The following is a 72,089-nucleotide window of genomic DNA, read 5'->3' on the forward strand; positions in this document are numbered from 1 at the left end:
AGTTCTTTTGCAGTGGCTGGAGGCCCTGCATGCCCATTTTTATTCTCTCTCTCTCTCTCTCTCTCTCTCTCTCTATCTCTATCTCTATCTCTCTCTCTCTTTCTCTCTCTCTCTCAAAAAAAACAAGTTCTGAAGGCATATGCACTTCAAAATCCAGGTTTATTCCCCCCTGGATTTACAAACTTGGCTAGGGAGCTGCTCACCAGATAATAGTTTTGAAAGCATGAAAATAGTGAGAAATGAATCATGAATCAGGAGCCATATGAGTGGCAATATAAAACAAGGTAATCTATACAGGCCCAATAAGACCATTATGTAAAGAGAACAAATTGCAGGAGCCGCTGCTAAGACACAGCAAGGTAAAACAGAGTAGACACCACTGTTTAGAGGCCAAATAAAGCCATTATATGAAGCTGTGAGGATGATCCAGGGTTTACAATGGACACCCAAAGATGTTTTGTATTACCAGGACTATGCAATGGCTATTATGGTGAGCCAATGGCTCAGAAAAAGATTTTGCCCAGACTATGACCAGCTCAGTTGGAGGGGTAAAATCAGAAATCAGTGGTTATGGATGTCAGACTTAAAGTGCAGATGTTTTACATTTACCTGCTCATTATTGATTTGTATTGGTCCTATCTCTCCTTGTTATACCTTATTACAATGGAAATGTTTACTCTGTGTCATTGTTCATTTGAAGTAATGTAACTTGTGTCTTGATATTAAAGAGCTCCTGATTAAGAGACAGTCTTGAATCTCAGGTGAGAGTTAAGAGTTTTGGAATAGTCTTAAAGTTGGTATAGGTTATGGAGACCTTTAAAGCCAATCTAAATGCACTTTCCTTTATGATATGATCATAAGTCTAAGGGGGTCAAGGTCAGAATGTGGTAGTTTGAATGTATGGTCCCATACATTCGGCTGTTTTTTACTAAGAATTGAGCTTGTAACTTGAGTCTCCAGCAGCTCAGCAGGAGGGAGTGTCACTGGGAGCAGATTTTGGAGTCCGGCCCTAAGGTGTGCTCAGAACCAGTCTGCGTACTGATGGATTTGTGGTGCTGGCTATTGGTTGTGTCTCTCTGTGTGAATCTATGAAAGTGAACCAGCTTTCTCTATCATTGATGGCATTCCCCTGGAGTTTATAAGCCTGAAACAAACCCATTCCACCTACAAGCTGCTCCTGGTTAGATGTTTGTCCCAGCAATGCAAAGCTAAATGGAACATGGATTTCTCAGTCTCTAAAAGTGTGAAAAGTAGATTCCTAACTAGCCTCTAGTATTTTGTTTTAGCGCCTTGAAAAGACCGAAAAAATAGTAGAGCTTTCTCTAAAACTGTCATCCTTAATAACCTACGGATGCAAGAAGGTCATGACATTACCAGAGAACAATTTTACAGGAACCCTGTTTCCATATCACTGGTTAGCAAGGACAGAACTGTGGGAAGTCTCTTCATTTTCTCTAACTAAGCTGCATATATTTATAAATTAACAACAATGGAATTAACAACACAATTAAAAAAGAACAGTAAACATTGCTTGTTTATGTACTTATTTTGAATTTTCAAAATTTAATATATTCAGCTTTATATAACATTGACTTAAATATATACTTGCATGAAAATGTTCTTATAATACAATATCATCTATAATGGATATATACAATGAAAATGTTAAGTGAAACTATTTATGCTTATAAATAATTGTATGCTTTATTTCTCTTTTTTTTTTGTTTTGCTTTGGTTTTGGGGGATTCTTCTTTTTATTTTATGTTTTGTTTGTTTTTGTTTTGTGAGGTAGAGTCTCACTTTTTAGCCTAGGCTGACCTGGAATTCACTATGTAGTCTCAGGGTGACCTTGAACTCACAGCAATCCACCTACCCCTGCCTCCCAAGTGCTGGGATGAAAGGCGTGTTCCACCACACCTGTCTGGTATACTTTGTTTCTAATTATTAAAATAAGAGGCAAAGTGAACTCAATGAAGTAAATTCTCATATAAAAATAAATACTAATGGCCAGTGCTGCCTCTGCCCGCTGTGAAGAGATGCTAACCTTACATTGAGAAAATGTGCTTGTTTTGTTAGTGGCTTTTCTCTCTGGGTTACCATAGAACCAGGTGAGACTACCCTGAATTGATAGTTTGTAACTTCAGTCTGAGCCATCAAAATTCCCTGAAGAGCAGGTAAAGGCTAATTATTTCTTTGTCATATCTCTAATTTCCAATTCAGTGAATCTATAGACAAGAAATTGATAATCTTCACATATAGCCCAAGAAACATATTTCATAAACCTTCCTTTGACCTTCTAAGTTCTGGATCTCTTACCCAAACTGAGCTACCCTGAGGCTATACTGGAGTTGGCCAGACACATAACTAACAGCATCAGAGATGAACAGCAGAGCTGTGCACAAGAAATGGTCTAAAACTAGGCTGAGTAACAACTAAATTATTGCACTGGTACAGGTGCCACTGTCATGATCAGAAAGCAGGAGACCAATTAAGATGACATTCTTCCAGAATAAGAATGTGGAGGTGTTGGTGTTATAGTTATTAGCATAACTGCCTTCCAGAATAAATATGTGGCAGGTATATAATAAATATGTAAAGGGTACACTTTGGGAGCGAGAAGTCAAGCTCTTCTATCTCCACGGATTTGAAGGACAGCCTACACCATGGCATGAGGTCAAAGAGGGAGTCAACAGTGCTCCTCCAGTAGGGTGTAAGTATGATTTTCGGGTGTAAACCATCATTATCTTTACGGTATTAACAGACATTTAATCTCCACAATTTCCAACACCCACTAAGTAACCTAGTGGCTGGCACTTTGTTGCCCCACATAAACTGGCTTTAATGAGGGGACAGCCGTTTATCTGCAGGGCTGTGGGTGAGCCACTAGTCATGTACACGCAGAAAGCACTCTAGTCAAAACAAAGACAAATAAGTTTATCCTGTGTCCGCTGCCCTTGGCCCAGGATAGTGAAAACCTTCTTGTCTGTCAGTTCTAGAAATTCATATACTACATTTGACATAGCTTAAGACAAAAAAAAAAAGTTTTAACTTTCTTTTAACTCCTACTTTCAAGATATTGCCCTCAAACATTTAAACAATGGCTACAGCTAACTCTATACAATCTTAATTTCATGAAAAACTTTGACCTAATATCATTTTATATCTTTGCTGATATATGTTAACTCACTTTTTTTTCAAAAAAGAAGTTGTCATATCAAATTATATTTCTTCTGTAGCATTACTTTGGAAAGTAAATATTAAAAGATCTGTCTATTACATGGTTGTGATGAAAAGATTAAAAATGTCTTGCTGCTTAGATAATGTTACTGTCTCACAATAATAATAATTAAATATCTATCCAGTGCATCCCAAAGATTCAAGCCATACCTTTTTGTAAGTGTAATTATATGTGTTTGATGTGTGTGTAAATGTGTGCTTGCATCTATGTAGGTGCATCTGGAGGCCAGAGGTTGACATCGGGCATCTTCCTTAATCTCCCCAGCTCAATAGATAGGCTCTCTAACTTGAATCGAGAGCCTGCCAAGTTGACTAGTCTAGCTATTGAGGTAGCCCTGGAGGTTGTGTTTCTGCATCCTGAGTAGTGAGATTACCACACCTGCCTACATTTATGTGGTTACTGGGGTCTGAAGTTAGGTCCTCGTGTTTGTGAGGTGAGCACTTTACTGATCGAGCCATATCCCCAGCTACTAGGTGTGCTTGGATCTGAGAAAAATTCACCGGTTTGACACCAAAGGTAAATACAACTAAGGTCCTACTAAAAGTTTTCTACTTATAGAAGCTTGGTATAGCCACTGGAAAAGTTGTCCATACTCCAAGAAATAACTCCCTTCCCATGTTCATTCAAGCAATCTGTTGTAGACAGTTCCACGATCCTGGAAGAACATCCAACCAAATAAACAGTTTTATGGGAGGAAGGGATAATTTCAAGCTTTCAGATCCAAGGGAAGTTCCATCAATGGCAGAAAAAGCTAGCTCCCATTCATGAATCCAAGCAGAGAGAGGAAAAACACCAGACAGCAAAAAACACTAACGCTATTACACACAAAATCTGCCAGAGCTCAAAATCTCTCTGTATACCTTTAAGCTGGAATTCAGATCTGCCCTAGTGACATGTCCCATGTAGCAGAAGTCTGCATGCTGGGAGCTGAAACTAGAAACTCGATTTTTTTGTGTGTGTTTTTAATTTTATTATTTATTTATTTATTTATTTGCAAACAGGGAGAGACAAGGAGAAGAGAGACTGATAATGGGCATACCAGGGTTTCTAACAGATGAAAAGGAACTCCAAATGCATGTAACAAGTTGTGCATCTGGCCTTAGGTGGGTACTGGGGAATTGAACGCAAGTTATTGGCTTTGCAGGCAAGTGCCTGAACTGCGGAGCCATCTGTCCAGCTCTCTGCAAACTCAATTTTAACAAACCAACCTGTGCTTATGGGGCCAAACATTCAAGCTACCACACAATCCTAACATAACTCAGTGGGTCACAGAAAAAGACACGAATGTAAGAAGCAGTCTTAGTCAGGGAGAATCAGAGTTAGTGGGAGGGGCGGGAGAGTAGAAAGAGCAATGAGGAATGGATATGATCAAAATGCAGTACATGCATGCATGAGATTGTCAACAATAAAACAGAGAAAAAAGAAGCAACTGCTAACCTCCATGATTTAATAAGCTTCAAAGTATGGAAAACCAACAATGTTGCTGGTAGATGTAATATAATAATAGTAGTTAAACTAATAACAGTACAAATAATAAAATGCAGCCATCAAGTCTTTGGCCTCTACATATGTGGCTACTGGCAAAACATGGCTTTGGTTACCTGTGAGGAGGGAGATATAATTCTTGCCTACCTTTGGTCTCCCTGGGCTATTGCTACGATACAGGAGAGACCTGATTCTCAAGTCTCTGTGTCTGTAGGCAGGGACTTCTCATGCTCTTTGTCTACCATGCCTGGACATCCCCAGGAGAAGCAGAAGTGGCTGCTTTTTGTCTTACACACTTCCCATGGCCATGTTTTCTTTGAGTATTGCTGCTGGGGGCACTGACCTCTTAAGATATGAATGCAGTTCTCAAGAGATCTGGTAAGTTCCTAAAAGAGAGGGGGGAAGCCTGTTGTGATGTTTTGTTTGTGTGATGTTAAGTTTTATGGTCAAATTGATCTGCTTATGAATTCACAAACATCCCTCGTGGATGGGTCTCTGAGGTTGCTTCCAGGAAGAATTAACTGAAGGGGGAAGTCTTTCCCCCAGAGTGAGCTCCTCTCAGACAGTCTTAAACCATGGAAACTGTGGGAGAAAAGATTCCGTCCCTTCCACCTGGCTGCTGGTGCTGCTTGCGGCCTTCCAGGGTAGACGCAGGAAGCCTTTGGGCCTTCAGCGCCTGATTGGGACTGCTGAGGCATCAGGTCACGTGGACTGAGCCACTACCAGCTTCCTTGACTCTCAGGCCTGCAGATTGCTATTGTTGGACTGCCTTAAACCAATCCAATAAATTCCCCTTTTAATACAGCTTGTTCTATCAGTTCTGTTCCTCTAGAGAACCCTGACTAATAATACACCTGGTCTCTGGATCTTGTTTGCTTTCCATCTTTCCATGTGGCCAGCTCCCCCATTCTAACATATTCTCTTTCCAAGCTACATTGGGATGCAGCCAGAGGCCCTGACCAGAAGCGATTCCAATACCTTGCACCTTGAACATCCAAAACTGTGAGCAAAACGAACTGCTTTCCTTTACATAGTATTCAACTTCAGGAAATTTTGTCATTGCAACAGAAAACAGACCAACGTGCTGTCCACAGTAAAGATCTGCAGCTTCATCTGCTGAGGGCCACTGTTAAAAGACGCTCACCTGGTCGAGCACCTATTTCTGTTTAAGATACACTCACCTGATCAAGAGTGTATTTCTGTTGCTTACTGCTTTGTTTCTTTTTTGGTGGTGGTGTTGTTAACTCACCCTATGAATCATATGTGTAAAAAAATGGAAATTCTTACATTTCAAAAGAAAACAATCATATATAGTATAAGCAAAGTGTGGGAAACTTTGTAAACTGTGTTCATCAAATACACAGTAGGAAAAGAGTATGTATTCCCCTTGTGAAAAGTAATTGTCACATAGGGATCTAAACTTATTCCCGGGGCTGGAGAGATGGCTTAGCATTTAAGCACTTGCCTGTGAAGCCTAAGGACCCTGGTTCAAGGCTCAATTCCCCAGGACCCACGTTAGCCAGATGCACGTGGGGACGTACACATCTTGAGTTCATTTGCAGTGGCTGGAGGCCCTGGCGTGCCCATTCTCCCCCACCCCTTCTCCCTCCGTCTGTCACTCTCAAATTAATTAATTAATTAACTAAACTTATTCCCTAGGCAATAGAATTATTTTCATTGAATATTTTTTTAAGAAAAAAAAATCCAAGAACATCATTTTAGCTGATAACAATGACTAGGTTTCCATCCTATGCATGTTAATGGAATATACTAATTTAGATTGCCTCCAGACACCTACTTGGAAGTAATTACAAAGAGAAAACGATCGTGACAGAGCCTGACTTCTCTCTGACCCCTCAGTTCCTTCTTGTAATCTGACTGACCTCGTGTGTGCAACCATCAATCCAATAAAGAAATCTTCCCAGCTTCTCTCATTCTCTAGTGCTCTATGTGACTTCCCTTGCAATCGCTGGTTTCCCATATTTATTTTTGACTGATGGACCTAGAGCATAGTTCTCAAAGCACCGAGGCTTCCATCTGCACTCCACAAACCTTTGAGTTAGCTTTTTTTTTTTTTTTTTTTTTGGTCTCACTCTAGCCCAGGCTGACCTGGAACTCACTATGTAGTCTCAGGGTGGCCTCGAACTCACGGTGATCTTCCTACCTCTGCTTCCGAGTGCTGGTATTAAAAGTGTGCGCCGCCATACCCAGCCTGAGTTAGCTTTTGATGCTGACCAAAAACAACTTCCCCTGTAGCCAAGGTGCCTGGTACATGAAATAAGCATGCCACGTGCTATGAAGCCTGGACAATTTATATTCGCCTGTGTTCCTACCATTCAAACATTAAGCAGCAACACTCCTTAAGTGCCTATAACACAAACCATCTGCACATCTGCTCATGTGCATCTCTAGGGATGCCTTCACCCACTAATATAGTCAAATTCTCAATGCCTATCTTTATTCTGGAATAAATCAAATGTTGGTTTTTTTTGTTTTGTTGTTTTTGTTGTTGTTGTTTTTACAACAATTGAAAACAAGACCATTGTAAGATCTTGGTGTTCTGGACTGGAAAGAATCATTTCAACTACAATGGTCTCAAGTTAGCAGCATTGCCTGCCTGTCCCACACACTGAGAATCAAGGGATATTTCCTATTTCCTAAGAGCCCACATTTCATTACCATTATTGAGAGATCAGCTGTTTCACGGGTGGAAATGACGGAACACTGCTCTCACCTAAATATAAAAGAAAACTCTTGGGGGCTGGAGAGGTGGCTCGGTGGTGAAGAGCACTTTCCACACAAGCGTGAGGTCCCTAGGGGTCCTGACACCCTGACTTTAGTTCCTCAGTACCCATGTAAATATCTGTGTGTGGCCACACTCACCCATAACCCCCATCCTGTGGGGAACAGAGACCAGAGAATTACTGGAACTCACAAAAATGGCATTTCCAGGCTCAGAAAGTCTCCATGTCATGGAAACACATGATAAATGAGAAGGGACCTTTCATTCTGCTCTGGCCTCTGCACACATGCTCACAGGGTATGAGCATCTGTACAGGCATGTTTATCTACCACACACACACACACACACACACACACACACACACACACTAACATAAACACCACACATACTATACATACCCATGTGCAAAAAGAAAGAGAAAGAAAAAAAATCTTATCTGATAGATAATAATGCTCACATTTTCAAACCTCTAATAAAGAAAGTTCAGGTAGATATAAAACAGTTATAAAATAATTTGTTTAAATGAGTATATATGCAAGCATATATTTTCATAAGTGTTCCAGTTTAAAGATCTAATATAACAGCTAATAGTGAGTTAATAAATTACCCAGTGAACATTAATTGCATTAACATTCAAAACAGTCCCAAATGCCAATCAAAATACTTTTTCTACTATTGAAACACACTAAAATTAATTATAAATTAATGCCAATTTCAAGCCAACTTTAGTTTTCCTTTCTGGTATTTGTTAAAATAGTATAGTTAGAAATCAAATTAGAAAACATTTGATACCAGGGCTGGGCAGATGGCTCAGCAAGTAAGACCACTTTGCACACAAGCATGAAAACCCAGGCAAGCCTGATACTCCCTGAGTTTGACTCCCAGCACCAATGTAGACAGCTGGGAGTGGCCACTGTAAGAAATGTGGGAGAGAGAAAGAGAGAGGGGATATTGCCATTGCCATTTTCTTTTCTGTCAAATGGTTAAAAAATAGAGAAACTCAATTATGGAAGGATGCCATTCTGTGGCAAGCCCTCTTCCTGAGTCAACTGTCCTTGAGACCAAGAATCAAGAATCCTTGAAACTGAAGCGTCTATTTCTGAATGTGGCAAAAGGTTCACAAATATTCCGTTCCTTTAGGTTTCCTCTAGAAGCTGTATAGGTTTTATATTTTAGTCAATCATAGAAGAGTGTGAGGCTAAGCTCTGACGAATGAGAGTGGGACACAAGACCACCCTTGCATTGGGAGATGAATATCCAGCAGGAAGCCTGCTGGATATACTGGCATTTCTGGACTCCTGTGGCTGCTCACCTTTCTGCATAACCAAACTTTTCCTTGCCAATACACTTTGGATTATGGGGCCATTCTCGGACTCTTAACACTATGTAGGCCTGTAACTCCTTCAGTCCTGTGGGGAGTGAAGGCGAGAGAATCACTGGTGCTCCAAGGAAATAATACAGCTCTTCAGCAGAAAGAGAATCTGCCTCAAGGAAATAGGTGGATGAGCCACAGAGGAAGGACACCTGAACAGCAGTGAGCACATTAGCACATATACCTGCACAGACCGCACATCTTGCAGACACAAAATACCAAAAGTGCTTTATTTGCTCACTTCATATGCTTTAATTAAGCAGATACTCCCCCCCCCCAATTATTTGGCCTCGATAGTTATCTTCAAATACTGCCTCTTTGTAACAATTCATTTCCCACATTGCTTCAATATAATTTTGTTTTCATTCTTTCTCACAAATATCTCCAACATATAATTCATTTTAGGAGACCTTTCCAGCCCTCTAATTGCCTATAGCCTGTCCTACGCTTCCAAATATGTTAAGTGAAGTTTCTCAAGAGGCCAAGTGCTTTTAGCAGACATTCCATAGTCTTGTCCTCCCTGTTTCTGAGTTACATTGAGGGAACACTGAGGACACAGCTTCCCTTTGAAATTCCCCAGCCAACAGGGATTCACAATTAGAGAGCATTTTACCATATTCCTTTTATGTTCATTGATGTGGCTGCCAAGGTGCATTTTTTTTGTTGTTGTTTTAGTAAGGAGACCCTACACCCCACTCAAAACCCACACTCACAAATGAGAAAAGAGAAATTAGCAAAGGAAGATGATATCAAAATTCTCTATGTGCTATTCTGTTTTTTTTTCCTTAAATTACCAAATTTCTAATTTCAGCTTCTCCTCAATCAATATTTGTGATAAATATTCTTTATGTTATATTTTTATATGCATATACATACATGGGATATTATATATATATAACATAAGAAATATATATTAAAATTGATATTAATTTCTCACGGAAACTCCATGAAAAGTGAGGAAACAAAACAACTTGTAACTATTGTACCACGGAAAATTAGAAGTTACAAAATTTTGGAAACAAATTGGTACAAGTCTAAGCACATGCCTGTGAAGCCTAAGGACCCAGGTTTGAGGCTTGATTCACCAGGACCCACATTAGCCAGATGCACAAGGATCGCAAGTGTTTGGTGTTCGTTTGTAGTGGCTGGTGGCCTTGGTTACCCCATTCCCTCTCTCTCTCTCTCTCTCTCTCTCTCTCCCTCTTTCTCTCTCTGTCTGTCACTCTCAAATAAATAAACAAAAATAAAAATTTCAAAAATGAGAATGCAACTTAACCACAGGACTTCTTAACGAGGAAAGTGGAAATCACCTAAATGGAGACAGTTTCATTCTCCTGTCTTTCTCTCTCTCCCTGTGTTAGGCCTGATTCCTATTTACAATGCCCTCTACTCAAAGCACCATACCTTGAAGCTGCATGTGTCGTGGACATGTGTGTGTATGTGTTGTTAGTATATGTAATTTTGCTTTTACAATGTTGGCAGTCAGAAGGAGCCTTCTAATTTTATTCAGCGTGATGATAGGCCCTAGCATTTTAATTATTTTTCATGTTGTGAGTAATTTATTATTCATTGGGTATCTTCCCTGTAAATCTGGTCCTCACTCTGTAAGATTTTTCTTTGGTGTCCAACAAAGGGTTTCATTGCAATAAGAATCAAGGTGTGTCTAAGTTCTTACCCAGAGCCCAAACAATGCCAGCCTTCTAGACCAGCCCAGGAGTTTGGGGTGGAGAAACAGAGTCATTAGGGAATATCTTCATCACTCTGTCAAGAGAGCACCAGAGTTATCACCCATGCCCTCCTGAAAGGACATCTCAAAGTACATCCTGCTGCAAAGCCTAACTTAGGAACCAGAAGACACAGACAAGAATTGACTCTCACTGGGATTTGTGGGCAAGAGAAACTCAAAGGAATGGACTGGATCCTCCTCAGAAATGCTTGCCTCTTGATAATTCTCATGGTGAGTAGAATTGAAAGAACTGGAGGGGAAGGCAGCCTTGAGGTTTTATATTCTCCTGTGTTTCTACAAGTCCAGTATCAGCAGCATTGCACCTTAACTGAAATGTCTCTAGGGACAGAAGTGTTGCTAAATTGTTAGCCACTGGATACCCCATCTACTAATACAATCAAATGATTTTGTGTTTTCTGCCCACTTTCCAGCTTTCTACCTTGGTTTTGTTCTGTTTTTTAATTTCCTTTTGGCAGAAAGAGACTAAGGAGATCTGCCACTCGATCTCAAAGGACTCTATATGTCTCAAGGGATTAAATGGCATGCAGCAGTAGGGTGAAGGTCGGGTTAAACTAGATTTAAACCACCTCAGAGACACACAGTCCAACCCAAATTTAATGCTGAGATATTTCTATGCCTTTTAATTAAAAATAAAATTACCTTTTACTTATACTTAAATCAGACAATTTGCTATGAAATTCTCAGTGCAAATGGCCTTGAAGTTTGAAGGGAGGTAAAGCTGATCAAGCCCATTTTTTGGAAGCAGTTACTTCCCTATAAGCTTCTTTTAAAGTAGAGGGTTGTTAACCATGTCAAAATAATGCTGTGTTATGGAAGCATTCCTACAGATCAGGAAGGAAACATGGCAGCTTGGATATTGTTTTACTTTCCTCCAGCCCCAGGGTGGCCAAGTGGTGGAATGCTTCCATGATAGGCACCATGTGTCCTCCCTTTAAAAGAGGTAAGAGCCACTTGTAATTCCATGGCCAAGTAGAAGCAAAGATGGAGACAGCCAAGTGACTAAATTATTGTTAATTCATTTATTTAAAGAATAAGCTGGGAGTGTTAGCTCATGACTTTAATTCTAGCAATCAGGAGGCAGAGGTAGGAGGATCACCATGAGTTCAAGGCCACCCTGAGACTACATAGTGAATTCCAGGTCAGCCTGGACTAGAGTGAGACCCTGCCTCAAAAAATAAAAGGGCTGGAGAGATGGCTTAGTGGTTAAGGTGCTTGCCTGTGAAGCCTGAGGACCCAGCTTCCACTCCAGACTTCGTGTAAACCAGATGCACAAGGTATCAAAAGTGCACAAGATTTCACGTGTGCACAAGGTGGCACATGCATCTGGAGTTCAATTGCAGTGGCTGGTGCACCAATTCTCTCTCTCTCTCTCTCTCTCTCTCTCTCTCTCTCTCTCTCTCTCTCTCTCTTTCTCTCTCATATTCTCACTCTTGCTCTCTCTCATAAAAAAAGAAAAACAAAACAAAAAGTCAGCTAAACTAGCTTATATTAGATCAGACTTAAATCCACCAAGGATCAATGATAGAACTAATCAGTCAAAATATGTTTAAAAATAAACAAAAAGTAAAGGGCAGAAATTAATTTTTTTTCAAGGAAAATATACTATGCTTGGCTGCCCATCAGTCTTCCAGGAATGTCCACATAGACGGTCTGACAGAATCTTGGAAAATGATTCTCATATTCTTCTCAGATGAGTGGCATTATCTCAGCTTAACAGAGCTTCAGTTCTAAAGTACAGAGCAGCCTGGCCGGGCTGGGAGACAGGGGAATCCTTGACTTGCTGCACAGTGAATTGACTCTTCTAGAGTTTACATTGCAATGGACCTTAAAGCAGGGCAGGTGCCCAGCACTGCCAAAGGGCACACAAGCCAAGCTTGGAAAGGAACATGAGAACAGTGATGGAGTGTTCTTTCCTCTGAGTTTAGGAAACAGGCTATTGAGACTTTTGTGGAGGAAGTGCCTAAACTAGGAAACACCAGACAGAAGTGCAATGCCCTTATAAATAAGATCAGTAATACTTTACTAAATGAGAAGGTTAATGAAAGAAAAGTCAAGAATCTGTCTGGGTCATAGAAAGAACCAGGTGTCAATATGTATCTCTCGCTATACTTCTATGTATACCTCTATTCTTTGACTTGAGTCGACCTTTGGTTTTATGAAAGGAAAACTTCGTGTTAAGACTCTAGAAGCAACTTCTAAGCACTAAATTTGGCCTTCTATTGCTTTCTACGTAGGCATGTTTTATGAGAAAATTATTTAACTCATGAGTCCATTCATCATCTCCTTTATCTTGAGCTAGTATTACACTTCAGGTTCTCAGGATCTCATTTCGGATAGCATTAATTTATTTTTCCTGGTAATCTTAATGGTCACTGATATCTAATTCTCCTCGCTTCTCATTGATACTGAAGTTTTTGTGTTTGATATTTCGTGGTAATTGTGGAAAGTACAAGTTCTTGCACATTTCCAGTAGATCCTGCAATCATGTCAGGAATTGGGAAGCAGAACTGTCTAACATGTATAAAGATTGAGACAAATGCAAGAAGTCTTTAAGGAAAATCTATGCTATCGTGGGAAAACAGACATTCTTACTTGTCTTTAATTTCCTGCACTTGAACTCTGCCCCCTTTTCATTAACAAAATCAAAGGCGTTTTGGTGCTCCACGGCAGCTTACGGTGATGAGGGTGTGGCGACTTCTCAGACTCAAAGGTACTTTGTGTCAGTAACATCTCAACCACAAGCACACTTAAACAAAGTTTTGAGTGACCAATAAAAGGTGCCCAGAACAGTAGGTTTCAGTGGGATGTTCCATTTCATCACAGAAGTGCTTTGGTATTTCCTTCCTGAGGATGTTCACCGTGTTCTTCTGCTCTGAACCGCATGGGGCAGTGAGGAACAATCAACAGTGGACTGAGACTGATTCCCAGGAGTGAGTCACAGCTCCCTGTCACAGAGATGGAGTAGCTTGGCGAAAGCACTCAGATCCTCGGGTTTTATTGTGCCCCACAGAGAATGTGTGGTTAGACATGATGTCACCAAGCTTCTTTCCCTCTGGAATTCCCTACTTATTACTACTTTGAACTTATACAGTAGAAGTCCATGTCTGGCTCCTGAATATTATTTGCACAAGTTTGTCTTGAGAGTCTAAAGATGTTCATAATCTGTTGGTGGAATAAGTTTATAAGGAAGCAATTACTGGAGGCTGAACAGTTATTAGCTAAATGAGGCCTATATTTTATCCAGTTAGTAAGATCATTAAAAATAGCCACTGATCAGATAAGAATTTTTGTCCACATATGGTGACTGTTCATGCTGCATGTAAAATATAAGTCTTCCATGTTAGGAAGCCTACCTAAAAACAAGCTTGATAAAACAAAGGACAAGTGGTATTATTGTGTTTTAGCACAGTGTTAGAAGTATCTACCTAGATACCTTTGGGATAAAAATCCTGCACTAGTAGAGAGATTGCTCAATGGTTAAGGCGCTTGCCTGTGAATCCTAAGGACACAGCTTTAATTCCCCAGTACCCACAGATGCACATGGTAGTGCATGCATGTGAAGTTTGTTTTCAGTGGCTGGAGACCGTGGCATGCCCATCCCTTCTCTCTCTCTCTCTCTCTCTCTCTCTCTCTCTCTCTCTCTCTCTCTGTCTCTCTCAAATAAATAAATAAAAATAAAATATATTAGTCGGGTATGGTGGCTCACACCTTCAATTCCAGCACTTGGGAGGCTGAGGTAGAAGGATCACCATGAGTTCCAGGCCACCCTGAGACTACATAGTGAAGTCTAGGTCAGCCTGAGCTAGGGTGAGACCCTACCTCACAAAAAAACCAAAATTATATTTTTAAATCCTACCCTAAAAATATTTCCTGTTTTTAAGACTCTGTGATGCCCTTTCTTTTTTTAATTTTTTTTTTTTTTTTTTTTTTTTAGTTATTTGAGAAAGAGAGGCAGAGAGGAAAAGAGCTAGAGAATGGACATGCTAGGGTCTCCAGCCACTGAAAATGAAGTCCAGATGCATGTGCCACCTTGTACATCTGGCTTATGTGGGGAATTGAATCTGTGTCATTTGGCTTTACAGGCAAACACCTTAACCGCTAAGCCATCTCTACAGCCCTTCTTTTTTATTAAAGAGCCTTTTCTTTTGGGGTATCTGCACCCGAAATACCTAGTCTATCAAGGAACTGTTAAGTTCCTTCCTAGTGCCTTAGCTCACAGGGAAAAGTTCTTCAGAGGGCAATGAAGCCATTCACTAAGTTTCATTGTTTCCTCTAGTTCCCAAGTTGGATGGCAATTGGAATTCCCCGTGCACACAGACCAGTCCTGATGACAGGGTGTGTGACAAGTTACTAGAATGAAGCACTCAGATACTCTTGTATGAGAAATATTTTCCCTTCCTTTCCATGTTGAAAATTACATGGCTTACAAACTGAAATGCCATTACTTGATATACCTTCAATTATAAACAAAAGTGGTATAATTAGGCTTGAACTTGGCATCTCTACCATGTGCCTAGGAAGACAGCAACTGCTTTACTCAATCATTTTTACAAGCATTATTCGGGAGAGAACTACTTATTAATAAGTTAGTCCTATGTGTACAGATGACTTCAAACCTAACTTCAAAAAGTTGTCATGGGCACAAAACTTAGCTTTGCTCAGTCGCTACTGCCACCCTAAATCCATGAAGTGTGTAAGAGGCAGTGCACATTCCAGTACTGCAGTGAGCCCGCGTGATAACCTAGATGGCATGGATCCTACATAAAATCATCAGGTACCCTAGGACTGAGTATTCAAAGAGAGAACAAGAGCTGGGAAGATGGCTCTGTGGTTAAAAGTGCCTGTTGCCCCAGCCTGACAACTGGAGTTCAGGTCCCCAGAACCCATGTAAAGCCAGATGCCAAGTTGCACCCTTATGTTTAATCCCAATGCATCCCTACTCCCAGCAAGGGGTTGTGATACCAGAAGGATCCTAAAGAAGCTCACGGGCCAGACCATCTGGTGCTGGCAGTGGCAGAGCAAGAGACACCCTCTTAAGGCAGAGGGTAAGGCATGACTCTCAGTGGTTGTCCATCGACACCACACACAGAGAGAGAACAAGGGATGGAGAGATTGCTCAGTGGGTAAACACCCTGTAAGCATAAGGACATGCCTGTAATCCTAGCATCCAGGAAGCTGAGACAGACAATTCCCAGTGCGTGGCTACCTAAATGCAGCCCAGTTAGTGAGCTCTATGCCCAGGGATAGTTTCTGCCTCAAAGAATAAAACTGGGAAGCATTCACATAAAGACACGTGACATTGGCTCTGGCCTCCACATGCACTCACAGGCAGGGGCCCATACCCTCATGCAGATACACAAGCACATGCAGATTGATTGTTCCCCTTGGAATTTTATACGTCCCGACCAGCCCAAACTTGTCATGCACACAGAGAGCATCGCCTGTATATGTATTTTTTCAATAAAAGTTGTTCAGTGAATGAGTGGGTGGGTTGATTTCTAGCTGCTGATTCCTACATGCTCATAGGCAATTTTAATATAGACAGTGGGTTCAGAATGATCTTGAGTGCTTTAAACCGAGGCAGAAAGGAGTTGGTTCTCGCAGGAATGTATGGCACTATTTTGTCATTCCACCACTTTACAGTAACAAAGCATTTCACAGTCTACAACATTGTTTCAACATGCTATAGAAATCCCAAATAATAAGTAAAAATATCCCACTTTACAAACAACAACAACAACAAAATGTTCAGAGGAAAAATAAGCCAGACAAAGCTGTCTATATTTAGACACAATCCTGAGAGACCACAATTCTTTCATCTGCGCTACAGCCAACTCCCTGTCCACTTTGGACTCACACCCAGCCTTCCGCATGCTCCTTTTACTATGTCCAATACATTCTGCCGTCTCTTTTCCTTTACCTGTTTGTCCCCCTCTTTTAATATAACCTTCCCTGATTAAAAAAAAAAAAATTGTTCTCTTCACTATGTTCTCACAAATTAGCAGAGACATGTACATTGTTTTTATGCACTTTCATATTGCTTTAAAAATCCTGTTGAAGGGGCTGGAGAGATGGCTTAGCGGTTAAGCGCTTGCCTATGAAGCCTAAAGACCCCAGTTCAAGGCTTGATTCCCCAGGACCCACGTTAGCCAGATGCACAAGGGGGAGCACGCATCTGGAGTTCGTTTGCAATGGTTGGAGGCCCTGGCGCCCATTCTCTCTCTCTCTCTCTCTCTCTCTCTCTCTCTCTCTCTCTCTCTCTGCCTCTATCTCTGTCTGTCACTCTCAAATCAATAAATAAAAATGAACAAAAAAATCCTGTTCAAGTTATTTTCACAAACGGAATTTATTATAAAGACAACCAGAGAAAGAGGATAAACTCATCAGCAAGATCCGTATCAACTGCAGTCCCATGAGGATAAACTTATACCCGCAGGTTATCTTGCTCCCTTAACAGCATGTGCCTCCAACTCCTTTTTCTAGTATTCTACCAATGTGACCACTGGCTCAACTAGTTCCCTTGGACATGGGTGTCTTTTAGGCAAGCTTTCAGGGCAAGCCCCATCAGAGGAGAGAGCTGGCTGGGCTGCATATGTTCTGAAGAGATGACTTTCCCAGGCAAGGGATTCTCCAGCTACTCAGGAGCCCCATAACTATTCTAAAGTTTGAAGTTCATGCACCAATGCTACTTGAGACAGAAATGCTCTTTCACAGGTGTTCCTGGATATTAAGGAGCCTCAAAAGAGTGCTCATGATTTCAAAGTCAAATCAGCTGAATTCCCTCACAAAAGCCTGTGTGAGAGGTGATGGGACTTCAAGGGAGGGCTTGGCCTCTGTGACCCTCCTCAGTAAAGCAAGGAGAGTCCCATGGAGGCCACCATCAAGCACAGCCTATGCCCTGTTAGATGAAAACACTACCCATGGATCTCACATTGCAATGAGTGCAGCTTTAAAATAAAAATATGAGTGACCAAGAAAGAAGGCTTCTCAGAACTCCCTTGGATGTGGTCATCGTTTAGCTGAGCTGTGCTCTGAGGAGAGCAGGGTAAAATGGACTCAAAGCACTTGACCTGGATAACATGAGGAATTTCAGTTCTTAAAGAATGATCAGTATTCTTTTTAGATTTTATTTTTATTTATTTGAGACAGAGAGGGAGAGAGAAAGAATGGATGAACCAGGGTCTCTAGCCACTGCAAACAACTCCAGATGTATGCACCACGATGTGCATCTGGCTTATGTGGAACCTCAAGAATCGAACCGGAATCCTTTGGCTTTGCAGGCAAATGCCTTAACCTCTAAGCCATCTCTCCAGCCCCAATGATCAGTATTTTTATACGCCAAGGAACACTGTAGGCATACTTCTTTAACTCTCCCTTCCTCTTTACATATGTGTCAAATACTTGTGACAATGGCTTTCGTACTGTGATTCTGTTGATAGCAGAGCCTGAAACAGGGAATGCTGAGAGATTTGTCCAAAGTTACCTGCTGGTAAAAGACAGAACCACTGTTCACACTCGGTTCTTCTGCCTCCAAGTCTAAGAAATTTGTCCCTAACAACATGGCTTTTTATGAGGTCAAACTATAATTTAAGGCTAAATGCCAACATTGGAACATAAACCATTAAACTTTAAGTGTATGCTGATTTTAAAACCTTTATAGAGCTTGATTGCTTTCATAACAATAGTCTCCAACACAGGAACATATCACGCCCGGCTGTACTTTACCAAAATGCATAGCAACTACAAAAAGTATAATACACACGTAGTTTTCAAGGAATGTTTTTCTGGATAGTCAGCTTCCAAATATATGTATATGTATGTCTATTCCCTCTACACATACATAGGCAAGAATGTATTACTTCCCTCAGATCAATCTAAACTTGAGATATCAATCTGGTTCTCCTCCCCCAAGCCCCTTTTAAAATCCACTCACAGCTCTCACTCATGTCAAATATTACCAAATAGGGCTTCATGAATTGTAAAATGATCTGGGCAAAAAAGCAAAAAAAAGAACCCTTAAGAGATAGTTCAAAATGTGATGATGGTATTGACAAAGAGAATGGACTTAAAGCTCTTAAAGAGTCCTTGAAGTCATGTGTGTGAGCATTTCAACCAAACATTTTACTTAGAGACCTCTCAGCTAGTAAGTCATTTAAAAATATTTTTGAGGGTAGATTACTTTGTTGATTAAGTCATATAAATCAGAGTAAGCTTAGAGAATATAATTGGTGGCACAGATCGGCAATCACAGCTGCTTGGGAAGGATGAGGACAGGCTTGAAGCCACCTGAGACCTTGTCTCCTGGGCTGGGGAGACAGCTCAGAAGCAGGGTGATTACCAACCACGCACAGGGCCTGGGCTCAGTGTCAAGCACAAACACAGAATTTAACTGCTCAGAAGAATTCCTCTGATGCTATCCAATTGTTAATGGAATCTAGTTCTCTCTTCCAACTGAAAGGTGAAGCCAAATAAAATGCAATGCAAACTGTGTTTAATTCTGATAATTTACTATTATAGATTAATTTTTATTTATGCTTTAGTTTTTTATTTTTAAATTTTTATAAATTAATTTCTAATCAAGTTTTCTTTTTTTAAAAAAAAAGACTGTTCTATAGCCTTTGCTACATTTCTTTTTTAAATTTTATTTTATTTTATTTATTTGAGAAAGAAAGAGAGAATGGGGGGGCGCTAGGGCATTCGGCTTCTACAAAGGAGCTCCAGAAGCATGCTCCACCTTGTGCATCTGGCTTACATGGGTCCTACGGAATTGAACCTGGGTCCTCTGGCTTTGTAGGCTAGTACCTTATCTGCTAAGCCATCCCTCCAGCCTTCAAGTTTTATTTTCTACATTTAATTACATTGCTTCAAAATTTCCATACTTGTATATTATTTTCTCACTCATACTGCTCATTACAGTGGTAAAACTAATCCAATCTATCGGTTCATCAGAGGAAACAACATTAAAGTTCAAGGAGGAATAGGAATAAAATAAACTCCAGCTGCTAAAGAACTTGGTCACCTGTGATCTTCCTTAATGGATGACAATGGGCATCAAATGACAATAGTGGGGCTGGAGAGAGGGCTCAGCAGTTAAGTTGCTTTCCTGCAAAGCCTAATGACTGGCAGGGGTTCAATTCCCCAGCTCCCACATAAAGCCAGATGCACAAAGTGGTACATATATCTGGAGTTCCTTTGCAGCAGCTGGAGGTCCTGGTGCACCCATGCTCTGTCTGTATCTCTTCTCTCCATCTCTTTCAGCTTGCAAGTAAATAAATAAAAGATTTTTTTTAAATCACAATAGCAGGGCTGGAGAGATGGCTTAGCGGTTAAGCGCTTGCCGGTGAAGCCTAAGGACCCCGGTTCGAGGCTCGGTTCCCCAGGTCCCACGTTAGCCAGATGCACAAGGGGGCGCACGCGTCTGGAGTTCGTTTGCAGAGGCTGGAAGCCCTGGCGCGCCCATTCTCTCTCTCTCCCTCTATCTGTCTTTCTCTCTGTGTCTGTTGCTCTCAAATAAAAAAAATAAAAAATAAAAAATAAATAAATCACAATAGCATTTAGATTCCATTCGGTACTCTGAAAACTTCGGAGGGGGTGTGCGTGTATTGCGGTGTGCTTGTGTGTGTGAGTTCATTCATGTGTGAGTGGATGCTAGACGCTGGGTGTTTTCTATGACCATCAATAGAAACAAGGTCTCCCAGTTGCACCGAGGACTCACTGATTTGGAGAGTCTAGCCAGCCAGTTTTCCCTGGCTATCTCGCGTGTTCACCTCCCAGGTGCTGGCATCACAGGGGGACTGGCACGCTGGTCACCAGCTGGGGTTCTAAACTTTGTTCCTCATGGCTGTGCAGCAAGTGCTTTATCCACTGAGCCATCTCTCCATGCCCAAGAAAACTTTTTTTTTCTTTTTCTTTTTTCTTTTTTCTTTATTTATTTATTTTTTGTTTGTTTGTTTGGTTTTACAAGGCAAGGTCTCACTCTTGTCCAGGCTGACCTGGAATTCACTATGTAGTCTCAGGGTGGCCTCAAACTCACTGTGATCCTCCTACGTCTGCCTCCAGAGTGCTGGGATGAAAGGCGTGCGCCACCACGCCCGGCGTTGTGTGAATTGTGGTAATGTATCTGTGCCATGGCGATGGTATTGTGCTGGCTGCTTATGATACCTCTCAGAGGCCTTCTGGAGCCTGTATTCATGAAACTTTAGCAGCATTTGAAAAAGAAAAAACAGGAGCCGGGCGTGGTGGCGCACGCCTTTCATCCCAGCACTCGGGAGGTAGAGGTAGGAGGATCGCAGTGAGTTTGAGGCCACCCTGAGACTACATAGTGAATTCCAGGTCAATCTGAGCCAGAGTGAGACCCTACCTTAAAAAAAAAAAAAGTTCACACAAAATCAGAACAGTTTGACACAGTAATACCAGGAAATTCAAAACTAGCTTTGGATGTTGAGCAAATCAGAAAGTCAGAAGTGTGCTGGTTCAGGTCCATTCTTACTTGCTGCTTTTATATTTCCTAGATGTGCTCGTAACCTTGCATGTTTAAAACTAGGGGAGAATGTTTTCACGGCAGAAGGAAAGTTGCCTGCCAAATCTTTACTTGATTTATAAGTGGCACCCAGCTAAGACCCACGCCCACTGCTTTCAAGTTAAAGTGAGGATGTTGAGGATGTTGTATGATGATAGCTCTGAAGATCATTAACATCTGCTTGTCTTTACCAAGGTGTATGTGTGGGGAGGGGAGGAGAGCTCCAGAATCAGTAAGAGACTCCGTCTCCAGAAACCATGCAGATAAGCTATGGAGGAGAGACACCAGTGTTCTCCTCTGGCCTGGGCACCTATGCGCAAGGGAGTGCATCTGCATCCACAGCAGCACACATACCACACCACATATACGACACACATGCAGCATGCAAAAAACAAAAGGTACAAAAAAGATGAGCCACAAAATCATATTTACACTTTTTTGGCCAAAAATCACAAAGAAGAGGCTGGAGGGATGGCTTAGCAGTTAAGGTGCTTGCTTGCAAAGCCAAAGGAATTTGGTTCGATTCCCCAGGACCCACATAAGCCAGATGAGCAAGGTGGAACATGTGCCTGGAGTTCGTTTGCAGTGGCTGGAGACCCTGGTGTGCCAATTCTCTCTCTCCCTCTCTGACCTCTACCTCTCTCTCTCTCTTTCTCTCTCTCTCTCTCTCTCTCTCTCTCTCTCTCTCTCTCTCTCTCTGTCAAATAAAGAAAGAAAAAAGAAAGAAAGAAAGAAAGAGAGAGAGAGAGAAAAAAGAAAGAAAGAAAGAAGCTTAAATTTGCTAATCAGTATGTAGTAAGAATCTGTTTTATCTTCTTCACACCTTCCAGAATTGTTGTTTTTGGTATTCATAAATATGTGCCAGTCAGTCTCTGCTGAAGGGGCTATGCCTCAGGATACTCCTTTCTACCCTGTGGCTCTTACAATCTTTCTGCCTGCCCCTCTGCAATGTTTTCTGAGCCTTGGTGGGTATGTTATAAGTCTCCTTAAATGTTAAATTCCCTGCATCTTCTGATATTAGCTTTGATGATGTTTGAGTCTCCTAAATGTCTACCACGATTTCCCTGGGTGAGGTTGTCAAGCTAGCAGTAAGAAAAGAAGCACTCATGTTTAAATGGCCACTTCCTCTGTAATGCCTCCTGAGCCCTGGCAGATTGATAGAGATGACTCAGCCAGTATTGCTGTATTGATGAATTTTTGTTCCCCCCAGTATTCACTGCCACCTGTAAAAATCAGATTCTCCAACCAAGAGTGAGAGCAGCATGGATCAAAGGAGTTAAGCATAGTCATTTAAAAAGGACTGCTTAATGGGCATATGCTCTCTGTTAGACAAGGAGTGGTGGGAGCGTCTCTCTAGAGTCTATGACCTTCCTATTCATGGAGTTATAACTTGGTTCTCAGTACCAGGTATGAGTACTCTCCCATTGCCTGGGCCTCCTATCCAATTCAAGAGCAGTTGAATACCCCCATAGCCTGTGTGCCACTATTGCACAGTTGTGTATCCGTACAAAAGACCATGGTTGATTTTGTGGCTTTTAGGATCCCCTGCTTATTCACACCGTTGGTGACTATTACCACCCAGCAACTCATATAGCATTTTCCAGCACTATGAGGGGTTAACCAGGAGGGAGCTGGCTTCCTTATCAGTTCTGCGTGATCCCTCAGTGTCCTGTGACCACAGCTTGTGGTGTCTTCAGCAATAGCTCTGGCAGGTAACCAAGTGCGTTGGCAATGGGCTGCATTGCTTTGAAGACCTCATGGGCCTCCCTGACTATCTCTCTTCGAGGGATAGCCCTGCTCTGGCACTGGGATTTACTAGCCAGCAGCTGTGGCTTTAGCGTTAAGCTTTCTGCACACCCTACAGGGCACATCCGCCTGAACTGTTCTCACCTCTCTCTTATTAAGGGTTAACATCTTTTAATTAGCTAACCAGGATGAAGGATTCTATGGAACTGACTCTTGCTGTCATTAATTTTGTCTGTTTGTCCCGCCTTTCCCATCCCTACCAAGACCCTTCCATCCCCTGCATCCTGCTCCTCCTCTGTTTAGTATTCCCTCCTCTCATTTCTCCATTTCTACTCTCTCCCTGCCTCATCCCAGTCCCTTGCCAATACCCCTGGTACTTACTATAACTTACAAACAGATCAAGTTGTTCCATGTTAGGAAATGCATACTGTGGGGGAGAACGTAAGGCATTTCTCATTTTGAGCCTGTGTGGCATCGACTGGTATGGTTTTTTTCAAGCTCATTCATTTTTCCTTACCACATCTTCATCATCCATTCATCAGCCAGGGAGCCCCAATGCTTAGCTATCATGTGTGGAGCAGCAGAAAACACGGCTCAGCAAGCATCTCTGTAGTATAGAGTAGGATCTTTAGGATACATGCCCAGGAGTCTTATTGGCACTTTTAATTTTGTTGTCACTACTCTCTCTGACTCATTTTCTAAGTGCTTCTTTATTTATTACTGCTCTCCTCCCTTTTCTTCCCTTTCTATCACTCTTTCTCTATATTTCCCTTCTTCCTTTCCTGTATTTTGTATAATATATCCGTAAGTTGCAAACCTAAAAATAAATGCCTCTATCTAACTAATCTCTTGAACTGCTACATCAAACCTCTAATGTTTCTGTTATCTGCCAACTTGTTGAAAATCTACTCTCTGTGTTATAGTCGGCTTCATGTGGCTGGGATGGGTACCCAACTCAAGCACAGATTTTAGGAGACAGGGATTTATTTCAAGCCTACAGATACAGGGGACATTCCATCCACTGTGAGGAAAAGCATCTTATTTCCATACATACAAGCGGGGGGTGAGTGGGGAGAGAATCCAACAAACACCAAAAAGCAACAAACCTACTCTCTCCATACACCTTTTGGCTGGAATCAGAGCTTCCCTCAGTGACACGGCCATCCAGCAGGTTGCTGGAGACTTAAGCAAGAAGTTTAACCTTAATAAAAAAAATAATAATAATAATTCCTAAGGCTATGGGAGACATGCATTCACTACCACACTCTGACTGCTGTTTTCACATTCTCTGCAGCTTTTTCCTTGACTTCTACATTCTGACATATTCCACTTACAAAAAAAATCACCAATGGCATCCAGCTTTAAGATCCCAAGATCTTCCCAGTTCCCGTTCTCCTTCACCTCACTACAACCCATAAGCCATGAAATAGTTCCTTTTCTGCTCACTTCTCACCACTGTGAGAAACTGCCTTTATTCCTGCCTTCTTTCTCAACACTTCTCTGCTTTCTTATCCAAGCTCTTCTTTCTAGATTCTGCTTCCTTACCAAGCATCCAACCTCTTATTCGCCTCACACTGACCCACACAGAGCTCTTTTTCTTCTCTGTTCTTACCAGTCAGGGCCCTCTGCTTTTAGAGATCTCCCTTCTGTTCTTGCATAAAAATAATCACTCCCCATGTGATTATGTTATCATCATTCATCTTCTTTTTCTGGAGGGAAGATTATGAGAGGAATCTTGTATAGACCAAGGTAGCCTCAAATTTACTATGTTGTCAAGGATGACCTTAAACTCCTGATCCTCTCCCACTCCCCCCGCCCACCTTCCAATTACTGGGATTGTAGTTATGCACCACCATACCTGATCTCTTTTCTCTTCTTAAAATGTTTCACTTAATGTCTTCCTTTTCTTCAACTTCAAATAACAATCTTGGAAAAATCATACATTTTCATATTTTGAATCTATCTCACATATTAGAGGGCCAGAAAGGGTTATATTACTTACTTTCCATTAACCATGTTTATTTTATAGTATTAATTGTCTGGATAATTAAGAAATAAATTAGTAGACTACTATTGATGTTCTTATAACATTGTTTCCTTTAAATTATGCAAATGTATGCTAATTCTTTGCTTTCAATGGCAGGTGGTGCTAGAAGTAAACAGTGAATTTATTGTTGAGGTAATGTATAATAAAACTATTTCCTCTACTTATGGTTAAAACAAAATTAGATTTTTACAATATATTATATATCAAAATTTGAAATATTTGAACTGCAATTATTTAAATAAAAAGTAAGCAAAAGAAGTCAGTCAAACAGAAATAGCAATGGCAAAATCTGTCTTTCCATTCTTTGAAGGCATAGTTCACAGCTCAGTATCTTAGTACTTCTTCAAGCCGTGTTAGTGGCTTGTTTGCAGGCTTTCCAAAATGTGGCAAAGCAATTGAGGCTTTGAAGCACATCAGTGGGAAATACTACTGATGGGCTTTGACACAGGGAAAGATGCAAAAAGTTAAAAAAATACGTAATTGCAGCTTAGTGGACCAACGATCTGCCTCCTTTTAGAATGGGGCTCATGAAAGAAGCCTACAGATGGACACTTCCTGTGGTGTTTATCTTTAATATCTTTAATATGGTGGGGAAATTTCCATTATTACCCCCACAATAGCTACAGAAAATAAAACTCATTTCAAGTCTCTGTTCACAAAGTAGGAAATATGAGATATACTTTTCAGGTATTGTCATTAAAGTAAGCAGACATGCAGACACATGGTTCTTGACAGCAGCTGCATTCAAGGGCTTCCTGCAATGGTGGCAGTTATAGGGTTATAACAAAGCCTTAGTATAAATAAACATGTAGTCATCTATATCTCAATGACATGTCAATGACGTCCAAAAGATAGATACACATATGCATGTCTTTATGTATATATGCATATGTTATGCATGTAGTGCAATTTCTAAGCTCTCCAAAAAAAAAAAAAAAATGCTGGACGTGGTGGCACACGCCTTTAACCCCCAGCGCTCGGGAGGCAGAGGTAGGAGGATCTCTGTGAGTTCGAGGCCACCCTGAGACAACAGTGAATTCCAAGTCAGCCTGAGCTAGAGTGAGACCCAACCTCGAAACATCAAAAAAAAATAAATAAAATCTTTAGCATCCACCACGAACAATAGCAACATCAAGCTACAAGGAGACAAACATCCCCAGAGGCCACCAAGGTAGCCACAGGATTGCTGCCAGGGCTGTCAGCTCAGTTTAAAATATCCTTCCAGCTAGGCCCCGCCTTTAATCCCAGCACTTGGGAGGGAGAGGTAGGAGGATCGCTGTGAATTCAAGACCAGCCTGAGACTGCATTTTAGTCAGTACTAGAGAGAGACCTTACCTTGAAAAACCAAAAAGGAAAAAAAATATATCCTTCTAATTGCATAATCATACTTTTGTATCTCAGCCACAGTTAATAAGTAATGTCCTTATTAACTAGAGAGAAAATTCCCTCCTTTCTTTTGGTGCACACAACCTCCATTTTGTGTGAAAAACACTCACAAGGAGCAGTGAAAAAGCAGCAACTGTGGGGTTAATACAGTCTGCTCAGGGCTCAAGGGACCCTGAGGTAGACAAGGCCTCTTTCGGAGGAGGATGGATGGAATAAAGAAAACCTCCATCATGTGGAGCAAAAAGACCCAAGAGCACCAAGCACAGCTAAGGAAATCCACTTCTTGAGGATATTGTTGCTAGTAATGAAACGGTCCCCAGCGCAGCTCAGAAGGGGTGGGTATATTATGTCTACCCAGAGTTGTGAATTGGAAAATTGATTCCTTTGTTCCTTGAGTTTCACATGATTATTTCTTTGGGGTGTGTCTTACAACACCAGATGACTGCACTAAGCACAGGTGTTCTGATGCTGTAAGAAACACAAGGCTTTTTGCTTTAGGTGAAAGAATTAGACATAGAAAATGGCACTACAACGTGGCAGACCGTCAGAAGACAGAAGCGGGAGTGGATCAAGTTTGCTGCAGCCTGCCGGGAAGGGGAGGACAACTCCAAGAGGAACCCAATCGCCAGAGTGAGTGATGGGGCGAGCAGGAGGAGCCTGGTCTCACTGCAGATGCAACTCTAGAATATTTTAGGCGCCTACAGCCTTTGCTGCCCCATAGCCATTTGTATTACTGAAACGCTTCTAGAATACGCCAAGCTGGGGACTGAAATACGGCCATCCTAGAACACAGACTTGGATCTTAGCACACGTGGCTTTATCTATTTATACACAGTCAATACTGCGTGTATATGCTGTAGGAAATTATGATCGCTGAACATTCATTTTTTCTATAGTCCAGGGCTTATTGCATATAGCTAATTAAAGAAAGTATGGTTGGCATTAAAAATCCCCATCAGACCTCTTGATCCTCAACCTGAGAGAGTCTTAACAGGCTTCACAAGCAGGGGCTACCACTGAGGAATGAATGTCATAGGAAGAATACGTACTTGATTTATCCATGAAAACCAGGATCTGCATATATCTGGGCATCTTCACTCTGGACCATCTTTGAATTTAAGAAAAGGGTGATGAGCCGGGCGTGGTGGCGCACACCTTTAATCCCAGCACTCGGGAGGCAGAGGTAGGAGGCCACCCTGAGACTACATAGTGAATTCCAGGTCAGCCTGAGCCAGAGTGAGACCCTACCTCAAAAAAAAACAAAAAAAAACAAAAAACGAAAAGGGTGATGCACCAAAATCCTTTCCTTACAGCCTCAGGATAAGAACAAAGAGCATGGAAAGATGGCTCAGTGGGTAAAGTGCTTGCTGCACATGCATGAGGACCTGAGTTCAAATCCCCAGCATCCCCGTAAAATACCAGCCATGGCAGCCCAAGCCTATAAACCTATAAGCCTATGAATGGGGGAAGTAAAGATGCAGAACCTCTGATGCTCTAGGTTCAGCAAAGGACCCACCAAGAGTCTAGCCTCCAGAGTGTGAAGCTGTGCCAATGAGATTAGCAAGAGACTCTGTCTCACAGAAGCTGGAAGAAGAGCACAGATGATACTTTGAGGTTGTCCTCTGACCTCCACACATGCATACTACAGTGCATGCACACCCATACACAAACACACACACACACAATTTCAAGAGAATTGAAGTCATCTAAAAAAAAAAAAACACTAACGATTCTAATTTCTTCTGCTACACTGTCTATGCATTCAAAATCAGATAATTGATTGCTCAGTATAGTGTTAATAATAAGCACTGAGTGTGTATAAAACTTATGCATATATTGAATGGGCAGGGCTTATATATATGTTGCCTTGTATTACCTATAAAGAGCCTATAAGATAATGTAATGTGGTACTGGTAGGTCAGTGATTATAAAGTTAAACAAGACTGTCATGATGCTATCTTTCAAACGAAGCCCATCTGGCTGCAGTGCCTATTTCCTCGTCATTTCACTGCACTCTAAGGTTCAAGATCCCAAGTAAGATCCCAATCCTAGGCATTTTCTTTATAGATTCGATCAGACTGTGAAGTGAACCAGAAGATTACATACCGAATCTCTGGACCAGGGATTGATCGACCCCCTTATGGAGTGTTCACCATCAACCCGAGGACTGGAGAAATTAACATCACCTCAGTGGTGGACAGAGAGATAACCCCACTTTTCCTGGTAAGCCATGGCAGGGTGTCTTGATTTATTCATATTATTTTTCTCCTCTGTGATTTCCTTTGGATAAAAAAAATAGTAGATTGAAACAAAGGTTTCAAGGGTTAGAAATAGGGTGAAAATCAAAGTTGATGGTTTAGGATTCTCATATGTATTGCAGCTGCAATGACCAAATGTCCTGATGACTATTAGGTTACTGGACTCAAAGACAGTCTGAACTCATTAAAAAATATTATTTCTTTGCATATTTCCTCGTGCATTTTCAACATTCTACCTGGTTTCCCTCGCTGGAGAGTAAGGTTTCTTTATGAATTTCCACAGATCTATTGTCGAGCTCTAAACTCCAGGGGAGAAGATTTAGAGAGACCTCTGGAGCTCAGAGTCAAAGTCATGGATGTGAATGATAACCCCCCAGTCTTTACACAGAATGTGTACACAGCCAGCATCGAAGAAAACAGTGACGCCAGTGAGTAGAATGCCTCTGTCTTGTACTGTGTTAATTTCTTCAGCTCTGAAGTTCTAGAGAGTTGAAATATTGATTGTTTGATATATCACAAAAACTCAGGGCTGGCGAGATTACTCAGTACTTAAGGCAATTGCCTGCAAAGCCAAAGAACCCAGGTTCAATTCCCCAGGACCCACATAAGCCAGATGCACAAGGTGGCCCATGCATCTGGAGCTCATTTGTGGTGACTGAAGACCCCGGCATGCCCGGTCTCTCTCTCTCTCTCTCTCTCTCTCTCTCTCTCTCTCTCTCTCTTTCTATCTTAAATAAATAAATAAAAACTCACATTGTACTTTGAATAAATCCCATAAATTTTAACATAACTCAGAAAAAAATCATGTCTAAAATGCTAAATATCCTCTCAGTTATAGATTTTCAAAATTTGTCTATATATATACATATATATATATATATATATATATATATATATATATATATATATATATATATATGTTGGGTTTTTGAGGTAGGGTCTCACTCTAGCTCAGGCTGACCTGGAATTCACTATGTAATCTCAGGGTGGCCTCGAACTCATGGCGATCCTCCTACCTCTGCCTCCCGAGTTCTGGGATTAAAAGCATGCCCCACCACAGCTGGCGTTCCGTGTATATTTTATATATGATGTGTCTGCACTATGTGTGCACTAGTCATGCCAGGGTGCATCGTGTGTAGAAGAAGCAGAGGACAGTGTTAGGGTTAGTCCTTACCTTCTGCCTTGCTTGAGGTAGCATCTCATTGTCTGCTGCTGCATAGGCCAGGCTAGCTGGCCTGTGAGCTACTGAGAAGTATTTTATCTCTGCCTCCCATCTCCCAGCAGGTGCACTGGAATTTCAGACATGTTTTACCATCACTTCTTTTACATGGGTTCTAGGGATTCAAACTCAGGTCCACATTCTTGCTAGCAAGCACTTTTATGAACTAAATTATCTCCCCAGCCAAGTAGAATAGTCTTATATATATGATTGAGTCAGTGTTCAGCATCTTCCTCAGAGATGACTGGGTTTGTGATGAACCAAATGAGTCAGCAGAAGAAACCATAAAAGACCCTGTTTTCTGTCCCTGTCTGTCATCAAGAAACCATGGCTGAATCACACTAGAGAGATGGTAGAGGCTGGATTATCCCCATTAGGTCACTCATCTATCTGCTAGGCAGCAAGGGATGTTCATATTCTCTCTCTCTCTCTCTCTCTCTCTCTCTCTCTCTCTCTCTCTCTCTCTATCTATCTCTATCTCTATCTCTATCTCTATCTCTGCTGACACCCATTTCCAAATCTAACATCTCTTCTGTCTTCCTTTTGTCTTTGTTCTTTCCTTCCCACTCTCATGGTTTTTTTACTACTTTGCTTTCTCTTCTCCCTAATGTGTCTTTACCTTTCAAACCTACATTTGCCACTATGACTTTAGATATGTATGAGAGAAGAGTATATAAACACAAAGCGTCTTTAACATACAGAATGGGAAGACATGGAGAGGAAGAGAGGGAGAAGAGAGGCTTTGCCTAAGGTAAGCAACACAAAGCAAGAGGGACGCCAAAGTCCTTCCTTGCTGACATACTTCAGAGCAACCTTGGTCAAAGAAGAGACAGGGAAATCCATGGCCAAGTCCTCCCCAGTGTTCATTAGCAGTCTATTAATGCTTCCTCATGAGAGGATGGTTTGGACAAATGCCCACGGGACCAGGATACATCTTCATAAACCATGAAGACCTTGAACCTGGGCTCTTTCTATTCTATTGGTGTTCTCGAGTGGGGTTTTCATTTTGAGGCCTGGCTAAGAGGTAAAATACCGGCTAGTTCTGAAAACATCTGCCCTGTGGACAAGTGACCTTGTTGATTTGCCATTATACCTGTCTTTTCTCTTCGTGAACATTTAAGAGGTTCCTATTTTTATGATCAAATCTTTTTAATAATTGCACATTTTTTTGTTTGGCAAAAAGCTGTTATCTTACAGTATCACCAGTAGTAACTCCCTGCTATCTATCTGGAAGAGGTCAATGAAAAATATGGTGTTCAATAGCTACTTGCAATGTTGAATTTAACTAAGCTATAATTTTTCCCAATTAAATCTTTTAAAATAATTTTATAGAACAGCTGCCAAAACTAATCTGATAAGACCATTTCCTGTGGCTTTATGATAGTCCACTGCACTTCTTTTACATACACTGAAGTTCACTAGTTTTTCTAATTTACCATTTAATTATTAAAGGAGTGTAAGTGTCAACAGTAAGGAATTTTATAGATGCAAACTAATATTTTTTATAGTCACTGGAATAGGTGGTGAAAGTCACTGATATGTTACAGTAATATATTCGCATGAGATACTCAGAGAGGATTCAAGAGGAGGCCAACCACTTTTCTTGTTATGCCTAGTGATTTGATGGATTGATTCGAATAGAGTTGTAATCATTGCCTGCCTCCATCATCCCTTCCAGATGCACTGGTGGTAAAGCTAAGTGCCACCGACGCAGACGAAGACAACCACCTGAATTCTAAAATTGCGTACAAGATCATCTCTCAGGAGCCTGCAGGTGCACCCATGTTCATGGTCAACAGATACACTGGAGAAGTCCGCACGATGTCCAATTTCCTTGACAGAGAGGTAAAGCTTTCTATGTGTGAGTTATAACAAGCAAACAATTAAACTTTGGAAAGACAAAGACAAAATCATGTATATATTTCCTTAGCCTAAAATGCACATTAAGGAAGAAAAAAGTTCCAGTCATTTTTAATGACTATTAAAAGATTAATGACAAATATTTCATTTGATCTATCTATAAAAAAACTAATGGCATAAGGATGTGCTTGATTCTACTCACTACAAGGTCTAAGTTTTATATTTCTCTTTTCATTAAGCAACATAGTATGTACAGCCTACTTGTGAGGGGCTCAGATCGGGACGGAGCCACGGATGGGCTATCCTCTGAGTGTGACTGCAGAATCAAGGTTTTAGACGTCAATGATAATTTCCCCATCTTAGAGAAAACTTCAGTAAGTTATTTCTCAAGTACTTTCTTTTTTTCTGAGCTGCAGGCAATCAGTTTGCTTTCCTGCTGCTTGGGGACCTGACTCTGTCACAAGAGTGATGCATAAACCCTGGCATATCTTGTGTATAACAACACACTTTAATACTGCACATTTGCTGTTGATTCTCTAATCCAATCAAACTTTCTCCGTAAGAGAATACATGATCTATTCCATATAGTCTGCTCACAAAAATGTGTAAATTTGTTCATCTATAAAGAATAAAAATACGTTTATATATGCATCACTGAATTGTTGAATTAATTCTACCAGAGACCCAAACATTCTCAACTACCATTTTCATCTTGAGGCATAAAAAATTACAAGCTCCAAAAGAACAGGGCCAAACTTAGTTTGCCACCAGTTTGGGTAAAAATAAATAATATTGATCATTTCTTCCATGATGTCCATGGCTATTTTCTGCTATAACAGCAATCATTGAATTCTATTTCTGATTGAGTATATGCCATTTCATAGTGGCAGAAAAGTGTTAATATGATTTTTTTGTATTTTAGAAGGAAATTATGTGTTAGTAAATCTTTCTTTCTTCCTTGAAATTGACCTATGTCATTGCAGTACTCAGCAAGTATTGAAGAGAACTGTTTGAGTTCAGAACTGATACGGTTACAGGCAATTGATCTTGATGAAGAAGGCACTGATAACTGGTTGGCAAAATACTTGATCCTCTCGGGAAATGATGGAAACTGGTTTGACATTCAAACAGATCCACAAACCAATGAAGGAATTTTGAAAGTCATCAAGGTACAGTACAGGATCTGTGTTACTTCCTCCCAGAGGAGTTTAAAGTGAATCCTAGACATAGACTCTGCCTTCAACAAAATCCTCCATAACCTTGAATAATGCTTATACCCACAAGCTTTTTAGAGTGTGTGAGAATAGCAACACCATATTTATTACCAAGAAAAATAAGGCTACTTTGTTTCCACAATGCTTAAATATGTCATGATAAGCCGGGCGTGGTGGCGCACGCCTTTAATCCCAGCACTCGGGAGGCAGAGGTAGGAGGATCACCGAGAGTTCAAGGCCATCCTGAGACTACATAGTGAATTCCAGGTCAGCCTGAGCCAGAGTGAGACCCTACCTCGAAAGACCAAAAAAAAAAAAAACAAAAAATATGTCATGATAAAAGAAAAACACTCCAAAATTAAATAACAGATGCATTAGCAACATAATAGATAGTGGTACAGGTGGCATGATACAAAACATAATCATTAGGTAAATGAAATACGACTAATGACGAGATAAGATGAGGTGAGGTCCTTTTGATAAGGCTTCGTTCAAGGAATGAGGTCTGAGATCTTATAAGAGAAGTTGCTCTTGTCTATAATGAAAGCAATTACAATACTAAACACCACCGCCTATGCTATGGTGTAATAGTGTAAGTATGAATGTTTTGCACGTATTTCCTTATTTAATCTTTATAATTCTGAGAAGAAAATGAAACAAAAGAGGAAAGTTAACTCTTTTCAGTTCACTTGATGGCAAATGACAAGCACGGGATCCAGCCAACTCTCTTGATCCCAAAGTCGTGTTTAAATGCCACCTCCACGTAATCCAGGTTTCAAGAAAGAAGCAGTGTTCTAGGGTTCCATGCAAGCTCACTTCTGTAAACTCCTTCCCAGGTGTGTGTGACTGAAGGATGATGATGATGATGATGATGATGATTTGTTTGTGCCAGGAAATGTTCCTTCCTAGAAAGCACAGCACATGCAGTCTGGCAGGTGTTTAACCAGACCTCTGCTACAAAAGTGATTGCTATCACACTCTCCTTGGTGATGCTAGCTTCTAGAACTTTATTCTTTCATTCTCAGTTCTAAAATGGTTCAGAAGCTGGGTGTGGTGTATGCCTTTAGTCCTAGCACTTGGGAGGCTGAAGTAGGAGGCTCATCATGAGTTTGAGACCAGCCTTGGCCTACAAAATGAGTTCCACGTCAGCCTGGAACCACACAAACAAAACAGAATGAAATAAAAATGAAGAACACAATAATTCAGTGTTCACTCAGAGCTGGCTAGGAGAGAGCTCAGCAGGAGAAAGCCTAGCTGAGAAAGCATGAGGACCTTGGTTTGGTTCTCCAACAGTCACAGAAAAACCCAGGCATGGCCACACAAGCCTGTAACTCCAGTGCTGAGGGAGGACGGACATAGGAGGATTGCTGGGGTTCACTGATTAGACAGTCTTACCAAAAACAACAATAAAAAAAAAAGTGCACAGGGCATGTCAGGTGAATGTAGTAATCCCAGCACTTGGGAGGCTAAGGTAGGATTCCTGTGAGTTTGAAAGGAAAAGAGGCAGGGAGGAAGGAAGGGAGGGAAGAGGGAATAAGGGAAGAATTAGGAAAAGAAAGAAAGGATGAAAAAGAGGAAGGAAGGGCTGTCATAAGAAATGTAAGCCCCAGGTTCAGTAACAGACTCTGTCTCAAAGAAAGAAGTCAGAGGAGCTATAGAGGACATCCAGTGTTCTTCTCTGGCCTCTACATGCATACACATAGGGCAAGTACATCTGCACACACATCCGCATGCATGCATCCCACGTGTGTACACCCACACACACCAAAATTTTATAAAGAGCAGCTAGAGTGTGCCTCATCAAGTAAGAGCACTTCTCACACAAGCATAAGGGCCTGAGGGGGCTGGAGAACACCTGATTCCTCAAGCCTCTGTAAACAGCCGGGCACGGCCACCACACACATCAGCCCTGTGGGCAACAGAGATCAGAGAATCATGGGGCTTGTGAAGAACAGCAAGTTCAGGAATAATTAAGGCTCTACCTGAAGAAAACAAGCAGATAAGCTATAGAGGAGAGACACCCAACCTTCTCCTCTGGCCTCTACACACAAGCACAAGGGGTGCATGCATCTACACACGCATGTGCAAACACCATACGCACACATCCACAAAAATAGAACTAGCAGTATCATATCAAATTAATCAGACAAAAAGAAAAGAAAGAAAAACACTGAGCACGGAAATCTAACAGCTTTATTTCCATATTAAAACTTTCAGTAACTAAAACCTTCCCAGAAGCCTAGCCCATTTGTGGAGAGATTACCTTCCAGATCTGGTTTTTTTTTTTTATTATTATTATTTATTTATTTGAGAGCGACAGACACAGAGAGAAAGACAGATAGAGGGAGAGAGAGAATGGGCGCACCAGGGCTTCTAGCCTCTGCAAACGAACTCCAGACGCGTGCGCCCCCTTGTGCATCAGGCTAACGTGGGATCTGGGGAACCAAGCCTCGAACCGGGGTCCTTAGGCTTCACAGGCAAGCGCTTAACCGCTAAGCCATCTCTCCAGCCCCAGATCTGGTTTTTGATCACCATTTCAACACACATCTGTGCTGGGAAGTGATTATTCTGTAGTCTTGCCTTATACAACAGAGACAAAGTGCATGCAGCCTCTTGGTTCTCTCCAGGAAGAGTTGCTGGAGTAAGCAGGCTTCCATGACTCCACAAACACCTCTGCCACACCCAGTCAGAAAACCCTCCTACTTGTAAACAACAAATGTAACACTACTCTGCTTTTGTTCTATTTGACTTTTGCTATCCCTCCCCTCACCCCATGAGTAGCTAGGAGGGCTCTCTCCCAAGGGAAACTCCATGTCCAAGTGCATTATTCACTTTAACCCTGGGCTCAGCATCCTGGGCATGGGTCCATTCTGGGTTACTGCTAATGTGGACAATTCAGGCATCCTGGGGACATCTGTGACAGAGGTATGAGTGCTGTCAAAATCTCAAACCTTAACAACAGTGTTAGCTATGATTCAAATGAGGCATGCTGGACCACCTCCAAACAAATCCCCAGAGATTTCCTGCAAATATTTCTGTCTTGTCAGCAATACTGGAAAAATTTACTCCAAAACTTAAGAAAATATTTGTGATGTGGTAAAATTTTCCAGTAGGCTACAGAGATCTTAACTTTGGTTGTTGGAAAAGGAAAAATAAAATAAAAGGAAGTATTGAAAATGATGCTTACTTAAACTTCCAGAACACTTCTGCACAGGCCTGGCCCAGCACTCCCTGCTTTTACAAGGGTTTTCACTTGTGACCTTTTATGTCCCCACATCAATCACTCTGGATCAAAAGAGTCCATTCACCTTTTATCCAGAAAACCAGTTCAAAGGTGACTTTTCTCAGGGTGCCGCATTTGCATATTTAAGTGTGCCCTGTAAAGCAGTCTCTCTGTCCACCAGACGCAGTGTAATCAAATTATAGTGTAGGACTGACTACGTGGTTCTGAATCGTTACAGTAGTTTGCATCATTAAAAAATAATTACATGCTTCATTACATCATCACATATATTGGCACCTTCATTCTGCCATTAATACTTCTAAGAGATTCTTAGATGTGAATTCTACAAAGCAACTCTGGGTCCTACGTATCCATTCAACAGTTTCAGGCAGTTTTTGTTCCATCCTAAAAGGGCCTCATTTGAAAGAAATGCCATTTTTAATTTTAAGGTTTTTATGGAAGAAGTTCCAAGTTCCAAAATGTAACTGGAACGTCACGGACTTGGGAGCTGGAAATGTAGCTCAGTGGTGGAGCACCTGCCCAGCATGTGCAAGGCCCTGGGGCCTATCCCCAGCATCACAACAAACAAGCAAATCAAGCTAGGACTTAAGTGACATACAAACGTGACTGTGCAAAACATTTGAGTCATGGGTATGAAATGCCTACTACTTGCACTAAGCAAAATTATTTCCAGTTAAAATCTGAATTGTACAGTTGCAGGTCTTTGTTCTTGTGTGTTCACTGCGGATTATTATCCTATATTTTTTAAAAAAAAAAAAAAAAAGAGTCTTTGCTGTTTCAGAGCTGGTGTTGTTCTCTCCCCGCCCCACCCCCATTATTTCAGATGCTGGATTATGAACAGAAGCCCAACATTCACCTCAGTATCGGAGTCAAAAATCAAGCTGATTTTCACCATTCAGTTGCTTCTCAATTCCAAATGCACTCAACCCCTGTGAGAATTCAGGTAGTTAACGTAAGAGAAGGACCCACCTTCCACCCGAGCTCCAGGACTTTTAACATAGGAGAAGGGAGCAGAGGAAGCTCCTTAATGAATTACGTGCTTGGCACATACACAGCCGTAGACATGGACACGGGGAACACGGCCACGAATGTCAGGTAGGACGCGCTCTGCTCTCGCTGGTGGGCGCAGCCCTGTCCGGACCGCGTGCGCGTGCTGTGCTGTGCTGGTGGCCAGCGCTCTAGGCGCTTTTGGTTTTTCTCTTCTCGTTTGTTATAGAGGACCAGCGCAGCATCTGAAATTTTCTTAGATTTCTTGTAGTAGTGCTTTAGAGGCTATAAGTGCTCCCATTGAGTTATACCATTTTTAAAAATTAAAGTATCACTGAAGTTGCTATGAAAGTCTGTTTATCTTTTGTTTCCCCTAACTGTAGCTGATGATTGGGCCATTCTGATTGTATTAAGTTCCTTGGGCCGGCTTTAAACAGCCGGGTCCCGGATTTGCCAAGTGTCTCTCCCACTTGGTACCCTGGGAAAGGTTGTAATTTTCTGGGTGGACATTCTTATAGAATATCGTCTTTAAAAAAATTTCAGATGGTCTCTTCTATATTGAAAGCATTTTTTATGTTTTCTGATTTAAAATTTAATATTTTCTTATAGATACCATACAAGAAAAGCTGAAGTAGAATGTGTAGGTTTTTTGCAAATGCTTTAACAGCTCATAAGAGTTTATATTTGTAAAATTAATATAGCATACTGCTACAAAACAGTTTTAAATTGTATTTTGAAAAACTTCAAAAAAGAATCACTGTCCATGTTCTTAAAATGGGTGCATATCTCTGAGACTAGTTTCTACCTTCTGCTTGACCTATGAGGAACAGAAATAGAAGGTAAAACACAGGGGTTTCAGAAAATTGATTGCATAAAGAGAAAGATAGGTGTTATAGGCACTAGATACATAGACTATATATAAATTAGAACTATGTCAAATATTCTGTAAATAACTATAGTGAGATAGGTAACTCTTCTCAATACTTTCTCTCTCTCTCTCTCTCTCCTCCTCCTCCTCTTCCTCTTCCTCCTCTTTTAGAATGAACAATGTCTGTAAATGTAATGATTTTATCAATTGAAAGACTTGAGGAAAATTGTGGAGATTGTTTACAGGAGATAAAGGAAAAAGAGGATCAGATAAGTGCACTGAAGATTTGAAATTATGCCTGGTACATACAGAGAATGACATCTGCTTCTAATTAGGTCAAGCACTTTAAATCCATTATGATATGCACTGGGAAAGACAGAGAGAGAAACTTAATAGACATTACCATGAGGCCTTAAGTGAGCCAGCTTGAGATGCTCTGAAACCAACATCCTAAATACACACATAGCAAGTGTACTAAGTTGATCACATGTAAAAATTACTAAATAGCACCACCACGAAAAAAAATTACTAAACAATAGTTGTTTTTAAAAACAAATGAAAGGTATTTGACATAAGTCAATATGATAATTTAATAAGTATGCCTGAACTAAATTCATGCATTTTATTATATACTATATAATCTGAAATATAAAGGAGAATGAATGATGAAACTTTGTCGTAGGTTTAATACACACACATACACACATATATATTTAAAACACCAAGGTTATTGTCATGATAAATTACACACAGTATGTAAGTTTTTTGTACTGTAGCTATGTAATTTAGTAGTACTAACTTTTGTGGAAGTGTAATGATAAATTCTTTTTCAATTTTAAAAACAGGTACATCATAGGGCATGATGCTGGCAGCTGGTTAAAAGTTGATTCGAGGACTGGTGAGATACAGTTTTCTAGGGAATTTGATAAAAAGTCAAAATATATTACCAATGGGATATATATAGCAGAAATCCTGGCTATAGATGGTAAGAAAATTTCTGTTCAATACATTAATAAAATTCCTAGTATTTTGGGCAGGCAAGATTTCTCAGTGGTTAAAGGCACTTGCTTACAAATACTGCCAGACTGGGTTCAATTCAAAAGCTACCTACATAAAGTCAGACATGAAAAGTGGCACAATTTTCTGCCATTCACTTGCAGAGGCAAGAGGTCCTGGCACACACACACACACACACACACACACACACACACACACGCAAGTAAATAGACAGTTTTTAAAAACTCTTCCTACCATATTAAATGTTGTAAATACCATTCCAATGTTGATATTTTAAATGACTCATAATTTATTATTTAATGGTATACTCAAGACTTATAGAATGTTTTAAGCACTTAGATCAAAAATTGAAATTTATTATACCTATTATAATTCACACTTAATGATAATTAATTTTAGCTTCTTCCAAACAGGAATTGCATGTAGCTTATAGTTTAAAGCTTGAAAGTTAAAATGTGTATGAATAAATTTTTATTTTTTATTTTTTATTTATTTTTGTTTTATTAATTAGCTTGTACTCAGTGAAAACAGTCAAGTTGTTACCATTGTTAGCCTCCTCCATATCCTACCCCCTTCCCCTGGCCCCTCTGTGTTGAGGTGTATGAGTCATGCATTGTGGAGTTAGCCCACAGTTATGGGTAGAAGGAAATGTCTCTGCCTATCATGACCCAACATGTGGCTCTGACATTCTTTCTGCCCCCTCTTCTGAAAAATTTCCCTAAGCCATGTTGGGTTCATTTGGGTCTGCTTTAGTGATGAGGTGTTGGGAGCCTCTGTGTCTCTGGATATCTGATTTGGTAGGAGTTGATTGTTCTTTGTGTCGATCTCCTTCACCCTTGTGCTGGTAGCAGGTTCAGCAAGAAATACATTTTTATTTTTATTTATGACTTCATATCCTGATTACAGCTAACCCCACTTATAGGGTATGTTAGGAATGTTTACCTAAAGCAAGGGCTAGAAGCTATGTGCAAAGTTCATGGTGAAGTCACCTTACAGGGAAGCAATGTGCCCCAATGTAGTTGTTTTAGAGACATCAAAAATGAGCTCAAATGAGAAACCTAAGTGAGTGGTAGACAATCTCACCAGTTGCTCTGGGCCAAGAGAACATAAGGTGATTTCAAATTTAAGATTTAAATTTTAAAAATTTACAAGCACAGATGCACTGACTTAATTTGTAGTTGAGCCAATTCTCACTTGGCAAATAGAAACAGAAATTTGTTTATCAATAGTTAATGATTCCCAGCCGGGGGTGGTGGCACACGCCTTTAATCCCAGCACTCGGGAGGCAGAGGTAGGAGGATCGCCGTGAGTTCGAGGCCACCCTGAGACTCCATAGTGAATTCCAGGTCAGCCTGGGCTAGAGTGAGACCTTACCTCGAAAAAAAAAAAAAAAGTTAATGATTCCCTAGACCAGTGCCTAGTCATTACAGAACAGAACAAAGAAAGCTCAGTAACAAGAAAAGAAGAGGAAAGATGGGTGTCCCAAGTGTGCACTAACATAAAATATACGTGGTAGGTTGGCATAAGTTTCTATCTGACCTTTATAGTACCAAAGAGAAAGTCGGATGGGCAGTGCAAGATTCAAAAAGGCATCATGGTTACACCTCAGAAACTTAGTCCACACATTCTGTTCTCCATCCTTTGAACTTTATGTCAGTTGTGTATTGAATGATCAATACTGTCTTATGTACTGTAAGCCTTCTGGAATGGTATTTTTTCTGAAATGGATTCTATTCACATTGGTCACATCTCATGTTTGTACACTGATCATGTGCTAAATTTTCAAAAACTAGCCCCAAAATAATCAGCTCCTGTGAACAAAGAGAAAATGCTATCACACTACAGCAAGCAAAAACTAAGAACAAAGGCCATCATTTATTCACATAAGCATGTATCTCCACTGGCACAGAGCTTTCCAGGTTGTTCTGTATGAATGGATTCATGGGCAGAGTCAGTCAGGAACGTTGGGAAATGAACCCCAAAGCAACAGCTTGCACCTTGGTTGACACCTCACTGGGCCACATGACAGGCACAGAGGGCCAGAGAATGACAAATAAAGCAGTCTCCTGTGAGATACTATGACACCCTCCTAGTGGGAGACCAAACAAGTGTCTGTGTTAGGAAGTCTGGTGCAAATGAAATATTGGACAGACTCTTGGTTTATCGCTATTCAACCAGCTCAGTGACTCTACGACTTACGTACACAGAAACATTTTTAAAAGAAATTCATTAACTTCTCAGAAGACAGCTTAGGTGGGTGATGCAAAGATGATAATACTCTAGCTAACAAGTGGAGAAAAACAAAAAGGCCTTCTACAGAGTAAAACAAAATGACAACATAGAATAGAAAAGCAGACTAAATCCAGACTCTATAAATTCGACTTTGGCCTTTTTAGTAAATTATGCTGGCCACAGTTTTGTTTCAAATAGATAGATTGGGGGGTGCATGAGATAGATTTATATTTGTTTTCAAAAATACTATTTCAGAAAGTAATAGGATGAGATTTAAATCAGTAAACAAGGCCAGGCGTGATGGCACTTGGGAGGCAGAGGTAGGAGGATCACTGTGAGTTCGAGGCCACCCTGGAGCTACAGAGTGAATCCCAAGTTAGTCTGGGCTAGAGCAAGACCCTACCTCAGAAAACAAATAATCAGCCCAGAAAATAACAGGAAAGATGCACATGCCATTCTTTTTAGTAAAATTTTTATTCATTTTTATCTATTTGTTTGAGAGTGACAGAGAGAAAGAGGCAGAGAGAGAGAGAATGGGCGCGCCAGGGCTTCCAGCCACTGCAGACAAACTCCAGACGCATGCACCCCCTTGTGCATCTGGCTAACATGGGTCCTGGGGAATCAAGCCTCGAACTGGGGTCCTTAGGCTTCACAGGCAAGTGCTTAACCACTAAGCCATCTCTCCAGCCCACACATGCCATTCTTTATCTCCAGCTACAGTTATTTCCACATGTGCTGGGTCAGTGAGGCTCCTGAATAGAAGGCTACAGGCTAGCTTACCAGAGCAGGCTGAGAAGAGAGAGCAGTGAACTTCCTCTGAAGGAGGACATGTCATTTTCTATCTTAATATATTTATTATTAAGATAATTTATATTATTAATAAGATAATTATTAACAGAAAGAGATGAAACTGAAAAACATTTTAGGAAGAATAAACAGAGTGCACAAAACAAAAAAAAACAAAAAAAAAAAAGAAAATGATTCAAAGAACTTGAAAGATGCCACTATGACTGGAATGAAGTTGACAGACAAGAGTGACCGCGGGTCCCTGAAGCAGACAGAAACCTGACAGGACTCAAGAGTCACTCAGGCTATTCTTGTGTCTGATGGCATCCTCATGGGACACCATTCCACCTAACACCCCTGATACTGTCCTTTCAGATGGCTCTGGAAAAACGGCTACAGGAACCATCTGCATTGAGGTTCCTGATGCCAACGACTACTGCCCAGTCGTCTACGCGGACAGAAGAAGCCTCTGCACCGACGCTCCGTCCGTCCTCATCTACGTCAGCGACCACTCCTTTGGGGCTCCCTTCACCTTCTGTGTCGTTGACCAGCCACCAGGAACAGCTGACATATGGAGCATCAGGTCCATCAACCGTAAGTGGGATGGAAACGTGCTCACATCAACAAAACGACTACCCAATAATCAGTAAAGTGTCTTAATAAAGCTTGCTGTCTCTGTCCACGATTCTTACACATTGTTATTTTTAAAGTTTATGAGCCAGGCGTAGTGGTGCACGGCTTTAATCCCAACATTCTAGAGGCAAGAGGTAGGAGGATTGCAGTGAGTTCGAGGCTATCCTGAGACTACATAGTGAATTCCAGGTCAGCCTGGGCCACAGGGAAAACCTACCTAGAAAATCAAAAACAAAAACACACACACAAAAAAGTTTCAGAGTATTTGAGGGAAATTCTCAACTTAGAAATGTTAAGATATTTCATTAATGCAGTCACAATTATGAGTCTATAAATAAATACCAGTTCACCCATCATTTTATACAGATAGGCAGTAAACCAATATTTCACCAGTTGAAATAAGCAAACTCCTTGACTAACTCAGTACATGTCATGGTTTCCTAGTCTGAATAACTTTAGGCAAGCCATGTAAATGTCTCAGAGACTCAGGAATCCCTCATTCATCTCAATCACATGTAGGAGTATGTGTGAGCAATGAACTTCTTTCTGGGTTTTTTTTTTTTTTTTTTTTTCCTTGAGGTAGCATCTCACTGTAGCCCAGGCTGACCTGGAACTCACTATGGAGTCTCAGGGTGGCCTCAAACTCATGGCAATCCTCCTACCTCTGCCTCCCGAGTGTTGGGATTAAAGGCGTGCGCCACCACGCCTGGCTGAACTTCTTTCTGTTGAAAGATATTAGTTCAGTTTATTTGTAAAATTTTAGAACCAAGTTGTCAAATATTACAAGAATGATTAAGCAAACCATAAAGCATATTGCTGACATGTGATAATGGTGGGCGCATGCACTTAGGAGGTAGAGGCAGAAAATCCAGAAGTTCAAAGTCATCCTTTACTATATATAGTAAGTTTAACACCTATCTCAAAACAAACAGACAAATGAATGAATAAATTAAAAGATGTGATATTATGCAATTATAAACATGCGACTTTGGGGTGTTTTGCTGTTGTTTTTATTTGTTTTTTGTTTGTTTGTTTGTTTGTTTTTTAAAGTAGGGTCTCATTGTAGCCCAGGCTGACCTGGAATTTACTATGTAGTCAGTCTCTCTCTCTCTCTCTCTCTCTCTCTCATAAATTAATAAAAATGAAATAAAATAACAAGACTTGGCGAGCTAAGGTTGTCAAGTCATCTTGGGTACTAATTAGGAAGGCTCCCAGGGAATTTTAACCCACTCTCTGTTTCCTCTTCAGAGACCGCTGCTCTCCTTATGACTGAGCAGGTGCTGTCCCCAGGACTTCAGCAAATCCCCATCATAGTGAAGGACAGCCACAACAGAGCCTGCGAACTGCCACAGATTGTGCTGCTAGACGCCTGCCTCTGTGATGACAACCGCATGTGCTTGCACTCGACCACCACGGGCATCTACACCGGCGACATCAGCTCTGTGACGCATGACGTATATGGGACTGTCACCGATGACCCGGTCAGGCAGTCAAACGTTAGGCTCGGACCGGCTGCAATCGGCATGATTGTCCTCGGCCTCTTACTGCTGCTTTGTGAGTACTGGACTCCCTCCTGCTGCCCAGCAGTTCTCAAGAGTAGAGCTGTCACGAGGCTCACTCGGATGGCTAGGCTCATCTGGCCATTTTCTTTCTGGTACTTATAGCACTAATAAGGGTATGAACCTAGTCAGTAACAAATGATAACTGTAAAAATCTAGGCTCAGTGATGATTCTAAAGGTTAGAAACATGCAATTCAATAAACATAGCATAATATAGAAGAGCACAAAATAATTTCTGTGATGGAAACCTTATCAAAATGCTTTCAGAGTAGCAAAGCAGGAACAGCTATCTCAGAAGAAGGAGGCTGGGGAAACCTTTTCAGAGGCGTGCATGTCGAGCAGGGCCCTGAAAGCTGAGGACTTTCATAGAAGTGGAATGTACTTGGGTAAATCCAGAAGGCAATGTAGAGTGAAGAAATGGCTCAAGCAAGCAGGGAAGAGACTGGCTGAGGGAAGTATAACCTAGTCAGAGACTGCAAGCCAAGCATGCATGTGTGAGGCAGTAGCTTGAATCTAAGTACCAAAAATAAAACCAAACAGCAAACAGTGCTTGAGGAAGAGACAGAAGAACCGAGCACACTCACAAAGCAAAAAGGAAAAGCTGTAATGTGAAGGCCATTGTGGAATCACGTGTGAAATATGCCTAAGGAAAAAAAAAAAAAAAGAAATATGCCTAGGCATATTAAATGTTCTGGGCTTTGGTCCACAGGCAATGAGGGATCAGCAAGGACGTAGAGCTCAGGTGACCTGCCCACTCCAGTGAAGTAGAATCCCAGAGCTTCAACAAGCCTCTGAACTCTGGTCATGGGAATGTCAAGGCCCCTAAGCAATACTCAGAAAAGGAGGTTCTCTTCACTTGATATTTTACTCCAAAACATGTTGGTCCCCAGAAGCCATCAGATATATTATGTATTTTTTTTTTTTTTTGGTTGCCAGTAAAAGCTTAGATTGCATGAACATTAGGTTCTAGAATTAAAGGAATCAAACTGCATTATTAACGTGCATTCATGAGTGAGCCCAATAAAAATGGTATCATTTCAAGTATAAAAAATAATGACTGATGTTTGGGAAGGCCTTTTGAATATAATCTGTCAGCAGGTGTGGTGGCGCACATCTTTAATCCTAGCACTCAGGAGGCAGAGGTAGAGAGATCTCTGTAAGTTTGAGGCTACCCTGAGACTACATCATGACTATGATCAGTGATCCTGCAAGGTTGTACAAAGATGACGAATAATTCTCCAAGTGATACTGGAAACTGTGTCCTGGAACGTATCCTAAGGCAACTTGGTAGGGATAGCAGATAATCTGCAACCTATTGCTTCTCAACCTTGGCCACATGTATGAATCACACAGAGGTCTTTGAACCTTATTTCTAACCCAAGATGAGACCAAGCATTGGCATTTTAATCCCTCTGGGTTAAAAAAATCAAGTATTAATAAAAGTTTCAGCAGGCTAGCACTGGAAATCCCATTGCTTTTCCTAAAGAAAGAATGAGTAGGAAGGAAAGGGAATTGGTCTATGAGCAAAGTCACTTGTGAAAGACCAGTAGATGTCAACTCACCCCTTTCTTGGGCAGTGTCACCCCTCTTACTGCTCATGTGCTGCTGCAAACGAAGACAGCCGGAAGGCCTGGGGACGAGGTTTGCTCCTGTGCCCGAGGGGGGAGAAGGAGTGATACAGTCCTGGCGAATAGAAGGCGCTCATCCCGAGGACAGGGTGAGTGGCCTGTCACTTTCCAAGGAAGCAACATGGGGTTTCAGTGGAAATTCAGCATACCTCAATGCCCCACAAAATGAATATATCATTTTTTAATACTGATGCACACAAGGGTCACGGCTCAATAGATAAAATGCTTGTTGAGCAAGCATGAGGACCTAACCTCAGATCCCCAGTACCCATGTACAAATGACACCATGTAGGCATGCTCCTATAACCCAGCACCAGGGAGGTGGAGACAGGACACCTGCTGGCCAGCTAGTCCACTTGAAGCTGTGAGCTCTAAGTTCAGACATAGAACCTGCCTCAAAAAATAAGGTGGAGAATGACTAAGAAAGACATCAAGTCCTAAACACTGGCCTCCACAAATGCACACACACACATACATACACATGTGCACCTGCACACATATTTGTGCCCATATATATATGACCATGCATACATGCATTCACACCACACACACACACACACACACACACACACACAAAATATTTAACATAAAACATTATTTTTAAATTGTTCTTTTTTTTTCTTGTTAGGATGTATCAAATATATGTGTACCAATGACAGCCTCCAACACCCAAGACCGCATCGATTCTTCTGGTCAGTTGATGCCAAATTCTGTTTTGATTTCTAAAATGCTTAAATCCATTAAACCAATCCAACTTCATGTAACAAAAGTAACTTGTAACACTAACATAGCTGTTAATCTCCTTGCATGACAGCATCTTCAGAGCCTAAACGACATGCATGAAATGACCTCTCAATTTCTCCCTCTAAAGCTACAGACAAGTGAAGTCCAACACAGCAGTTAAAGGGGCAAATTTTAAAACCGGGAGTTTGAATGCTAGCTCTGCCATTAATTAGTAAGTTGTATGTCCCTGAGCAAGACACAACCTTTCTAGATCCACTTTATTCTTCTTGAAATTAAGGTCACAATAGTACCTGCTTTCCAGTGTTGAAGTACAGAATAAATAAATACATCTGTTCTATGTGATCTCTAAACATACATGAGTTAGATATGACATATATGTCTATATATTTGCATGAAGTGTCATTATATATATATATATATATAATTAGAATAGTGCCTGGCACAGTGTACAGATTATTTTAATGATTATTTATAATAAAGACTGTTTACAAGGACAGAAGAGAGGAGAATAGAGAAGAGGAGAGGAGAGGAGAGGAGAGGAGAGGAGAGGAGAGGAGAGGAGAGGAGAGGAGAGGAGAGACAGCAAAAACTGCATTCTTCCAGCAGGACATTGACAAACTTGCTTTAAACTGGGTGTGTTTTATGCTCATCAGGTGCCTCATACTCCCCTAGCTTCATCAGCTCCACATGTACCACAGAATCCTGAGAAATACCCCGTGATGGGGTAGAGACTGAACTGAGCACAGGTGGCCCAGACATGAGATAGCTCAGTGATGATTCCTTAGTATCCCAAGCCTGTCCCTTTCCATGCAAAGAATTTGCCTTGTACTGGGCATTCCTGAGAGCTAGCTCTCTCATTCCCATGCAAGTGAAGACTGAGAGATTCAGCTGCAGGAAGCACGGGTGGTCTTGCTTAGGAGAGCCCCAGCAGATCCCACTCTCCCACAGATAGGCCAGCACATGCTGTGCAAGCGTTGAAGCTTTAAGTCCAGAGGCTGGGGTTGCACATGCGCAGGTAGACCGTGTCCCATAGATGCCTTCGTCCTTGCACGTTACTTCACTTTCGTCACCACACCTAGGGATTCCGAAGATAACTGGAGACACTCCTTGCCCTGTTTTCCAGAACCTACTTGTGTTGTATAGCAGTGAGACGATGCTGTGCAGGTAGAAGCAACTTAGGCAACCCAAGCACTGTGATGGGCACATTCTGTCTTTCCAGAAATCTATACCAACACCTATGCAGGTGGAGGAACAGTGGAAGGGGGTGTTTCGGGAGTGGAGCTCAATACAGGCGCTGGGACAGCCGCAGGCCTGGCAGCTGCGGGAGCAGCAGGCACCTTGAGGAAGAGGAGCTCCACCATGGGGACACTACGGGAATATCCAGACAGCGGCATGAACATGGCCTTCCTGGACAGCTACTTCTCAGAGGTAGGCCTCCTACTGGTTACGCACATTCAGACATGTGTCTACTTGCAGCAGGAAGAGCAATGGTAGTTGGCCTCTTTTGAAATACTTTGAGTAACTCTCAGTCTTATCCCAACCTTAAAAAAAAGTTCATTTCTTTTTACAATGCATAAAGCCAGGATGGAGAGATGGTTTAGCTATCACAGAGCTTGCCTGCCAAGCCAGAGGACCCAGGTTCAATTACCCAGGACCTACATAAGCCAGATATACAAGGGAGTACATGAGTCCAGAGTTGGCTTGCAGCAGCTGAAAGCCCTGGCCCTCCCATTTTCTCTCTCTCTCTCTCTCTCTCTCTCTCTTTCCCCCTGCCTCTTTATCTCTCTTTCAAATAAATTTAATTTTTTTTAATGCATAAAGCCCATTTTCATCAGTATTTCATATTCAGTTGCCATTAACACATCTTTATTCCATGAAAAAAAATGATTATCAGGATGGAGAAGTGGCTTAGTAGTTAAGCGCTTGCCTGTGAAGCCTAAGGACTCAGGTTCAATTCTCCAGGACCCACGTAAGCCAGATGCACGTGGTGGCACATGTGTCTGGAGCTTGCAGTGGCTAGAGGCCCTGGTGGGCCCATTTTCTCTCTCCCTCCCTCTCTCTCTCTCTCTCTCTCTCCCTTTCTCTCTCAAATAAATAAATAAGTATCCTTAAATAAACTGTTGATGACTATACATGAACAATATAATATCAATTATTAAATGATGGATCAATACCCTAATTAATGTATTCAACAAATTAGCACAAATAATATGTGTTCTAGAAGGAATATTTTTAAGTCATTCAGAAAATCACACTAATATTAATGAGTTCTAGCATTAATGTCAAAACTGCTACTTGGATTCTGTATCTTTGGTTATAGCCAGTGCTTTACAAAACACAGTCAAAACATGTTCTCCTTTCTCTAATGAGAACTGAAGCCATCCTGCCCAAAGCATTTTGGCTCTATTCTTAAATGAGGCTAGACCTTAGATCTCTGAAGAATGTTCAAAAGCTTGCTTCCTGTCATTTCACACCACACCACCTTCACCCCAGCCACCCGTGTGTTCCGTGCAAGACGTGACTACCCTCTTACCAAGGTGTCATTCAAAATATTGGAAAAGGTGATTTGATCTTGATTTTAGGATATTAAATCATTCATTCCCGGCTTGTTTTTGTTTTTCTGAGGTAGGGTCTTGCTCTAGCCCAGCTGTCCTGGAATTCACTATGTAGTCCCAGGATGGCCCTGAACTCACAGCAATCCTCCTACCTCAGCCTCCAGAGTGCTGGGATGAAAGGTGTGTGCCACCATGCCTAGCCAAAACCATTCATTTCTAATGAAAGAACTTTGAGTCTGGTGTAGGACAAAGGGAAAGTGATAAGATGGAGTATAAAAGGTACAATTACATGTAAAATTTTATTCTACAACTATTTGGGCCCTGAGCATTCAATTCACCTCTAACTCTCTTTTGCTTAATCTGTGTGTGTGTGTTTCTCTCTCTCTCTCTCTCTCTCTCTCTCTATCTATCTATCTATGTATCTATCTATCTATCTGTCTCTCTATCTCTCCTTTTAGTTACTTTATAATACAAACAGGAAGTGAGACTATATCAGCTGATTTCAAATGGCACACTGAAGACTGGATAAGACTTCATGGAAAGCTGGGCATGGTGGCACATACCTATAATCCCAGCGCCTGGAAGGATGTATGTGGCCAGCCTGGTCTGCCCAGTGAGTTCAAGAGTTACATAGCAAGATCATATCTCAAAAACAAACAAAAAACTATTGTCATAGCAGATGAGGGGAAGGAAAGGGAAGAGAAAGGGAGGGAAGAAGAGGGAAGGGGAGGGGAGGAGAGGGGAGGGGAGGGGAGAGGAGGGGAGGGGAGGGCAGAGGAGGGGAGGGGAGGGAGGGGAGGGGAGGGCAGAGGAGGGGAGAGGAGGGGAGGGGAGGGCAGAGGAGGGGAGAGGAGGGGAGGGGAGGGGAGGGGAGAGGGAAGAGAGGGAGAGGGAAAGGAAAGCTTAATAGAATTTATTCCCACTCCACTCTTCAAACAAGAAGGTCCCACTAGCTCCTGCTCTCGTTTATAGATTGGACACCTACACAAGATTTGAAGAAAGATTAAGTTTTTTAAAAAAAAATATTTTGAATCCAGATATGATAATACATGCCTATAATGAATGTCAGCACTTGCAAGGCAGGAGGACTGTGAATTTCAAGCCAGCCTGAGCTGTATAGGGACACAATGTTCCAAAAGAATGATACTAATTTGGAAATCCTGGAGGATACGCTCTGGGCGCCTTCCTTTCTGTCAAGCCTAGCTCTGAGATCCCCCAGCACTCTGAACTCAAGCCACATAAAACTTCATGAACCTCTGACAAGTCCCTGAAGCTCAGAGAGATTTGTTTTCTTAATATGTGTTTTCATTCTTAGTGGTCTATTATTAAATGAACATTTTGAACGTAACTAAATACACCTTATGTCTTAGTCACCTCAGAAGTGTTAGAAATGAGTCCAGGGTCTGAAAATCGCCACACAGTCCCAACTATATTGGCCAGACAATGTTTACTTCTGCAAAAGAGTGTACAGCCATAAAGCGTTCAGACAGGCAAAGGAGACCAGCAGAACATCCGCTGGTCTTTATTCCCTAGGGTTACTCTGACTCAGAGCTGGGCTTCGCAGTCTCATATGATTCACTAGATCATGAAGATGATGCCGTTTCTAGGGGAAACCTAAGGGAATGGAAGATTGAGGGACTTTTACCAACTGCAGAAATAGAAGCTTTGGTTTCAAGGAGTGTTGACTCCTCTGCTCTCAATGACTGTAAACGATTCTGGTCTTGAGGACGGCTGACTTACTAGGAAGGGGGGCTACCCACAGAAGAGTTTCCTTCCAGAACTGACTTTCTCTGTCTTCTAACCCTTGACAGAAAAGACAGAACCTCTCTCTCTCTCTCTTTCTCTCCCCCCCCTCTCTTTCTCTCTCTCTCTCCTGACTCATACTACTCACAGAAACAAGGGGGACTATAAATCTAAAAGATTTAAATATTATCTGATTCAAAACACAACAAAATATAGACTTTATCATTTGTTAGTTTTCAAATAGAAATATTCACATTTATTCCTGAAATTATTTTTAAAATATTTTTTGTTGATTGATTTTTTGAGGAGAGACAAAGAGGAGGGAGAGAGAGAGAATGGGCACATCAGTCCAGACACATGTGCCACCTTATGCATCTGGCTTATGTGGGTCCTGGGGAATTGAACCAGGTTCTTTGGCTTTGCAGGCAAGTGCCTTAAGTGCTAAGCCATCTCTCCAGCCCTTATTCCTCAAATTCTATGCACCAGTAATGCACATTCATCTAGTAAAACTTCAGTTGTTTAGTATTACATTAAAGTATTAATGTTTTCTCAATTGAATCCATAAACTCAGGTCAGAAGTCTCTATAGCAATGCTGTTATTTATTTTATGATCATTGTAAGGGGAGAAGCATAATTTTCTATCTCTCATCTAATTTTAGAAAGCATATGCATACGCAGACGAAGATGAAGGCCGCCCAGCCAATGACTGCTTGCTCATTTATGACCACGAGGGAGTGGGGTCTCCCGTGGGCTCAATTGGCTGCTGCAGCTGGATTGTGGATGATTTAGACGAAAGCTACATGGAAACTTTAGATCCGAAATTCAGGACCCTTGCCGAGATCTGTTTAGACACAGAGATCGAGCCATTTCCTTCACACCAGGCCTGCATACCAATCCGTACTGACCTCCCTTTGCTGGGGCCAAATTACTTTGTCAATGACTCTTCAGGAATGACTCTCTCGGAGGCTGAATTCCAAGCAGAAATGGCAGCACCTGAACCCGTGATTCACGGGGATATCATAGTGACGGAGACCTACTCCACCACTGAGCCATGTGTGCAGCCCACTACACTCGTTTTCGATTCCCAGCTTCCACCCAATGTGGTAGTAACAGAAACAGTCATGGCACCCGTCTATGACGTTCAAGGGAATATTTGTGTACCTGCTGAGATAGCCAGCACACACAATGTGTACTATGCTGAGAGAGTGGTATCCAGCCCCGGTATGCCTGACGTGAACACCAGTAACATGACAGATGCTTGTATGGGCCCTGTGATGGCTGGTGGTATTTTGGTAGGGCCAGAAATTCAAGTAACACAAATGGTGAGTCCAGACATTCACATAAGCCAAACCATTGGCTCTACCTCTCCAATGACATCTCGACAAAGAATAACACGATACAGTAACATACACTATTCCCAACAGTAAGTGTTTCATGGTCAGCATTCTAGATGAAGGTCTTATATCCTAATGATCACCAATAGATTCATCAGTGATGTGTAATGTGCTACATTTAGTATTTTAGCAGTCAACAATCATTCACATATTCTAAGTTCAGTGTGGCTCTTTGATCATAGATTTTGGTGGATAAAAATAGCTAAATGCTGTCAATAAGTCTTTTGGTGTTCTACTTGGTCTTTTAAAATAACGAGCCAAAGAGCTAGAATAAATTGTTTTGTATCTTTTGATACTGTCTAATAAATAGCATATACCTTAAAAACTGCTACCAGTCATGAGGACTGTGGCAATGTTCCTGTAAACTAAGATGTCTTTGTGACTGGCAGTTGGAGAACAAGTTTTATCTGTACTCTCCAGCCATATTGTTCTTTAGAGAAATATTTCAGTTAAAAATTAAATTGGGAGCTTGGGGGGGTCTGGGTAGCTCAAATAGTAGAATGCTTGCCTAGCACATATAAAGCCCTGCGTTCAATCCCTAGTGCCACAAAAATTAGTTATAATTTTTTAAAGTAAATGAACAGTACATTTCTGAAAGGAAATTGAAAAGGGATATGGAACATTTGTCCAAAGACTAGAACTAATTTGTGTCTTCAGACAGCATAAGACCATGGTTTATGTATGTAAAAAAGAGTTTGTCAGCTGCAGCTTATTCCTCAAAAGGAAATATACATATCTACATAAAAATTTTATTGCACTTTATTGATTTATATCATTAACTGTACATTAATTTAGGATTGCAAAAGCAACTGTATAATAAAGCAAATCTCAGAGAAAGTATTAGCATTGTCCTACTTTTGCTGATTATGTCAACATAATTATGAAATACAGTTTAAGAGTATCATTGACCTGAGTCACAGAGCTTTCATCTATTTCCACCAAAGCACATCTGTAATTATTTATGTTTCCAAGTGTATTTACTAAAAGCTGCTAGGCACTGAGTGTCAGTGTTGGCTCCTGAATATGGGAGTGAAAAGGACAGGCATGATTCCTGCCTTAATCAACCTTCTAATTCATTTCTGGACTTAAAATTCTGAGATATGACCTTGATTTCCCACCAAGAATAATTAGCAAGCATTTTAAGTCCACTGCCAAGTTGTGCTTCTCTCTCTAATACCACTGAGGATGTCGAATGCAGGGAATGGGAACACACTCAGAGACTGCTCGTGTTTAGCACACATAAAGCTGGCTTAAAGAAAAGAAATTCCAGCAAGGGAGTTTAATTTCACCCTGTAAAATATGTAAACTATAGAGTAGTGACTATAATGTGACTAGGAGGGCAATGTAAATGAGAAACACTTCTTTTCAAGGCTTATTCTTCATAGAAGTAAGTGACGCTAGTACCTCTTGCTTCTTTTGTTATTATTGTTCCTTTGTGAAAAAGCGATGAGAGAATGTGAGACATCAGACATGATCTGAAACTAGTACTCCCATCTTACAGACAAAGTGTTAAGACGTGGAAAGATAAAGTAAACACCACGCGTTAGCTATACTGCCAGACCTCGTCCAAATACCCTACGCAGTGTTCCAGTACAATACAGTACTTCATCAGCATAAAATAAAGTCTGATTTTGTCTCCTGTGTGGATTTAACTGTTTTGTAACTGAAGCAAAAAGAAAAACTCCTCAAAAAGAGATGTTACAAAGTAAAATTATATAAAGTAAGTACAGAGTAACTAAAATACTGTAATGCCAGAAAGTCATTATCTATTATTACCAGTTAATTGCCTAAAATATTTTTGTAATTGTTCTCAAATGATCTTACAGCCATGATTCGCTGAATTTCTCTATAACTGAGCAAAACCTGTTGAGCAGCCCAGTTCCCTGTTCATTTGATACTCAGCATCTTGTATGCACTCAAACTTACGCTGTATCTATCCTGAATGAGAGTGAGCATTTCTCTCTTGAAGTGCCCATTCTGCTAGGCTTATAATTCTTTTTTAAAAAAGAGTAGGAAACAATTGGTGAATTTTTAAGAGTAAAGTGCTCATTAGGTTGAAACTGAAAACACTGTGAGATTTGGGAAATGAAGAACAAGAAGGGTTCAAGATCAAACATTACGCTTTCTCCTCTGTGTTACCAGTGAACAAGAAGTCTCCCACCATGCCGAGGAGACTTGATTGTCTGTATGCAAGGTTAGCTACTGAACTTGTCTTGTGAACATCTTCTCAAACAAAACATAAAGGATCAGCCAATGTCTCCCTTCACTGCATTAGAGTTATGGTATTGCTTTGTTTAGGAAGTAAACTTGATATAGAATTGTGTTGATAGTTGAAAACTGAACCTGGAAGCTCATGAAATAAAATTTAATAAATAAGTACAATAGCATATATTTGAGTCATATCACCTGCCCCATGGCACTCCTCATTGAGATTGCATTAATAAATGAATAAATGGGATCTCTTGGAAAAGTCTTGGCTGAAAAGAAAAGAGAACATGAGAACATTTGTAAACTTAGAAAAATGATTTTAAAATTTTCCTCTATTCTGGTCATAATGTATTACTAAATGTAATAGTGTTTTGTATATTTCTTCAATAAAAAAACATATGTGCTACAGAGAAAAAGTGTTTCATTTGACCCATCATGTATATAGTATTCCAAACAAAACTACAGACACACACATTCATAAAATCTTTTCACTTGGGCCAGGATGTATCTCAGTTGTAGACTTGCTTGCACAAGGCCTTATGTTTCATATTTACTACTGCATAAGACAGGAATGGTGAGACATACCTGTAATCCATCCCAGCTCTTGGGAGGTAGAGGCAAGAGAATCAGGAGATCAAAGCCACCCTTGGTCACATAATGACTTTGATGCCAAGCCTGGAGCACATGAGATTCAGACTCAAAAACATTTTTTTGTTTTGTTTTGCTTTTACAAGGTAAGGTCTTGCTCTAGCCCAGCCTGACATGGAATTTACTCTGTATTCTCAGGCTGGCTTCAAACTCATGGTGATCCTCCTGCCTTTACCTCCCGAGTGCTGGGATTAAAGGTGTGCACCACCACAATATTTGTTTAAGTTTTTTATTTTTATTTATTTATTAGACATAGAGAGAGGGAGGGAGGGAGAATGGGTGTGCCAGGGCCTCTAGCCCCTGCAAATGAACTCCAGATGCATGCACTACTATGTGCATGTGGCTTATGTGGGACCTGGAGAATCAAGCCTGAGTCCTTGGGCTTCACAGGCAAGCACCTTAACCACTAAGCCATCTCTCTAGCCCAAAAATAAGTCTTTAAGTTAAAAAAATTAAGTGCTCCATTTAATCCATTTGCATGCTAGTCCAAGTTCTTTCACACTAAATGCTCTTGACTTCTTGCTTTTGTTACTTGCAGTGAAGTAGATAGTCATAGTTTCTTAAACAAGGCATGCTTTCTCATACCTCTGTCACTCCGTACCAACAGTTTCCTTAATCTGGAGCCCATTCCGCTCCCCTGTCTGCTCATCTTTCTCCCATTCACCCCTCCACACTCACTGCAAGTGTGGCTACTTCTCAGCTTCTATGTTTCAAATTTCCTCCGTGACCCCATCCTGCCTGCTCATTTCTCTCCTTCCTTGTTCTCATCAACACCATGTCTGCTAAGCTGTGAGCAGCAGAGAAGAAAGACACTGCTTCCCATCCCTCTGTTTCTCCAGTATTTACAGAATCGGCTACATGGTGCAGATTTGTTAACTTCAGCACATAGTTCAAATCTCTCCAGCACCTTGAAAGCAAGTGCAGCTAGGCAGCATTGCCTCTAGAGGGCAGCGTTTGGAATGATCTTCCAAAACCCAGCACAAATGTCACTCTTAGCAAGAAGATACCTTCCTATAAATCACAGTGACAAATACATTCCGGGAGAAATTATCTTTTGATGAATGGACACTGGAATAAAGTTATGGAAAACTTGTCATGCTTTTAAAAATCATAATGCAAACGAGTAGAAAGATTCTAAGAAATATTACAGAGAAAACAAGGGAAGTGTAGCTTCTTAAAGTCATTAAAAAGCAGATAACGAGCTCCTGGCAGCCTTCTATTTTCTGCTTTGATTTTTTTGAGCCCCCTCTGTGTCTACCTCCATCTCTCTGGAGATGGTACTGAAGGGATTTTCTAACACACCCTCCAAGTGTCATTGAGGAAGTGAGGGCAGAAAGAATGTACCAGCCACAGGATGGGAACCCTTACAGTGAGGCACGTCCTCCCCCAGAGACTGACTGGTGCATTCATGAACTCGCAGTGACTACTGACAACTTGACTGAGGAGGGCCCTTAGTGGAATGAGGGCAGGGAAGGGGTGACAAAAGAAGATAACCTGGAAGGAATACTACTTATTTTCAGCATACTCATATATTAAAGTTTTTAATAAAAGTTTAAAAGGCCGGACATGGTGATCCACACCTTTAATCCCAGCATTTGGGAGGCAGAGATGGGAGGATGGCTGTGTGTTTGAAGCCAGCCTGAGACTACATATTGAATTCCAGGTCAGCCTGGGTGAGAGCAAGACCCTACCTCAAAATAAATAAGTAAATAAAAGTTTAAAAACTCTGAGCTTTAAAGAACTATACATAATCTTAATTGAAGGGGGGGGAGTAGATAATGAAGCCAAGTTGGCAACTGCAACCCATGGAATGCCCAAAGATTGAATTTGGCACCAAGATCTTATCACTGAATGTGTTCTGTCACACTCTTCTATAGGTTTGTTTTCTGTATCATTCGATGGCAGGGCATATACAGCTACCTTCTTTTCTCAAAAACCTGAACGATGTTCATAAATTCGCACCACACATTGTTGAATTCCATATTTTTCTGTTCTAAGTAATGATACATGAAAATGTATGTGTATGTTACATACACAATATCTATACGCAGAGAAAGTTGGAATATTTCTATTGCATGGGCTTTTGAAAAGGGGTAGTAGTTTTCCTAAATTTCCCTCTCACTAAGAATATCAATTCACACTTCCACCAAAAGTTCTTTACATGTCATGATTAACCATAAACTTAACAACTGATGTGCTCCATGCCAGTGTTCAGTCAAATACAAGAATTCTGATGACTTCTGGCTACCCATCCATTATTTGGAACGTAACACTTAGTCAATATGAGTTGACTATTAAAACAATGAGTCAGTAAATAAAAGTGATGCTATCATATGTACTTAAATGTATTTCTAGTCTTTCTTGTGTCTCATAGATCACTAGGCATGCTGACAATTCTATTATTATTGCCATACTATACTGTTTCTAAGTATCTTTTGATACCTGCTAAGTGTGGTCCCCAATTATTTTTTTTAAATTATTGTGACACTTGTTCAAGAAGAAAAAAGTAAATGGAGTACTTTTATTACAGTAAACTAAAGTTATAAATTACAATAGCTTTGAGACCTTCAAAACTCCATCATTAATTTATATATTTATTTTTGTATGAAATGATATTGAAATGTGTTGAAGCATCTGGAAATTTGCAGATCAATAAGAGACCTTATTAACAAGAGGATTGTCTTTCAATACAGCCTGTGATTGGTTAATAATTTATATTTTCTTTTTTTTTTTTTCCATTGGTTTTTCGAGGTAGGGTTTCACTCTAGCTCAGGCAGACCTGGAATTCACTATGTAGTCTCAGGGTAGCCTCTAACTCATGATGATCCTCCAACCTCCCAAGTGCTGGGATTAAAGGCATGCACCGCCACACCCAGCTAGTTTATATTTTCTTTCACAAGTATTTCTTATATATAAACTCTGTTACAAAAAAATTATACAAGCCAATCATGCTGGCTCACAATAACAATCCCAGCACTAGGGAGGCTGATACAGTAGAATTGCTCAGATAGTCTAGCTTGAGCTACAGAGTGAGATCCTATCTTAAAAAGAAAAAAAAGAGAGAAAGAGCATACAGAGGCTAAATAAATTTTTGAATAACCACATTACATTTTTTAAATAACCATAAGTGAACTCTACATATCAGACTTACGTTACATGGGAAATTGCCATTCCTAGATATTCATCACAAATTATGGCATAAGTTTTTAAACTTTTTTCATGTATGCTACAATAAATGTGATCATTGCAATGTTTTAAACATACAATAAAGATTGAATAGCTATAATGAACATTGATATGCTATGACTTCTTTAAATTTTGTTTCCACATACTTGAAACAGCAGTAGCCTGAAGAAACTTAGTGTCTATAATTACTGATGATAATTTTGCCCCTTCTTTTGTAGATTAAAAAAAGCAAATAAACAGACGATTATAAAATACCTTATCATTTTGCAAAAATAAAATTACACAAATGAATGCCATTTTGCAGATAATGCTGGTGATTGGTTATGGGTGTATTGGCAGGCAATACGTGTAAACACGGTATTTGTAAACTGACACATGCACACGTGGGCTTGTGCATAAGTTGTTCTCATCATTGTGACCAAATGCCTGACAAGAAGCCACTTAAGGGAAGGTTTCTGTTCCCCTCACAGCTGGAGGGAAGAGAGGCCACCGTGGTGGAGCCGCATCCCCATAGACGCCTGACTCTCCCTTGCTCTCAGTCTTCACAAACCAAGAAGCGCAGGCTGAACAGAAACAGAACAACCAAAGCCCCTGGACCTCCCTGGGCCTGAGATTTGCTTCTTGCAGCTCCCACCTCCCAGAGTTTTCACACTCGCCCTGTGGGAGAAGTGCTCTGCTTCTGGGAATTTTACAGTTAAGAAACTTGGCAGTGTCATGGCTGGCTTGGAGACTGAGACGCTGCACGGATGCCTGGGGACACGCTGGGGCTCCGGGCGTTCATCCAAAATCATTGCGCTCGGCCAAGACAGCGGATCGTCACTGCTTCGTGAGCAAGCCTGCCTGCTCCCTGTTCATTCCTCCACACAAAGTTTTCTATCGACACTGTCAGTTTAGGATACCTTCCATTGTAGTCAGGGGCACCCCCAACATACTTAACCGCCCCCCCCCCCCGAATTCAACCCTCACTTGAGTTTCCCACTCTTGGGAGCTTCCACCCACTCTTACTGATTGGATGTTATTCTTGTTTGTGATTAAATCTGCCAGATTGTTTCTGTCTTTGCTATAATTCTGATTCCTGTACAATAAAGCTTATTGCAAATATCCCTTCACTCTCTCCTTGCTAGATTTTTGGTGGTCTTGGCTTGGCTTGGAGACAACAATGCTCTGTCGTTCTCTAAGAGTCCAGTTCAACAGAGCAAAGCTGCTCCCCCCAGGTCAGTTTTGGTGGTGAGAGCAGAGCTGACTGACTTCCCCTCCAGCTTCACCCCAAAACTGTACTAACAACTGGGAAATACTATACCCAAACCCCAAGAAACAGTGCAAAGGTACAAACATGTGATGTGAGTGAAGCCAGTTGAGTGAGAGCAGAGCACATAAATAGATGACTATCTGTGTCTGTTGCTTATTTTGCACCAATCCTAAGTAGTAAGAAGAGTTTTGCTTAAAAACAGGATCACACTTGGATTAAAAATTCATAGACCTAAGCTTCTCTGTGAGTACACATGACTAATTTGAAGGGGAGAAAGATGCTGAATGTGTGTTTAATAGGGAGGCTGTGCATACGTGTGGTGAGTAATGGTGAGTGTTGGAACAAAAGTCATGTATGATGATCAAATACTAACTGAGTAGGATATCTCCATTATGAATTTAGCAGGGAGGAACTGACTGGGTGGGGATGTTGGTATCAGTGAGGCATGAGCCACCAGGTGCCCGAACATGAAACTAGATGGGGTTTATACAAAGTAAAGGATCAAACAACCAAGTTTGTTATTATGAATCAAGCACTAGGTTCATTGATTTTCAAATGTTTTATTTAATTAACTTTAAGTTCATTTAATTTCATTTACTCTACTTTATCCCCATGTAAATGAAAAAAATTAACAAAAATAAAAATGACATAGGGACCTCTGTGACCCTCGAGCAGTTCTAATATTCATTCACATGTTCAAATTTTTTTGAGAATTTTGATTATTTTTGTCTCTGAGCCTGGGGTAGAAAGGTAAATCAAAGCATCAAGGTTCTCACAGTCAGATGTTGGAATAAACAATTTACAATTTGGTCACATCCAGCCTAATAGATCAAGGAAAGACATGACCTTTTACCCAATGTAGAAGCATATTAATTAGTTTTTCATCCCTGAGACATAAGCAACTTAAAAAGAGGAAGAATTTATTGTAACTCATGGCTTTAGAAGGAAACAGACAGAGAAGGGTCTGGGTACGTGATATACCCTTCAAAGGCATGACCCAGTGAACAATGTCCTCCAATCAGTTGGCACCTTCATCAATGGGTCAGTCCATTGATGAGTTAGAACCCTTGTGACCGAATCACCTCTCAAAAGCTCATGAGCTGAAAACTAAGCTTTTAGCATATGATTCACAACAGGAAGGAACCACAGGAAACAGCCAAATAAGGAAGCAAGAAAGGTATCCCCAACCAACAGAGCAAAAAGGGAAGAAAAGGGAGAAGCTGGAAAGGCCAAGCCGTAGGTCAGGCAGCTCCCCTGAGCACTGGAAGCCGCTGGGAAGACTGAGAAGGAAGGAAGGAAGACGGTTACTTAGTCAAGAAAGTGAGTTGGAAACATAGCTCAGTGGTAGAGTCTTGCCTAGCATGCACAAAGTTCTGGGTTTGATCCCTGGCATTTCATAAACCAGGTTTGATGGCACACACCTATAATCTCAGCATTTGGGATGTGGGATCAGGAGGATCAGAAGTTCAAGGTCATCCTCAGCTACATAGAGAGTTTGAGGCCAGCCTGGACTACTTGAGACCCGGACTCAAAATAATAATAATAATCAGGAACAAGGAATTGTTTTAATATACTAAGGAATTTCTAGTTAATCTTAAGGTTAAAGAGAACTATTTTTTTTAATTTTTATTTATTTATTTGAGAGCGACAGACACAGAGAGAAAGACAGATAGAGGGAGAGAGAGGGAATGGGCGCGCCAGGGCTTCCAGCCTCTGCAAACGAACTCCAGACGCGTGCGCCCCCTTGTGCATCTGGCTAACGTGGGACCTGGGGAACCGAGCCTCAAACCGGGGTCCTTAGGCTTCACAGGCAAGCGCTCAACCGCTAAGCCATCTCTCCAGCCCAAAGAGAACTATTTTAAAACTGTGTAAGGCTCAGTGGATAAAAGCACTTGTTACTCAAGCCAGAATACCAGAGTTCTATCCTCCCACACCTCTGCCTAATCCCAGTAGGTTGGTGGTGAGATGGGAGGCAGAAGTATGAGCAGCAAAGAACAGCAGAACAAGAATCCAGACAAAGAAATCCTGTCTCAGATCAGATGGAAAGGAAGGAACAACTGAAAGTTGTCCTTTGACCACCACATGTGCTCATGGCATGTGCGCCTACACTCATGCACAGGCACCCACATACACGTAGAACACACACATACAAATAAATAAATAAAGGCTGGAGAGATGGCTTAGCAGTTAAGGTGCTTGCCTCAAAGCCAAAGGACCCAGGTTCAAGTCCCCAGGACCCAGAGGCACAAGGTAGCACATGCATCTGGAGTTTGTTTACAGAGGCTAAAGGCCCTGGCATGCCCATTCTCTCTCTCTCTCTCCCTCTCTCTCTCCCTCTCTCTCTCCCTCTCTCTCTCCCTGTCTCTCTCTCTCTCTCATAAATAAAAATAAACTTAAATAAATAAGTAGAACAAGTGCAGAAGAAAAAGAAACTATTTTCCAGTGTGTGTGAAATGTAGAGCAGCCACTACAGAAAGAAGTATAGCGATTCCTCAAAAAATTTTAAAAAGACCTACTAGATGACCCTGCTCTACCACTCCTGAACAAATGAAAGCCAGCCTCAAGTAGAGGTGCCTGCACACCCGTGCTGACTATAGCACCTTCTACAATAGTCAGGTTCATGTATGTACCCATTAACAGATGAATGGATCAAGAAACCGTGACATATACAATAGATGAATTATTACCAGCCACAAAGAAGAACAGAACTACATCATTTTAAGGAAAATGGATGGAACTGGATTTTACCATATTAAAGAAATAAACCAGACTTAGAAAGACAAATAGTGCATGTTTTCTGTCACATGCGGGACCCAAGTGAAAGTAATAGATGGACTATTGGTAACAAAGTTAACCAGATAAGAACAAGAGAGTAATGGGAAAGATGAATGTGACCAAAGCACATGCACCTGTATAAAAAGTACTAAGGAAACCCAGTATTTAATACAACTGTGCATTTGACACAATCAGCAAGTGTGGCATCCAGTTAGACCAACTGTGTCCCAAAGATGGCACTGTAACCTCAAATGCCAGAACCCAGCAGATGCCCTTCAGAATAGGACTTTTCCTGCAGGGCTATGTGCTAAAGGAGTAGAGAGAAAGCAAAGTCCTGCCTTTCCCTTCAACAGTAATATACTCTCTACACTAAAAGAAGGAGGAGGAGGAGGAGGAAGAGGAGGAGGAGGAGGAGAAGAAGAAGAAGAAAGTGAAATTGAAAGGCAACTCAGATGTAGAGGATGCACTACTTTCTTTTGCTACTAACTGCAGCATTGGCCATTCTTCTAGCAGAGAATGATGTGTGCTGCTTATAGAATGTTGAGACGACATGTGGAAAAAGTTGAAATCATAGTCCATCCCCCAGAGAGCACCACTGCTAATGCTAAAGCGGCTTCTCCAGTTAATGCTAGCAGGTCCTACCGTTCAGCTAATGGGTAGTGACCATGAAACTCAACTTTGTGCATGTTACTTATCATACACATTAGCTGCAGTATGCATTGTTAAAATTGGGGCTATTTGATTTGAAAGTCTGCACCTATCTTTTACTTTCAACATTCTTTGTAAATGCATTTTAAGAGATACTTCATCCCATGAGTGGACGGTGATGTTTTCTCCAGTATTTTATGCTATATACAATATAACCAGTATCTTCACATATGGGGCTTTATATGCACTTGCATTATTTCCATCAAAGATAAGACCACGGGCACATTTGAGGATCACTGTGTAATATAACATAAACAAAACATAACATAACACACACGATTAACAACACAACCCTTGTTGCTGACAGAAATGAGTCTGGGGTCCTAAAGACCACAGCAAAGTCCACTGGCAAGGCAACCTTCACTTCTTTTTTTAATTTTTCTTTCCAAGTAGGGTCTTACTGTAGCCCAGGATGACCTGGAATTCACTATGTCATCTCAGGGTGGCCTCAAACTCACAGTGATCCTCCCACCTCTGCCTCCCAAGTGCTGTAATTAGAGGCATGCTCCAGCACACCCAGCCAACCTTTACTTCTTAAAGAGTCCAGACAGGCCAGCATGCCAGCAAACTCCCGACTGGGGTTTTGTCCTAACATAGGGTCCTGGCTTTCATTTGTTTGAGTCAGAGTTTTGACCTCACAATCTCACTTGATGGACTTTTTGTTTTTGTTTTTGTTTTTTTTTTTTTTGTTTTTTTTTTTGGGTTTGAAGAGCTCTTAACTCTAGAGGGCTTTTTTCACTAAGTGACATTTTCAGAGATGAGCTTCTCTATGTTATCTTACCTTGAATAGAAAAGACAGACTGTCCTTCAGATTTCTCATACTGGGAAAATGCAGTCTTCACACTGTCTAATGGAAACCCCACCCTGCGTTTCTTGACCTGTTTTGTTTGCCTGTTTAGTTGACCTTGGTTCTGATTCTGCTTTCCAAAGGTTGTTTCCTGTGTCTTCAGGCTCTGGTATCTACAGGCCTAGGCATGCATTGAGTCACTTCATAGCCTCCAAGCTTCCACTCTGGACAAAGGACTATAAATGGCAGGCGTTCAGTTCCTCTGGTTTATTAAACCTGTAAACTCAAGTCTTATGTGAGGTGTGTAGCAAGAGGGAAAAAATGTATCGTCATAGTCTTGTTTTTTGTAATGCAACTGAAAGCAGCTTATACACCAACAACGTAAGAAGAGCTATTCTCCTTTCAGTTCTGAGACCAAGTCTGTGAACTCAGATCATATAGCCATGAAGGTTTCCTACAGCCGTCATTTTATAAAGGAATATCTCAATAGATAGCCATTCACCTAGGCTGAGGTTGTCCCAAGCTATTTGGTGGCCATGAAACTTATTCTGTTTATTTACTTAAGGTGACACACACTTTTATCTGTAGATGTGCCCAGCCTCTGTCCAGGCATAGCAAACTGAAGTTATAAAAATAATTTTCTTGATTTCTTTCTGTTTCTTTCTTTTTTGGGGGGGGGTTTAAAGGTAGGGTCTCACTCTAGCCCAGGCTGATCTGGAATTCACTCTGCATTCTCAGGGTGGTCTCTAAGTCACTGCAATCCTCCTACCTCTGCCTCCTGAGTGCTGGGATTAAAGGTGTGCGCCACCACACCCGGCTCTGTTTTTTGTCTTTTGAGGTAGAGTCTCACTCTAGCCCAAAAGCTGACCTGGAATTCACTACGTAGTCTCAGGATGGCCTTGAACTCACAGTCATCCTCCTACCTCTGTCTCTTGAGTGCTGAGATTAAAGGTGTGTACCACCATACCTGGCTTAGAGATAATTTTCTAAGGCAATATCAAATTAGGACTGGAGAAATGGCTCAGTGGGTAAGATGACTTGCTGAGGACATGAGGTTAATCCCCAGTACCCAGGTAAAAAGCTGGACATGGTTATATGCAGAGGCAGGAGGATCACTCAGACTCCCTGGTCAGCCAGCTTAATCAAGAAATAAAGAGCTCTAGATTCAATGAGAGACTGTTTCAGAGGAATAAGGCAGAAAATTGAGAGAGGAGGACACTAGCCATCTCCCTTGGGCCTCCACATGTGTAAACCTTGGTGTGCATCAATATAAATACATGTGTACACCACATACACATGCCACATATACTAACACACACTCACTCAAAAAGAAAAACAAGCAAGTTAGGCACAGTGGTGCACAACTTTAATCCCAGCACTTGACAGGCAGAAGTATGAGGATCACCATAAATTAGAGGCCAACCTGAGACTACATAGTGAATTCCAGGTCAGCCTGGGCTAGAGCGGGACCCTACCTCAAAAAAGAAAGAAATAGAGAAAGAGATAGAGGAAAGGAAGGGAGGGAGGGAGGAAGGGAGGGAAGGAGGAAGGAAGGAAAGAAGAAAAGAAGGAAAGAAAAAAGGAAGGAAGGAAGGAAGCAAGGAAGGAAGGAAGGAAGGAAGGAAGGAAGGAAGGAAGGAAGGAAGGAAGGAAAGAGAGAAAGAAGGAAAGAAGAAAGAAAGAAAGAAAGAGAGAGAGAAAGAAAGAGAGAGAGAGAGAGAGAGAGAAAATAACAAATTACATCTGACAATTTGTATCCTGGAAAAAAAAAATCTTACTCCTAAAACACATGAGTTCATGTAAACCATAAAATAAATTCTGGCATCTTCCAGGTGTCAGAGCTATGGGCAGATTGGCAAGAACCAAATGAGGTATCTCTCAAGAAGGATCCACAAGTTGGGCATGATGATGCAGGCCTATAATCTCACAACCAAGTAGCAGAGGCAGGAGGAGAGTGAAGCCAGTGTGGGCTACTTATATAGCAAGGGCCTATCTCATCTCTGTCATGCCTTAAAAATATATATTAGATTCAAATATTAGCTTTAGAGGGAAAATAAATTCTCAGCCATGACAGGACATGTCATGATGCTAATGGTAAGTGTTGCCCTGCCATGGCACTGACGATTTTTTTCTCATCCTTAATCACAAGAAAATGGAGATTTCAACATGGTCAAAAACACATGATGTGGGCTAGAGACGTGGCTTAGCATTTAAGGCTCTTTCCTGTAAAGCCTAATGACCCATATTCAATTACCCAGATGCCATGTAAGCCAGACTCACAAGGTGGTGCATGTGCAAGGAAGCACATGCCCACAAGGTGGTACACGTCTGGAGTTCGATGACCGTGGCTGGAGGCCCTAGTGTGCCAATTTTCTCACTCTCATTCTAGCTCCCTCATAAAAATAAAAAGCCAGGGCTGGAGGGATGGCTTAGCAGTTAAGGCGTTTGCCTGCAAAGCCAAAGAACCCAGGTTCGATTCTCCAGAACCCATGTTAGCCAGGTGCACGCATCTGGAGTTCATTTGCAGTGGCTGGAGGCCCTGGCGTGCCCATTCTCTCTCTCAATCTCTCTCTCTCTCTCTCTCTCTCTCTCCCTCCCTCCCTCCCTCTTTCTCTGTCAAATAAATAAATAAATAAAAATAAAATATAATAAATAAGTAAAAAGCCAGTCTGTTTGGCTTGCCTCAAAAGAAAAAACATAAAAGTAAAAATGAACGCATTATGTTATAAACTCTCACAGTTTGTAGATTTCACGTTGAACATTCTCTGTCATTTCTATTTCCTCCCTCCTTCTCACTTCCCTGAGGGGATTTACCTTCTCTGACTCCCCTGCCCCAAGATGGGAAAGAAGTTACCATGACAGGGACACTGAAAAGTGGAATATAATGCTGAATTTAATAAAATTAAGAAAAAGAATAAAGAACGGGGCATGTGAGGGATCATTTGACTTCTATACAACCACCCTTTTCACAAGCTATGAAAGCCAACAACCTTGACCCTGCCTTCCCCAGCCTCTCTCAAGGGCTACACTTCCCTTAAGCCTGGCACGGTAGAGTACTTCCCAAACAAGACCTGGGAGTTAAGAAGAGACCAGACTTCCCAGGCTGCGCAGCCTCCCAGCCCAGAGGGGAAAAGGAGAGAAAATGTGAAAAACAAAACAAACAAAAAAATCACTGCTTAGGGATTGTGGTTTGTGTGGAATAAAAACAGAAGTCCTTCTTCTAAAGCTAAGGGTGTGTGCAGTTCTTGGCATGTTTTGGCAAAGCACTGCGAAGCACCCTAACCTAAAACAGAAAAACATGTAACTGAACAGGTAAAGCCTGAGAAATGCAATCTGAAGCTGAAACCACTAAGCTTCGTGACAGATGTCCTGTTCCACAGAGAAAAGTTGAAAGAGAAAACAGCCATCACTTTGTCTACCAGAAAATCTAGTCAAAATAAGGAAATGCTTTGAAAGCTTTGAAAGTAGGTTTTGAAAGAGGCCTGACTCTCAAGGTTGCACCCACCACTAATGCCTCTGTCTCTGCACCCTGGGCACACCCCGATCCGAGACTACCACGATCTCATTCTCTCTTTGTGTCTTGAGTTGCAGTTTGTGTCTGGCATACATGAGATACTTGATACACACATACGGAATGAATATTTTATTGAACCATGTTTCTTGAATAAATTCTGGTTTTTTGAGTGGGTGTGTTCATGTGTGTGAGCAAGGAAATGATGTGTATGCCACAGCACACATGTGCAGGGGAAAGGACAATTTTTGGAGTCAGTCTTCATTCCACATGAGGCAGGATCTCCATGGCTAGCCAGTCCATGAGCTTCCAGGAAATTATCCAGTCTCTGCCTCCCAAACTGGGATTACAGAAACCCAGCACTGCCTTCATCTTTTATGTGGGGTCTGAGGACCTGGATTCAGGTGTTGACATTTGCATGACAATAATTTACCCACTGGACCTTCTTCCCAGCCCCTTAATTCTTAACCCTGTTATAAAATCACCTCTTCTGCGAGATGAGGATTATAAGAAAGTTTGCCTTAATGAAAAATAATTCAAAAAGAGAAGTTACCAACATATCGGGGGGGGGGGCAAAAAAAGAGATTAGGTTCTTCAATTTATACCTATCTAGACTTGAAGTCCTGCATAACTAGGTTGAAAATTCTATTCATTTTGGATTTAACTCTGTGATATATCACTAAAGTCTGTTTCACCAACTGTACTTACTTATAAAATTAGAGAATCAGATTAAATCGGTTTTTTGTAAAAATGGGATCTTTACACAGAATCTCTCTGCCTGGAGAAATAAGGAAGTCATCACAGTCCTGGAGTACAAGGGAAGAATTTAAGACGAACCTACAGCTGGAGAGGCGGCTCAGTTGTTAAAAGCATTTGCAGCAACAAAAAAAAAGAGGAAAATGATGGGACAAACAGAGGGGAAGGACTGGGAGAGAGGGAGAGCAGAGGAAGCAGCACGAAGGGGAAGGGACGAGAGCAGAGCTGGGAGAGAGTTGGCTGCTTTCAGGGAGGGAAGAGTGCCCGCCCCAAGGAGTGCCAGGCTGTGCTCACCTGCCCGCCGGGAACCCACACCTTCCCCGTCACCAGGAAGCTCAGGCACAGGGGCAGTCCCTGTCCTGGGAACGAAAGCCACTTCCCACTTCAGAGCTGCATGCACTAAGCAGCCTGCGCTGACTCCGGCCGGGTTGCTCCTAGTTTGTCCTCAGAGACTCACATAGTATTGTCTCACTCTTAGTTCTTGTATTTCTCAAGCTTGTTTTAACTTCCAAGCTCTGGACATTTTCTTTTTAATTTGACTGCTTCTCCCTTATGGTGAATAGTGCTTGACAACAGGATCTAGACTCACTTGGGAGACAAACTTCTGAGTATGTCTGTGAGGGAGTTACTCAACTGGGCTAGCTGAGGTGGGAAGACCCACCTTAACTGTGGGTGGCACCACGCCATGGATGGGGTCTGTGACTGAACACAATTAAGAAAGTGAAAGCCGGGCGTGGTGGTGCACACCTTTCATCCCAGCACTCGAGGCAGATGTAGGTGGATGGCTGTGAGTTCAAGGCCACCCTGAGACTACATAGTAAGTTCCAGGTCAGCCTTGGCTAGAGTGAGACACTACCTTGAAAAACCAAAAAAGAAAGAAAACAGACAAAAAAGAAAGTGAGCTAAGCACCAGAATCAATCTCCCTCCCCACCCCCTTCCTTACTGGGGATACGATGTAACCAGCCACATTACCTTCCCCTGCAGGATGGACTCTATTCACTCAAGCTGTAAACCAGAACAAACCCTTCCTCCCTTAAGTTGCTTTGTCAGGTATTTTACGATAGCTGTGAGAAAGGTATCTAATACATATGCCTAAGCTTGACTTGGATTTACAAATCCTAACAATACAGGAGGTTTTATTAGACACTGAAATCTGCCCTCCACTCTACCATCTAACCGGGTCTGATGTTTCTGACTTCAAAGACAAAGAAAGGAGGTAGTGAGCCAAAGAAAGGGAGTAGTTTCTAGGAGTTTAAAAGGAAGGAAACAGATTCTTCCTATAGTCTGTGGGAAGAAGACAGCCCTACTGGAACATCCATTGTAACCCAGGTGGCCTCATGGTGGATTTATGACTCCCAGGACTATCCAATGGAAAATGTGCACTGCGTTAAGTCACTAGGTTCGTGGAAATTTGTTACAGCAGCCATAGAAACATAGATATTCTGTCCTAATAGTTACCAGAGGTGATTGTTCTCAGGACTCCCAGCCCTATTCACTGATGTGATTCTCAGAGCCATGAGTCCCACCCCATGTTTTGCTCAGACTTCAGTCCACTGAGTTTACCTCAGTTCAAGTATCGGTGGGTACCTGCTGTGAGTGAGCAGGGACTGGGGGTACAAAGAGTAACAAGGCACGGCCTCCACAGTGCTTGGAGATGCTTCAGGCTCATTGGAGAGATCAATTCTGAAGCACATTTCAGTGTAACATTTAAGAAAGCTTTGCAGCCGGGCGTGGTGGTGCATGCTTTTAATCCCAGCACTTGGGAGGCAAAGGTAGAAGGATCACCATGAGTTCAAGGCCACCCTAAGACTACATAGTGAACTCCAGGTCAGCCTGAGCTAGAGTGAGGCCTTACCTCGAAAAAAAAAAAAAGAAAAGAAAGCTTTGCCAGGTGCTCTGTGCATTCAAGCTTAGAGCATCAGCTGGCCAGGAAGACTCGATATGGCACTCAGAAAAGACTGATCGTGAGCTTGGCATCTGGGTAGTAGCTGGCAAAGTGCTGTTAAGGGGGTGGAATGGATAACCACCAGCTATCTGCAGTCTGATGTGATTCAGGCAACACAGAGTACAAGGTGCAGGAAATGAGGCTGAAATGTCCACTGGACCAAAGTACGAAATACTGTGTTCTCTCTAAAAAGTTGAAAATATATCACTTACCACATGCATATAATTAGCTCAGGTGTTCAACAAGTTGATGTCCTTGAAGGCAAAATGGAATTGTGATTCTGAGTCAGATCCACATTTGGGCAAATGAACTACAAAAACTTTTTTTTTCTTTCTTGTCTTTTAGTTTTGCTTTTTTGAAATCTGAGTAGGAACTGAGTATTTGAAAAGATGAATGTTCATTCACTTGGAAAGGTAGAGATAATTCATAGGAAAAAACAAGTGACAAAATGACTTAGACAGTAGAATTTTATTTGTCTATTTTTTTTCAAGAAGTAAATATGTGTGAGTAGAGAAACAGTGGGAAGAATTTGAAAGAGAATAGGACACTACTTTCATTAAGTAATTTCTACATGCTTAAATGTTAGGTTTCCTTTAAGTCATTTGCTTAGATATTTTTCCCTCAAACAGCCAATAAATATGTGAATATTTTACACACAAAGCATATACTTTAATAACTGAAGAGGAAGAATTTCAAATTTTACTTAAGTTTTTTTCCTTTATGGTATTTTCTAAAAATATTTTTTGTAATTGAGAAGTTGCCTCTAAATAACACATGTCTAAGAAGAAGTCTCAAAAGAATTTTAAGATATTTGAACTAAATTAAAGTGAAAGATTTTTAAATTAGAAAAAACATATTTAGATGGAAATTTATAGCACTAGATATATGTGTCAAATTAAAGGTAGAACTCATTAATCTAAGTTTTTGATTATACAAATATTGGTATTTTAAATACAAAAATAATACATTATAAGAAACAACAAAAGTGAGCTGGACAAGGTGGCACACACCTGTAACCCCAGCACTTTCGAGGCTGAAACAAGAGTATCATGAGTTCAAGGTTAACCTAAGCAACCAAGCAAGACTCCATGGAAGGAATGAAGAAAGAAATAGAGGAGCCGGGCATGGTGGTGCACGCCTTTAATCCCAGCACTCGGGAGGCAGAGGTAGGAGGATCTCCGAGAGTTCGAGGCCACCCTGAGACTACATGGTGAATTCCAGGTCAGCCTGAGCCAGAGTGAGACCCTACCTCGAAAAACCAAAAAAAAAAAAAAGAAATAGAGGGAGGAAAAAGTAGAAAAAAAATAAAAAGTGAAAAAAACAAAATGAGCTAGTAAATTTGAAAGTAAGTAAAGAACAAAAATTGGAGCAGAAATCAAAGAAAATTTTAAAAAGCAAATGAATACAGATAATCAATGAATTCAAAAGCTAACTCTGCAAATATTAACCAAAGAAGCAAGCTTAGCTAGGCTAAGAAAAATAGAGATGGCACAAATTACTAACATCAAAAATACAAGAAAAGATAGTACTACACACATACCCCCTGGATAGTGAAAGAATGATTTAAAAAATAGTGTTAATCCTCCACCTACAAATTTGATCATTTGAATGGATAGACCAATCCTAGAAAGATACAGCCTACCAGAGCTCACAGATGAGAAAGGACATCTGAAAAGACTAATTCCTATTAAAGAAACTGAATCAATAGTAATAATGTTCCTAAGCAATGGGCCCAGGACAGGTGATTTCTATAAAATATTCAAAACATAAATTATACTAATTCTTTCTCACATAGAAACCAAAAGAATGTAACTCATTCTATGAGGCCAGATAACCCAATACCAAAACATTATTACAAAGAAACCCCCACAACCTAAAATCTTGCATGAATATAGATGCAAAATCATGCCACAGAATCTTAGCAAATCAAATCCAACAATGTATCAAATAAACTATACACCAGAGATGAAATTTACAAAGGCATTCAAGGTTGGTTCAACACTTAAAATCAATTAATATAACCCACCACATGGATATTAAAGAAAGAAAATTTGCATAATGTTATCACCATATGCAAAAAAAATTTAGTA

At 41.1% G+C, this 72,089-nt stretch overlaps 1 protein-coding gene across 1 annotated transcript; it reads left to right on the forward strand.

The window, feature by feature from the left end:
* The first annotated feature begins 24,966 nt into the window (after positions 1 to 24,966).
* Dsg4 (desmoglein 4) lies at positions 24,967 to 52,258 on the forward strand. Its single transcript, XM_004654851.2, has 15 exons — positions 24,967 to 25,029; positions 26,782 to 26,913; positions 28,351 to 28,506; positions 28,825 to 28,969; positions 31,439 to 31,605; positions 31,860 to 31,994; positions 32,604 to 32,789; positions 36,902 to 37,173; positions 38,779 to 38,918; positions 42,344 to 42,562; positions 43,850 to 44,155; positions 45,739 to 45,878; positions 46,418 to 46,481; positions 47,753 to 47,961; positions 51,491 to 52,258. The coding sequence occupies exons 1-15, from the start codon at positions 24,967 to 24,969 to the stop codon at positions 52,256 to 52,258; spliced, it is 3,102 nt and encodes a 1,033-aa protein (XP_004654908.1).
* The last annotated feature ends 19,831 nt before the right edge of the window (positions 52,259 to 72,089 follow it).

This window comes from Jaculus jaculus, chromosome 15 (genome assembly GCF_020740685.1).
Source record: "Jaculus jaculus isolate mJacJac1 chromosome 15, mJacJac1.mat.Y.cur, whole genome shotgun sequence".
NCBI lineage: Eukaryota > Metazoa > Chordata > Mammalia > Rodentia > Dipodidae > Jaculus > Jaculus jaculus.

Coding starts and splice junctions, on each gene's coding strand:
- Dsg4 (XM_004654851.2), top strand. CDS start 24,967: ATGCTAATTCTTTGCTTTCAATGGCAGGTGGTGCTAGAAGTAAACAGT. Junction 46,482..47,752: donor AGACCGCATCGATTCTTCTG/GTCAGTTGATGC, acceptor CTGTCTTTCCAG/AAATCTATACCAACACCTAT. Junction 47,962..51,490: donor TGGACAGCTACTTCTCAGAG/GTAGGCCTCCTA, acceptor ATCTAATTTTAG/AAAGCATATGCATACGCAGA.